At 40.0% G+C, this 72,089-nt stretch overlaps 2 protein-coding genes across 6 annotated transcripts in view; one reads left to right on the forward strand and one right to left on the reverse strand.

Moving 5' to 3' along the window:
- The first annotated feature begins 16,051 nt into the window (after positions 1 to 16,051).
- On the forward strand, positions 16,052 to 58,064 carry LOC117496706 (BTB/POZ domain-containing protein kctd15). 4 transcript variants are annotated; one of them, XM_034148442.1, is made up of 5 exons: positions 16,052 to 16,180; positions 28,158 to 28,333; positions 37,079 to 37,223; positions 47,139 to 47,444; positions 57,794 to 58,064. In XM_034148442.1, exons 2-5 carry the CDS (start codon positions 28,170 to 28,172, stop codon positions 57,950 to 57,952), a joined length of 774 nt encoding a protein of 257 aa, XP_034004333.1. In that variant the 5' UTR covers positions 16,052 to 16,180; positions 28,158 to 28,169; the 3' UTR covers positions 57,953 to 58,064. The 4 variants fall into 4 exon arrangements, with proteins under 4 accessions (XP_034004333.1, XP_034004332.1, XP_034004331.1 ...); XM_034148441.1 differs by lacking the exon at positions 16,052 to 16,180 and adding an exon at positions 25,033 to 25,737; XM_034148440.1 differs by lacking the exon at positions 16,052 to 16,180 and adding an exon at positions 25,773 to 26,095.
- Positions 58,065 to 68,034: 9,970 nt separating this feature from the next.
- LOC117496717 (transcription initiation factor TFIID subunit 4-like) overlaps positions 68,035 to 72,089 on the reverse strand; it is a 124,985-nt gene continuing 120,930 nt past the window's right edge. The window contains exon 15 of one of the 2 annotated variants that reach the window (XM_034148453.1): positions 68,035 to 68,227. In XM_034148453.1, the coding sequence (XP_034004344.1) occupies positions 68,054 to 68,227 (174 nt within the window). In that variant the 3' untranslated portion in view covers positions 68,035 to 68,053. The remainder of the gene's footprint in view (positions 68,228 to 72,089) is intronic. The other variant, XM_034148454.1, reaches the window with a different exon arrangement.

A 72,089-nucleotide genomic window follows, 5' to 3' on the forward strand; every position in this document is an offset into this window, starting at 1 on the left:
TGTAGTAATTGCAGCAATTGGACTATGATAAATCCCTACGGATTATCAAAGACCCCTATCACCCCAGCCACAAACTGTTGTTTCTGTTGCCGTCTGGCAGATGTTACCGCAGCATCCTGGCAAGGACAAGAAGATTCGGAGACAGTTTCTTCCCGCAGGCAGTGAGACTGTTAAACAATTGAACTGCTGAAACAATTTCATAACATTCATCTGCTACTTAGTAATATATATCTACTATCTAATATATATCATTCCAATAACTTGTATATAGACTCGTACTGCACTATTCCACTTTTTTTTTTCTCTCACTTTATTTTAGAACTATTTTTCTTTTTGTATTACTTTTACTATCTGTATTATTGTGTTGCATTGTTGGAGAAGCCTGTGACCTAAGATTTTCAACGACATAATTACTCTGTAGCTATGTTAGTTTGACAATAAAGAACTTTTAACCTTGAATCTTATATGTAAGTGAGGTTATATTTTTGAGTATTTCTCAGTAGAACGTAATATAAGTACAGGGCCGTCCCTGGCCAACATGAGATAGAGGCCATAGAGATGTCCCGCCCCCTTAGCCTATCACGTACAATATGTTGGAACGCTAGCCAATAGAAGTGCGAGAGTTACGTAGTGATGTCAATATTTTGCAGAAGTAAACAGAGGAGTCCAATGGAGGTGTTTCAGGCAGGGATTTTAGCCCATGCACAAAAACCTATAAAACCCTTTACAGGAAAACCCCAAAAAGCATCACAGGTCCTCTTTAAAGAACTCCAGCATGAGAATAAGTAGTGTCGGGCTTAGCTTTGGCTCAGTGTATTTGAATAAGTGACTATTTTCATTCACAATATATAACAAAAAAAGCAGTATTACTGGTTTAATGTTCCCAGTATTCATCACACAGTGCAGCTGATGTTTATGGGATACTTTTGCAGATATTTTAACCAAAGTATTTGACAAGTAACCTGATAATGGAGCTAAATAAATGATCAGGGGATCAACAAAGTCATTTAAATTCATCCTGAGAGGGACATTGATGTCTGAACCAAATGCCAAGGCAATCCATCCGATAGCTGTGCCATTGAATTAAAACCAACCTTCTCTGTGTTTCACCAACATAAACACAGCTCATTCAGATGTGGTAACAGATGCTTTTGGGCCCTACTTCAATATGACAAATGTGTGTGGTTTCAAAGCTCTTCTGTGATCACTCATTTTAAATGTCAATATAGTTGTTTATTTACTCTGATGATGCCGTGATCGTGCAGTAATGATGCTATCTGCAGCTGCGGCAGCTCGCTAATGCCTGCTGGTCAACATAGTATTTTGTGAGCTGCGATCCAATTTCACAATCATCGTGTTGATAGCAGTAACTGAAAATATGTAAATGAGAATGACTATATTGTGAATTTGGCTCCAGTCAAACACATTATTGGAGATCAGAGAGATAAGGAGCCACTAAAAGGAGGATTCAATTCAATTTAAAGGGGCTTAATTGTTATGAAACGAGAACATTGTTGCCATGCATCAATTGGTCTAAACATTGTGTCTCTCACTAGCTGCTTTGTCTATGAAGACAAAATCGGTAGCAAATGAAAAGTCTGAATAAGAATTCATTTAAAGTCAACAACCAATAAACAAAGTCAATAAACAAGTTAATTTCACGCTTCAGAAAGCTACTTCAGCAACAATAGAGCTGGGGCATAAAGATGGTGGAGCAAACACAGTGAACCCAAATTCTTTGAATGGAGGAATTCATTGTTTTCAGGAGCTGTGAAGGAGCCAGAATGTGATGCAGCAAAAGCCTGTTTACACAAAGCACAAGTGAAATATGTAAGGCTGTTGTTGAAAAAGAGTCAGGAGGAGCTATCCTCTTGGGAACATGAATGTCTCAACATAAAGTCAAGCCTTCCAGTAGTTGTTGAGATGTTTGAGTCACGATGAAAGTTAGTGTACGAACCAACTGATTGTCAAGTTAGACAATGAATTGCCATTTTATACTTTTATTTAACCACTACTGGTCCCACTAACACCATGAAGGCTTCTCAATTCTCTAATTCCCCTCCTCGACTCCTATCCTCGAGACTTAGTCCCGCCCACAGGAGATGCGAGCGGAGGAGTCGAGGAGGGGAACCGAGGAGAGAGGAGGGGAAGCAGCAGGCGGTTAGAGAAATGAGAACTCCTCTCCTCTGAGCTGTCATTCTAAAAAGACGTCCGTTAATGATGACAGGAGGCACAGCAGCACTCTGTCTGATGGACAGGTCTGTTCATGACCACTTATATATTTACTTTGAATTCATTCACAGTGCGGTATAATGAGACAATAACAGGCTACAGATGCGGACACACACATATATTTATATAAATATATACAATTTCAGAATCAAACAAGTAGGATAATATCCAGAGGATGCATGCAGAGCTGTCATTGGCTGAGATAAGTTCGGCCGTGCGTCACGACTCTTTGAAACATCACTGTTGCCGGAAATACATCCGTGGAGGAGCCGTGGAGGAACCATCAGTGTATCCTCGATGAAATCCATTTCCGGGTCACTACCGGAGGACCGAGGAGTCGAGGAGTCAAGGAGTCGAGGAGTCGAGGAGGGGAAATTAGAGAATTGAGAAGCCTTCAAGGTTACAGTTGTGTGCTTCTGCTGAAATGTGTTTTAATACCCAGAAATAAGATAGCATTTTTCTGGTTTCCATCTTAAAGTCAATGGGTTTTGGTCCAATGCCTGAAACAAAGTATGCGTTGGCTCAAGAGAAGATCATTTGTGTAATTGAAAGCGTTATTTTGCCTTGGTTGCTAACAAGTGACTAAATGAGACCACTACACATCATCACACCAAACATAAGAGTGCCTTCAGCTTAGTATCTTCATGAAAGTTATGAAGCGACAGTGGTTTAGTTTGTTTATTGGCCTTGACATTTTTTTTATTCTGGTGATCAGATTTAGTAGAAAAAACATTTAAGTGTTCATTTGTGAGGATTATCTTGCGCATCATACTTTTGTATTAGATTAAAAAAGACTGATGGGAAAATCCAATTGGCATTTTGTTCAGGAAACCAGCGCAATTCTTACAAGCGGGATTGGCATCCAAAAATAAATTGTCACATCAAAACAAATAACTGATTTGCATGCATACACTGGAAAAAATAAGTTAAACAATAATGAAAACTACGTGTTTTCACTTGAAATAAGTACAGAAATCTGCCAATAGAACCAGTGAACATTAGCTTGGTAAGAGAATTGAAATAAGAAGGGATATTTAGATAAATCAGATCTTGTAATTAGCTGGGAGAACACATTTTGAACTATATTTGACCAGAATCAGGAGATGTTGTGTTGTGCCGCAAATACTCAAAAGTGTTCTGTTTTCTGATATTAGTTGGTGATTTTCTATTAAGTATGTAAAGAAATATGTGTTTCATTTGAGATACAACTCAAAATAAGATTGTGTGACTTAACAAGATGATGCCTAAAAACAAGACCCGATATCTCACTGCAGTGTTACTTACTGAAGTTATTATGTCTTATATCAGGTGTAGACATATTCTGACTAGATATTAGACACATATGCTTGTCAAGTTTTTGTAGTGTACAGATGTCCTGTACAAACAGAGAGCTTCTGTTGGTACTGGGAAGCTTTTTTTTGAAGTTACAAAGCTAGAGCAGGTTCAATTGCTAGTCACCCAAATTGACAGCAGGAGGTAGCTCCAAAATGTCCTCAAAATCATGAGATGAAATCATGGTTCTGTAGCAGTGAGCTGGTTTCTTTCTGGAACTGGTAAATGTGTCCTAGTATCAAAAGATATAGGGATGAAAGAGCAATAGCGCTTTTGCTGCCAATAAATTGGTTTCAATTTGAAGTAATCCTCTCTCTGGCCCTTACGCTGTTCTGTGTCATCAGTCTGTGATGTGTCATCAGTCTGTGATGTTCACCGGGGGAGATTTTGTGATCGTTTAATGTTTCGGTGCACCAGGTTCCTTCAGTCTGCTTCACCCACTTCTGCTGTCGTGGCTTTCCAACATTTCCCAGGATGGCCTTTGAAGAATCCCAGAGAGGAACTCCTTTCATGCAGCTGCTGGTTTTAGACGACGTAGGAAAGAGAAATAACAACAAAGTTTTACATTTGCTCACGTCTGCTTCAAACAATTAAGTGATATAGTCACAACAGAGAAAGTGTTGACTAAGACACCATACAGGTCATGTTACTGGCTCCTCTGCGATGGATTCCTCTGTGTAAACTTGGCATTGGTGCAAGATGGCAGCTGTAAAGAGATGCTTGAAGGTTTCAGGATGGATTTTACCTTTCAGTTATTTATTAACTTCCAATCTTTTCATACAGTACCAGTCAAAAGTTTGGACACACCTTCTCATTCAAAGGTTTTTGTTTATTTTAGCCAAGAGTGTGCAAAGCTGTCATCAAGGCAAAAGGGAGCTACTCTGAAGAATATGAAATAAAAATCATATTCTGCATTGTTCATCACTTTTTTGTTTACTAGATCAGTGGTTCCCAACCTGGGGGGCGCGCCCCCCTTGGGGGGGCGCCAAAGATTGCAGGGGGACGCCAGGCCTCAGATGATTTGAGGCCAAATATCATATTTATATTTATATATTATATTTATCAAAAAATGTTTACATATAATTGTAACACAATACATTATTGTCACTAAAAGCCTTGTCTCTACATTACAATAACATATAAAAAATAATTGATTAATTAATTTGAATAAAAATTCAAGTTAGTAGCTATTATAGGCATAAAAAGACAGAAATGTATAATTCTTTCTTTAATAGAAATGTTTCTTCTGCCCGTAAAGTGTCCAAACCTGGCTTTTCTGGATAAGCGCATTTTTAAAACATAGTCATTGTCCATGCCGGTTTCAGATTATTTGTCACAGTTGCTCCGATCAGATCGGTCTCCTCCATTTTGTAGATTATTTACGACTTTTGAATCCACATAAACACATCGGCAAAATCCGGCTTACTTTGAACATGTGTTTTAAACAGTTTAATCCCTTTGTGAATTGTTTCCACTTGCGCCGTCCTTTAATTTCTTCATACAGCAAGGCAAGGCAATTTTATTTATATAGCACTTTTCAGCACGTGGCGATACAGCGGGAATCCAAATTAATTAATCCTGAGTCCAATAACCATCAAAGTCACTCCAATAGTGCTCCTTGATTACGCTTTCATCCTCCTTTAACAAAATACTTCACATTCTAAGTGACAGGTTGGGAACCCCTGTACTAGATAATTCCATATGTGTTCTTTTATAGTTTGAATGTCTTCAGTATTAATCTACAATGTAGAAAAGTATCAAAAATAAATAAAAACCTTTGAATGAGAAGGTTTGTCCAAACTTTTGACTGGTACTGTATATATATATATATCCACAAGCTCACATTTAATTCTCAGTTTATTTCCTACTTACACAAATTAACTACAAACTCCCGACAATAACACTTACAGTATGTATTACATCAACATATCAATATCTTAAATGTTAGCAGACACAGAGAGACATATATGTTTTCCTGGATGCTCCACTTTATTAAGTGTACCACTGTCTCCTTTATTTCTGTTACTTCACAGCAGTGTGGGAAGACGTTTTCAGATCTTAGTAAAGCAGCAGCACACTTTGAAAACAATAAAGAAGTAAAGGTCCTGGATTTAAATGTTACTTGAGCAAAGGTATGTAGGAATAATCAGAACAATGTACTTAAAATAACAACATGAATCATGAATATGGAAATAATTCATATTTTCTTTTTTTTAAGTCAATTAGCTAATCGATGTATGCATTTCAGATATACTTGTACACCTTACTCACCTTTCATTTATGTTTTATATTTGTAATTACTTTTAGACAGACATCAAATGATTTAGATTTAAAGTTGGTTTCATTTTGGAAATCATAAACATGTAAAGTAAACATGTTAATAATGCTGTCCCCTGTTTTCCTGTCACAACCTAAACACAAATCCTTTAAGGCCATTGGCTGAGGAGGGTATAAAGCCACACCCCCAACATTTCTAACCAGGAAGTGATTCTGGATCTGGTTGCATGGTGAGTAGATCAATCCCATTTCAAGTCCCATTTGTTTCAAAGTCTGCAAAACTGGGTGAACTTTAAAGTGGACCTATTATGCTATATTGGAAAAACATATTGTAGGGCCATACCTATACAAAACATGTCTGTGAAGTTTTTTGCTTAAAATACCAAACAGATCACCCATTGTAGCCATGCCTCATACTGCTCATACCCCTCTTTTGCAGCCCTGTTGCAAACAGGCTGATTCTGCTGCTAGCCACGCCCCTTTGTAGCGTCACGCAGCTTTCCCCTGCTACCGGGAGATCTCAGCTAAACGCTGCGGTGATTAAATGCCATGTTATGCTCCTAACCACTAACCAAGCTTTATTTCTGAAACAGTATGGAGCTCAAACCTTTCTCTCTCGCAGGGTTTACCACAAGGACATTACGTTACACATATTCTCTCCAGTAGCCTACAGCGTTAGCTCCATGGCTAGCTCTGAGTGTTAGCATGCTTGCTAATGTAAACACACAGCATATTACTCCCAAAACACGCCGTGCATTGTTTCTGATACAGCACATAGCTTGACATGTTCTTTCTTAAGTGTTTACCGCTAGAACAGTGCCATTATATGTATTATATATAGGCCTATAGGCCTGTCACGATAATGAATTGTGTACGATGCATTTTCCCGGAAATTATTGCGATAAACGATAATATTGTCGGCACCGTTGTAAGACCATTTTAGACCACTGACATAATGATCATATATAATAATAATTCAAGTACATCCTTTCAAACAGAACTTTTTATTGAACATTCAACATTGCAAATTAAATGTGAAATAATATTAAAATATATAAATTATATATAATAAATAAAACAAATACATTTAATTATAACAAATTAATTAAAATCATACACAACCAAAACAATCAATTAAATAGACTCAGGCTGGAAAACAGAGCTCTCTATCATATATATATATATATATATATATATAGCTTTTGTTGCTACCTTTTTAAAACAAATGCGACACACCGCTCGGCTCATTCAAGTCCGTAGGTTCGCCTCGTTGATTTGGCTCCGCGGACGTAACGTAATGGCTCCACGGATTGATCCATTTGGACCAATGGGTCCATTTGGGTATGGGCACGTCACTGTACCCAGGAAGAACACAATGGAAAAAGAGAGGCGTTCTGGAGCAGCATAGACGGGTCTTTTCTGTGTTAGAGTTTTACACCCTACAGGGTGTACTTTGAGGGTTTGTGACTCTGCAGACCGTTTACATGCAGAAAAACCTTCATAACACACAAGGGGACGGGTAATAACCAGAAAAGCATGACATGGGACCTTTAAGTCGGTGTGACATTCGTTTATAGCATAACGTTAGCATTTTGCTTCTGGCGATTAGGTTTATGATTCGAAAATTATAAAAGTAGGGTAGAGATGTGGATATTATCTGGCTGAACAAAACGTGCATTTATCTAACAGGTTCGTTCTCCACAGACCTTATTTCGAGCTATTTTCCAAAATCCTATGGAGAAATCCCATTGCTTTTTAGTCGAGGGAACCCATGCGCAGCTTATTTCCGGGTAAATACGTCATCCCTGCACCACTCTATTGCTTGTTATAGTAAAATGCACATGAACAGAAGGCAGTTTCTAGATCCAGTCTGATCTAAGTAGGGTTGGAAAATTGAGGATATAGCCCCCTGAGGGTGAGAGTCCTAACATAACCTCACAAAGCCACATGTTTAAAAAATAACGTACTAGCACTTGAATCATTTTGCTTTTCAAATCAGGGCTTTTATTCTTCAAGGTGTGAGAGAAATGATTTCCTTCATCTTCATTCTGTGAAGAGATCAGAGTAGGTATTGTTTGGTGCCTGATTGTACTCTAATTTGTATGATTCTCACACGCTCTACCTGCATTTAAATCTGTCACAGTCCCATTTTTACTTCCAAAATGACATTGGTGCAGCCTTCTTTAGATGTCGTTGCGTGCATTTGTGAACATGATGTTCTTTTGTTTGTGTGGCAGATAAATATTGCAGCACAAATTGATCACTCTGTTGAGTTTGAAATTTGATTAAACGCTCAAGGCTGATTTCCGCAACAGCTCTTGTATAAGTCATGAGAGCACTTTGGGGGGGAAGTTAAAAACTGGGAAGAAAACAAAAGCCATCCATTCACCTCATTAGTGTGCGTGGAAAATCTTGACATGCTTTGAAGACGACGTGCTTGTGTAGCTAAATCAGCTTAAGGGCCCAAAGCAGACGTACGAGGAAGGCAACCAAACATCTTCCCAGAGTGATAAACAACCGCGGCTTGGTTGGGAGGACTGTAAAAAAAAATATTTGTCGAGTATAGGTTCCTCAGTTAATCTTCATGTTTGCCTTAGAGACAGCATTACCATGGCTGATGACAGCTTTCTGCTGATTTTCTGACGAACACTTTCACACTAAGTCTCCCACACAATGGCAACAACTGCATCAATGCCATGAGCAGAACAAAAACTACTTAAATGGTCGACTCCTGGGTTTGTTGGAGCCACATTGGAGAGGCAGGACATATTTCCCCAAGCGTCAAAACACAAAACTTTCTCTGAGTCCCATGCATGCCAGGTTAATCCCCCCCCTTTCACTTGAAACCCTTGTTTGTTTTGGCAATGCGCTGCGGCACGCTCGGCACTGTGATATAAACCTCATTAAAATGATTTGCAGGCGCTCTGTTATTAATCAAGCAAAGCAAAATGACAAGTGGGAAATAATTTTACGGAGGAAATCTCAAAGTCCTGCTGAGGACACGTGCTTTCTGAACATCTCGTTTGATTAACTGAGTTGGCCCCGTTCGTCTCTTGCTGGAAACAAGCACTTATTAACATTTGGCAGGATTGAGCCTGCGATAATATCATGAGAATGGCTTTAGAGAAATAAAATCTCAATCTGTCATTATTTCATTTCTCCCTTATGTGCTCCAGCAGAACTTTCAATGCCATCATTTGCTTTAAATTGTACACTGTTTGTGTTTAACTGCTCTAAAACGGGAGACTTTCTACAGAATGATTAAAATGTGTTTTACTGTGTAGACCATTTCAAATATGTGTATCTGATAAAAACACAAATGCAGTTAACGTGTTGTGTTATATTATAAGATAAGATAATAAACTTTAATGGAACCCCAACAGCAATCGGAGTAATATTCAGAAATCCTTTGTGTCCCAAAGTAAGGAACTTGACATTTTTACAGAAAAGGGGACGGTTCAGATAAAGACAAAATAAGAGTAGACTAACCTATTGAATAAAGAGGCAAGCACATGTTAATTGTAATTAAAACCAAAGAGTGCTCATACAAAGTAGCAAAGATGAATAGCAGCATTATCAAAAAAAATGTAACGTATAAAAGTAAAGAAGCAGCAGCCAGTAATAACATTAGTAAATAGTATGTATTGCACATACTGTATGTAGTATTATTGCACATCAGTGGTGTGAAATGCGGGATACGACAGGTGAAACAAGTTTAAACAATAATAATAAGAAAGAATACAAATATAAGTAAGAGTATAGATACAGAAATCCAACAATGGGATTTGGTAAATCAGAGTAGCTGATTTTACATGTACACGGATATGAATTTAGATAATTAGTAGATAAGATTATATTAGATGTATTGTCCCAGGGGGAAATTCATTTTCAAAGCACTGTACACAAACACTATTTACATACAATATATAAATAATAACACAGACAACACACATGGCAGTTACACTCAGCGAGGCCTGCTATTTAAATCAGCAATGACTGCAGGAATCAAGCTTTTCCCAAAGTGACCCTTTCTACATTTCAGTGTTCTGTACCTACGCCCGGATGGCAGTGGGGCGAGGTACTGATTTAAGTGGATGTGTTATGTCCAGTTTTTATTGTGGTTGCAATGCGTGAGATGGCCCTGTTGATAAGTATTGTGAGGTTGGGTGTAGGGAGTCCAGTTACCCTGGCAGCAGTGTGTGTGAGTTTGGTCCCGTTGGTGACAGCGATATTGAAAAAGCAGGCGGAGCAGTACATGAGGATGGGTTTGATAATGCTTTGGTACAGTAGTAGGAGAAGAGGGGGGAAACATACAGTCCTTTGAGTTTAAGGATGACGGACCATCTTTGTTGGCTCATTGTGAGGGTGTCGGTGGTGTGTTGTTTGATGTTAAGTTTATTATTATATACTGTATATTTACACATATAAATAAAGAAATATACATATGTGCAACTGCGTGTCCAAAGTAGGAATACAGTGTTGGTAAAGACTGTTACTGAAAGCTAGGATAACCTGCTGTGTATTATCTCACACTGTAGATATGCTGTTTATAACCACATGATGGCAGTACTGCATCTAAAATGTTTGAAGCACCAACACTGGTACTGCTTCTGGTAGTACTCTGCCCTCTTTAATGCACATAGTGTAATGTCGTGCACTTTGGCACCCAATTTGCTGCCACCGTCACAACCGTCATGCCTCCTTTTGACACTAAAACATCCATGAAAGCCGCTGCGAGTCCTCTAATGAAGCGATATGCTGGTATTGGCATGAATTATGCAGCAGCTTTAATGAACACCAATCAATAAACATTGGATCTATAATGAAGCCGCTGCAGGCTGAGCGTTGCTTTAACCTTGGGGCTAAATCTCTACCTGAAGCGTTTTGGTTGATTAAATAATCCTCATCTCTGCCTTTTTTATATGTAAACAACATAGCCTCCCGACCAAAAAAACCTCTGACGGCATATTGTGGATGTATTTTTTTTTTATGTCAAAACATCAAGATTTGAGTAAAACATCTGGGTGCTGACGCTGATGGACAGAAGGAGGAAGGTAACAATATATTTACCTCGGTATAACATTTCGTTTTTGTTGCACTACAATTTGCACTTCAGTTATGACAGTTTAAACTTGACAAACACAAATGGTCTGCAATTTTAGCCATTGCAGACCATTTACATGCACAAAAATGCATAATAGGGCCCCTTTAAGTCAGTTACTCTGAGCTCCACTTGTTTTCCTACAGCACTTGCAAAAACATTTACATTTAAAGTCGACCTATCATGCTATATTTGAATAATATAGTGTAGGACCATACCTATATAAGGCATATTTATATATTTTTTTTTTCAAAATACCAAACAGATCATGCATTTTAGCCATGCCTCATTTTGCTCAATTTGACCATTTCTAGCTCTGTTTTTGCAAGGGCTGATTCTGTGAGAACAGCACCATCTACTGGCCTGGCATATGTACTACAGCGTCTCCAGCGCTTTCGAACGGCAATGGCCGTGGCTGTCTCCTCCTGATTGGTGGAGTTGGCCCAATAGCCGTAGCGCCACTGTCCTGACGTCAGGACAGTGTTCAAATCTGGATCAGTTTTTATCAGATCCGTTGCAGCCCCTTTTTTAGAGATTTGGGTATGGAGGAAAATAGAGAGGGTTGTCTTTTCTGACACTTGGTGAGTTCCCTGGAACACCGGGGACACATATTCATGTAGAAAAGACGTACAAAAGTGCATTTTGCATGATAGGTCCCCTTTAAAGTATCTGTGGTCGACAGAAACCTTGAATGCAAAAAAAAAATATCTAGGGACTACAAGGAGTCTACCATGGGAAAAAAAAGAATATCCACCTATTGCCGAAAATGTTATAGTACTTTGGCCATTTAGTTGCATTTGATTGGTTGGTACTTTTCTACATGAATGCATCACAAATTGAAGTACATCCCTTAACAAAAGAAACATTTTAACACCTGAAGAGCTACAGTCTCCTTCCCATATTTCCAACCATACAGCTTCTCAAACAGAAACATTAAACATGGAGGCAGCTGAGGCCCCCTGCTGATTCAAACATCTTAGCTTCTGTATCAATAAAGGTGCACCCCACATCAGAGAACACCTTCAAGTTATATTCACTTTGGAGAAACTCAACAACATTGAAAGCTTTATTTGACTTTCTTCTATTATATCCTTGTTGCTGGTAGCTCTCACAAACATCCCAAAAAAAAAAGAAAGGCAGCCACTGTTTCTCTTTAAGGCGAGCTTTTCGATGAATCACCCCCAGCGTGAGTGATGGAAGTGACGGAGAAGACACCTGCCCTGAACCTCCGCCTACAGAGGGAGGGGAAAAGTGGAGGGAGAGAGGTTGCACTGCCTGACGGGAAAACAAAACACACAACGAGGCAACAAACTCTTATTTCTTTCAGTGGTATGAGAGCAAAGAGTGTGAGGCTTATAGTTTATTGGTGTCGCAGCGTTTGGACTATATTTTCACATGGAGGCAAAGCATAAAATAAACCAAATATTTCATCAAAACCTTTTACCATTTTTTGTAATATGTACTCCTAAACACGCATGAAAACGCTGAAATGAAATTCCTAATCCAAAGGGTATGTATATACTTCCTGTCATTGTTAAAGTAAGGTGTCCAATCACCCAAAATCATAATTGATATGTAGGAGGGACTGTTATCTTTTCTCTTATTTCTTTCAGTGGTATGAGAGCAAAGAGTGTGAGGTCTATAGTTTATTTGTGTCGCAGCGTTGTTGTTTTTTCCTCCCAATGCCTTCCAACTCTGAGCATGGCCACGATGCCAGATCTGTCGGTGGAGCAATAGTCAGATGACATCACACTAGTTTGTAATTCAGTATTTGTCCGATGATCAGAGTTGTTTGTATTAGCAAATGATCAACATGAATTATACCATGTTGCCTCCCAATAGCTTTACTGTAATAGTCAAGATGTTAAAATTCTCCCTCATGGTCGGCAACAACTATTTGTTTTTGTTTGAGTATTTGTTTTGCCAAGAACCGTTAGAAATCCACCGACAATCTCTTTATTTGCAACATTGTCAGAAGCTTGATTAGGAAAATAATGAATTGGAGAAAAGAGCTTTCGAAATATCTGTTGTTTGCACTTCAGTTATTCTGACTGAAACTTGACAAACAAGTCACTTAAAAAATGACTCTAGAAATGTGCGTTTTTGTTTCACTCACATTTGCACTCGAGTTATCCTGACAGTTTAAACCTAATTTGACAAACAAGTCACTTAAATGAATGTTTGTTTCGTGGGTCTTTTGCAAACCCACAGACACACATGACATGACACGTTTCATTAATGTGTTGGTTTCATATCAGCCTTGTATCACACTTGTAGAAACCCACAATGCAACATGATTAACATTGTGTAATGATTGGTTAGGTTTAGACAAAAGATCATCTGATTGTTTGGCTGGCCGGCTCTGTTGTGATTGGTCAACCGCTTAGATGTCCCGCCCCTTAGCCAGAAGAGTGTTACATAGTGATGTCCCTATGTTACGGAAGTATACAAAGGAGTGTCAGTTTCAGACGACAAAAACTATTTGTTTCTGTTTGAGTATTTGATTTGCCAAGAACCGTTATGAATCCACCGACAATCTCTGAAGGGGAGAAGTGGAGGGAGAGAGGTTGCAGTGCCTGATGGGAGAAACACAACGAGGCAACAAACTTGGAGAGAGACTATCACTTATAGTGACAGGCCAGGAGGTGCCGTGCTATTAGCAGGCCGGAGGGGGGACCCTCAGCGAGGCCCACGATGGATGGGCCTCTCTCTCGGGACTAAATTAATACTGGGAGTGGAGTGAATTGCTTTTGGAACAATGTCCTCCTAAGGAGCTAATCAGACAGGAGTTATCTGGAGCGCCTGTAGGCTGGCAGAAGGCAGGTGCATCACGCCGACTCTCAGCGGCTGAAACACAGCGGAGGGCGTTTCATTAGACTCTGGAGATGATGAATCCAGAGACAGAGTTTACAAGGAGAGATAGTTTTCCGGGGAGAACTCGTAGTAAAGAAACAGGACCAGATAGAGAGGTTTCTAACTGAGCTCCAATGAGAAAACTAATGTTGAATTTCCATCGTACATTTCAACGATATAGTTCCCAGTAATTGATCTTAAGACACTTGGTGGATGGAGTTTAAGCTGTAGGCACAAAATGGACAAATTGTTACATAGAGGTCAAATATTGGTCACGTAATATCGATGGAGCTTAAACCACAATAGTTTGTCTGGAAATATTGTATTAACACACAAGTATTGATACTTTATTAAACAAACCAGTAATATTGCAAATACAAATCAACTCTTTGATGGTGACCATAGCTCTCTCTGTTTCTACTGGTGAGGTTATAGGAAAGTTGAGAAGGTGCAATTGCAATATACTGTAGGCATAATACACTATGTTTAGGCAAAATGTTTAAAACTGCTTCAAAATGATATTGTTGTAAGAAGTATCGAGATAATATCTTGTCGTGTGGCCTCTTGTGTTTCCCATCCCTTGTTGATATGGTGATTGTGTTGGCGAGCAGTGTCCATGGAGCAACATTTTCAGTCTTTTAAATGTTTCTTTCCAGTGTTTATCCTCCTTTTAGCTCTGCTTTGCTTTCCATTGGCTCCTGAGGAAAATATCTGTCTCTTTAGCTGCTAAATGCTCCACTATGTTCACCAGATAGTTTCTAACTTGGTTTGCTTTCCATTTCGATCTTAGCAGTTATGAACAGCAGATTTATCGATGAAAACGGTCTGCTGTGGCCTATAGTGTTGATTAGAGTAGAGAGAAAACCAACAGCACTGAAGTCAGAGCAACTTGAAGGGGGGGATTTAGAGTTTTAAGAGGGGTTCCCACAAGGAAATAATACCCTTTGCTGCGAATATATACATATTACGATTGTGCTTAAAGGTCCCATGTCATGGCCATTTCTACTGATCATAATTCCATTGTTGAGGTCTACTAAAATAAATGTATATTGTGCAATTTTCCAAACTCACATTGGTTTCTCATACAGCATCTCTGGATAGTATGTGTATTCACTCTCTGTCCTAAACGGCTTGTTGGAGCTCCTGCCCCCCCCCTCCGTGTGAGCCGAGTGGCCGTCTGCGAGACAGCGAGACACAGCGAAACCCAGCCTGAAACACACACACACCCGCAGCCTGGCTGGGAGTTTGTGTGTGTGCCCAGGCTGAGTTCCGCGCTGTCTCGCTGTCTCGCAGACCCCACACCAGTGAGCCAGCTCAGTGTCCCGCTCCTCGCAGCAGCGAGCCTCGCAACGTCCCGCCGAGTGTGTGTGTGTGTGAGGAAGTCCGCGGATTGGTCCAAACGTAACGGCTCCGCGGACGTAACGTCACTATACCCGAAATACGTCACTATACCCAAGAAGTAAACAATGGAAAAAGAGAAATCTCCAACGAGGCGTTCTGGGGCAGCATAGACAGGTCTTTTCTGTGTTAGAGTTTTACTCGCTACAGGGTGTACTTTGAGGGTTTGTGACTCTGCAGACCGTTTACATGCAGAAAAAGCTACATAACACACAAGGGGACGGGTAATAACCGGAAAAGCATGACATGGGACCTTTAACAACCCGTATTTAGCTTGACAAACATGTTGAAATGCATACAGTTGAGACTTCATCATAACATTGTACCTTGAAGGTGATTCATCTTAACCAAAATACCACCATATAGCTCAACAGCCTGGGTTTAACAATTATATGTAATATTTTCCTTCACACGGTCATTACTCAAATATTCACTTACATCTATAGCAGCTACGCCACTCGATCACTTCATGACTCTGTCCTCTCCTCCACTGACCAGCATTTTTGTAATACGTTGGTGGGTATGGGGCAGGGAAAACACATGATGTACTATAGGGGTCATTTTAATCCAATGCAGCCCCCAAATCAGTAGTGTTAGGGGTCCTTGACGGAAATAAATGAGATGAAAGACACTAAAGTCCTCTGTAGTGAGAGGGAACTGCAGCCAGGTGATATGTGTGTGCTTTAATGTAAAGTGACCCTCTTACATTTCATAGCTTTTCATTTGAACATTTTGATCAGCACAGCTTTAAATACGAATCATTTATCATCTTTAACTGAAGAAAAGAAAACGGTTTGAAATCCTTTTTTTTTTTCTACTCGCATCATTTAACAGTGAAAACATGTCTTATTCAAACAGAGACAAAGAAAAGAGACAGACCCAGCGACCAGAGGATTAATACGTCGAGAGAAACAGAAAGAAGATCCAAACTCTCTCGTGGCTGACGTCTGAACAGTGGCTTCACAGAAGTAATGCTCCATATCAGAGGTAGGAACTGACAGGATGAGGTCAGAGCTGAAACAGAGGGGGAATACACACACACACACACACACACACACACACACACACACACACACACACACACACACACATGGGTGATCCATAATGATGTGTGAGAGAATAAACTCTGGTTGCATGCACAAGGCAAACCCAGAGTTACTTATGGCCACTTAACACAAAGTGTTGGTGAAAGAAAGCGTGTCTTTGGGGCTCGTTGTCTCATTCTGTATCAGGGCGACCCGAGAGATCTTCGCCCCCGGCTCTGTCTCCCCTCTGGAGGACGGAGAACACACTGAGAGCGAGTTTCACTGCACAACACACACATATATCATGGGTTAACAGGCGGAGCACCATATGCAACAGAAACAGAGACGCTGGCTCTGGTTGTTGTGTGAAATAATGTAGAGAAATGCTACTTGTAGGAAGACTGAATTATTTCAACAACGGGTACATTACATTAGTATTTATCTAGGGATGGAGGAGGTGCTCAAATATTTTATTGAAGTTGGCATTCAAATATCAAAATACTGCATTAAGAGTTTAGGTCTTGCATTCAAACATAGGTAAAAGTAACGAGTATTATCAGCTACATGTATTTAAACACTCAAAAGTCAAAGTACTCGTACTGTAAAAAAACAACATGTTATATATTGCATTGTTACATTCTTAATGCTGTTGCATCTGTGCATTTGACTGCTGCCGTTAGTCGACTGTCTGCTAGTTCAATCTATTTGATCTTTTGTGGAGCTCACAACTCATACACTTCTAAATGAACCCCCACTGCATTATACGCCAAAAAGGTTTGAAACCATAGTTTATTAGTTCACCATGTATGGTATTTTATAAACGCACATACATTGTTTAATTTATGTACTGAACTATATGTTTTTTTAAACATATTTGATTTATTTGTAAAATCAATGGAGCCAAAAGTACAATATGTGTTTCCCAAATGTAGTGAAATTGAAGTATAATGTGGCATATACTAGAATAACTTAAGGAAAGTACCTAATTAGGTGCCACCAATTTATTGAGCTGGTACTTTTGAATATTAAAAAGCATATAATGAGTTAATTTATCAAAAGTTATTGGTAAGAAATTAGTTATTTTGATCTCTTTTTGCTTTAAAAAGTGTCTAGTATCCCTTCACATGGTCAGAATTTAGAAATAATTTGCCCACGCACTGCTTTGTCTACTGTTAAAGAAGTGAAACTCAAAGGACATGATGACACGTAAAACTGCGTTGTTCTTTGTGTGGCTGCAACAAAAAGCCCCACCAGTGTTCAGTGTTTGAAAACTGTATTTTGGGTGGTATTGCATGTTGTGACCATAACATGTCATCAGCCAGCAGCCAGCAGCCTCAGTCTCCCCTCTCCTCTCTCCTCTCTCCTCTCTCCTCTCGCCCTGGGCTCTGGCCACACTAGCTGGCACCCTCCCCCCCCCCCTCCCATCGCCTCTCTTTTCCTCTTTCACCAGGGTGCAGTGACCCACCTTCCCCTCCCCCTCGCTGTCACCCCGGGGCGTCGAGCTTCCATAGTGTCAGTGCGGAGGCCTCAGTGTTGACAAAGCAAGCGCTCCTTCAGAAGAAACACATCAAACCCCGTCCCTGTTAGAGAGCTCAGTGCACAACAGAAGGACAGGGACTCCAGTCTGAGTCTCGGGCCATTACTAGTCCCAACAACATGGGTGAAGACGGGAGGAAAAAAGGAAAAAGGCCCTTGAGGACGCCAACACGAGCTCAAACCGTTCAAGACGAGCTCCGTGTTTCCTGTCGACAGTGTTGTGATGGATGATTTTTCATGTAAAGCATAAGTCAAGGCTGCGGGTTGATGCCACCGTGACACATGCACTCTAATGAGGACTGTGGGTTCTCCGGTGCCAGGGACTTCCCCCCCGAGCCACGCTATGTGATGCATACCAGATGTGATTGGAGGCATCACACAGTTCACGTTGTTACTGCTTAAGCAAATAGTCGTAGCAACAAAAAGCAAAAAAGGCAATTTTTTTTTCCCCCTCTGTTCACACATTCAAAGCATGATGCTGGATATGTGTAAGACTGGTTTCAGCCAGAAGCACAATAACACATTTCAGAGGATTTTTGAAGGGTTTCACAGAGTATTGCACTTAGATTAAGAGGCTGTTAGGAGAGTTGGGTGAAGGATTTGACAACGGACACAAAACGAAGCCATAGTATCACCTCTCTCTCAAACCCCCCCCCCCAAAAAAGATACGCTTATGTTCTGGGAATATTTTTGAATGCTCTCGTTACATTTAAACATTATACTTTGACCCATTGCCCACAACATTTGGTGGCAATCTTCCTCCAAACATGTAAGAGGCCTCTTTTATCTGAAGGCCTACTGTACTTGTCAGGTGCTGAGCTCTCACTTACTGCGTGTATATTCTCTGTGATTAGAGCCTCAGACCACATGATGGCAGCAGAAGAGACTCTTTAACCAAATCTCAGCTACTGATCCAGATGTTGATGATCTGTCAGACTGGAAAGGAGATGTAATGATTTGAGTTTTTTAAAGGTTGTTCTGAGTCAGAATTGACCTCTATAGCTGGGAAATTAGCTAATAAATTATAATATCTGTTTCAGTCAGAATTCAGCATTTAATTAAGAGTTAACTCAAAATGGATTATTTGACCCCCTCTTCACCTCTTTAATAAATATATAGGGGGAACAAATCTTAAAACACAAATAGACATACTTATATATATATATGATATTTACTCTAGCCGGAGTAGCAATGCCAAATTATAGAAATAATAACAGTTAATTGATCTCAAAGTGTGAAGGTGAAACATATTCAATGCAGGAAATGGCCCTTGTGTTATAATATAGAATATCACTGGATTATTAATAGGAGCTAATTTATTTTATGAAATGCTTTATATTTTATGAGCTCATTTTGTGTGTTACTGCAGATCTCAGATAAATGTAGCTTTAACAAAAAAAGGTACTTTATAACTCTCTTTTAGGGGTAGAAGTATACAGCAGCATGAAAGGTTTAGTAAAAAGCACAAACTAAGTCAACAAAACCTCAAATGTGTACAGACTTGAGTAAATGTACTTTCCACTACACCGCTATGCAATAACTCTGCAATGGTCGAATTATAGTATAGATATATATATAATTCGACCATTGATATATAGTTATAGTATCGACCTAAAAGTCTACTGTGATGGGGCTTCATTTATGTATCAGATGATGTTCAAAGAGATAGTTTGACAGCAGCAGGGTCATTGCAGTTTTACTTGTAAAGTGATTCATAACAGCAACTCTCAAAGTACACAGAAAGTACACACTCTCTTAGTGCTCAGCTTTTTCTGAAACTTAATTGCCGGCATTAAGCACTTGAGGGAGTTCTGCAGTGTGCTTGTTAGGTGTTTGTGTGCATCACAACCCCACACGGTCTATTAATAAACCCACACCCCCCTCTCCCTCTCTCGCTGTGTCTCTATCTGTCTCTGAAATAACGAACAATAAGTGTCGCTGCTGCACCTCAGACACACAGCAACATCAAGCAGAATGTCAGATGGCTGGAAGAAGGCAGCGATTGACAGTGGGCTCCAGCAGGCATGCAGATTACCAAAAGCAAGTTCTCAATGTTCTTTTGCAACTTTCTCCACACGCCAGAGGGCAAAGCAGGAGTGTTGATCTGATTTGAAATGCTTGAAAGAGATTCTTGCAAATGCCCGCATTTAGAAGGGAAGATGTGACTGTACGTAGTGTGGGTGCTGTTTTCACCTCGGTGCAGAAGTACAGTGTGAAGGTGACCTGGGACACGTGGATTACAGAGACACAGTGTCGGCTTTTATGTAGATCACTTCAAAGTGAGAGTTTGAGAACAAAAAACCATGATTGTTGAAATGTTTTTGATTAGAATACAACAAATTCATATTTTAGTTAAAGGTCACCTATTATGCAAAATCCACTTCTTCATGTCTCTTCTACATCAACATGTGTCCCCTCTGTGTAAAGAGACTCTGAAAGTTTCAGGAAAAAAGATTCTCTCTCTTTTCGTCCTGATCCATTTATATAAAAACCTGTCTGAAAATGAGCTGATCAGATTTTGGTCCACTTTGTGATGTCATAACGATGTTTTGGCTTGTGTAACCATTAGCCAATCAGCCAACCAAGGTAACCCCCCCCCCCCACCTTATCACCTGAATCTCCTCCTAGAGCACCATTGTGTTCTTTTTAACCAAATCTCTCTCAGAGGGGCGTGGGGAGGGGCTCCTTATTTTCATCTAAAGTAACAGACAGAGAATCAGCACTTTTGAAACAGGGCTGAAACAGAGGGGATTATGGGATGCTGCAATGATCTGTTTGGTGTTTGGAGCCAAACACTTCAGAGACATGTTCTGTATATATCTGAGACCTATAATATATTGATGAAAAACAGTATAATAGGGGACCTTTAAACCACAAAAATGGTAGCTTATGTACGGTGGCCGACAGGTGCAAACACGTTATAACGATCCAAACACTTCCTTTAGGGAGAAATGCGCTGCAGTTTCAAAAATAATGCAAATATAAAAACCAAAATGCAAATGGAGACACATCTTGACTAAATTAACACAAGCGAAACGCTGCAAATAAAAAACACGGCAAATTTTAAAAAATGCTGCAAGAAGCTCAAACACAATGGAAACCAGGTGACACTAAAAAGTGACGCATACAGCGTTTTTATTTGTAGAATTTTGTTTATGCAGTGCTTTTAGTAAACGCTGTAAAGCTTTTGTCAAGTTGGTGAATATTTTGTAAATGGTGCGAATGTGTTATCAAGATGTTTCTACATTTCCTTGTCTTAATATTTGTTCTGTTAAAGGATTTTTTGGGGGGGAGTTTTTACCGCTATACTGTACGTCTTAAGGAGAATCTCCATTAGCACTAGCATGACCATAATGGTACGTCTACACAGCAGCGTTAAAAAAATCTTGGAGGTGGGCGTATCTGAAGCTTGGGGATTTTTTTGCGAACAACCAATCACATGAATCTCCCGCCCGCGACATACGAAGCAAAAAAGCCCGAAGTAAACTGGATATAAACTCCCCAAACAGGCGAAAACATACCACTGTCTCTGCCACCTCCCTCCATGCCTGGCTCCTCCGGTTAAATCCCGGTAGGTCTGGTCATAAAGCACCGGGTGATTGATTCGCTACCGCTAATTTCTCCTCCATTTTTTGGAATATGAGGAAATGACCTGCGGTATGTCTCTCCCAGCATACACGCCGTTTGATTGGCTATCGCTTGAACTGTCAGATTTGCATACACGGGATTTGATTGGCTGACACTTCCACCTCAGCCTCAAAAGTTGAACATTGTTCAACTTTGAATCCTGAAAATCCTGAAAATCTCCGCTCGCCTGCCCACAATGCATTTCGGCGAAAAGTGAGGGAAAGTGACGTCACCCCATTCAAAGTGAATGGGCAGAAGCGTTTCAAGATTTTTTTAACGCTGCTGTGTAGACGCACCGTAAGCCATTCTTGATTTAGGTCCACACACGTATCAAACACATTTACACATTATAGCCTCATAATTGCATCAATAATCATATTTCAGTCATGTAATTCTGAAATGGGACATTACGCATCACAAGTACTTTGACTTCCATAACAACACTTGCCATCAAAACTACTTTATTAGCAGTACTCATATTTACTAATGAGTGCTGCTACTTTTACTCTAGAAATAACAGATCTGAGTACTTCTTCCACCACTGTACTGCATGCTGCACAGACTGTAAATCCCCCTGAGGCAAATATGTGATGCAGGGCTGTATAAATAACATTGACTTGACATTTAGGGCCACTAACAAGCACCGGTAAATGCATGCTTTTTAGGGACCACATGGAAACTAAACCTATAACCCCGAACATAAACATCTCGACCTTTCTACATGAGTGCATCCATAAACAGTGATCATTCACAGTGTTGCTGCTAACCAGCAGATGGTACTATGTCCTAACTTCCTGTTATCTAGCATTATTATGTGTATGGAAAAAGCAGCATTTATTGATTCCTCAATGTAGGACTCTGGCCTTCTGTATTTCCACACAACACAAAAACACACATTTAGTTACAAACCACTGAATTTAGATCTAATTAAGTGTTGGATTGTGTTTATAATAAATGCAGCAATTGGACTATGATTGTGTTGCATCATTTTATGTAAGTGAGGTTACATTTTTGAGTATTTCTCAGTAAAACGTAATATAAGTACTATGCCGTACAGAGTTGTATAGCATTGTTTATTACTTCAAACGTTATACATTAAAGGGGCCCTATCATGCTCATTTACAGGTTCATATTTGTATGTAGTGTTTCTACTGTGAAAAATCTCCATGCTTTAATGTTCAAAAAGCTCTTATGTGTTTTAAGGACAAACTATCTTGGAGAAAGGAATAATATTGTCCTCCTTTGTGCCACTTTATGAAACCCCACTATTAGCACCTGCTTTTGAACCTACAGGCAAAGTTATTACTCTTCTAAGGTCATGCATTAATTCATACCCTTCATTTACATATGCTGTCTGAAGGACAGTTGTTCCTTTCATCTACGCAGTTTCATCTTTCGTATTGCTGCTTATTCATTTTACCTAAAAATTAAGCAAAAATCTATATGGATTTGACTTAAAGAAATGCAAACATTACAATTTTGGGGAAATTAGGTTGAACAATCCTTTAATGAATGCTAGGTTAGAGCGGTGTTCTTCCTCTGTGTGCATCAAGGAGACAAACACATCAATAATCTCATTACTTGGGTCCAATATTACAACCGTCTGCATTTTCTTTCTCCCCTGAAAAGCAATGTTTTTGACTCATGGTGACGTTTTTGTTTCAGTAATAGAGGGAACACTACTTCCTCTCCTTCCACCTGCTCCTGCTGGTCAGAAGAACAAATGTTTCGATCTGTTGTGAAATCTCAAAGCCGAATGCAAATCCTGATGACCTACTTCTTCCCTTCGACATAGACACTCCGCTAAAATCCATAAATTAAGGAAATTAACTGATGGGGCCCGGGGCCACTTTGTAAGCTATTTAAATCTTTAAATTTACAACATCCCTGCATACTTCATGTAATTGAACTAACTCGGGGCTTGTTTCCTTTAATGAGAAAAAAAATCCAGTTTCCCCTGCAGTTCGTACCTCTGGAAACAACAAATCTGTGCCGCGAGGGATGATGGGATCGCTCTGAGGCGCGGAGTCTTTCTAATTACAAAGACTTGAACCGCTTCAAGGAGCGACGCTTTCACACTCCCACTATGCTGCTGCGAAACCACCAGTATCACTACTTTATTTTATATCTGAATTATTGACATTTTAGATGTAGGAAGATACCGTAACTTCGAGTATTGAGGAGTAACGGATTACATGTAACGGGATCATCAGGATGCAATAAGAGCTAACTGTTTTCTCTTTACAGTTCAATTAAAAATATGTAATCAGATTAGTGTTATATTTTTTAACTGGGGATAACTAGCAGGATTACAATATTAAAATACATTTAAGAATGACATATTAAGAAAGGCAAGCACAGGGTTAATTAAAAAATGTATTTCATTACAAGTTACCTAATGCATTCAGTAACCTAATCTGAGTATCACAATATAACATAATGTAACCGGATTACTTTTAGATGACCTCAATATCAAATGCAAATGAAACACAAGAGAAATAAATATCAAAAGTATGCTTCAGTGTTTTATGAAAAAAAAATGGACAATGTCACCTTAGAAAATGAGAAATCAAGATATTTAGGTAAAACCTGCTTTACTCATTACGTAATCCTGTTAAATGTAATCCGTTACTCCACAAGCCTCATTACAACACTTCACTTATTTTTCTTTATATAATGTATTTTAATTCAGTAGGTGGACATGTGATTTATTAAACAAAAGATTGTGTTTTGTATTCAAATTATGTATTAAACTAAAATAATATCGCTAAAATGTATTGGTGTTTGATATTAAAGTAATCCAATGGTAACGAAAGTAATCAGGTTACTTTTATATTGAGATACTTAAATTAGGTTAGATTACATTATTTTACAGGTAACTAGTAAATGTACATGTTTAATTAACCTCCTTATGATCCATCCTTATGATTAAGAGTATATTATTGGAGTATTATACCAGGTAACAGAAAATAAAAGACCATTTAAAATGCCACAGGATCAATAAGATATCATATTTTTCGTCTTTAAACAATAGAGACCTTTCCTAAAAAGTGAAACTACATTTTCTGTGGACCAATAACAAGTTCCTACACTGGTTGGCGCCAAATATCAAGAAACGAGCCTCCCACCTCTCAGGATGCTGGTACAGAGTAATTACTGGGCTCAATGTTTCATCAATTATTCACAGTTATTTACCCGCAAATAAACACACATTCAAATAAATAAATAATGCTCTCCTTGGTGTGAGCACCTGCTTGTCTCCCTCTTTATCCTTCACCAAATTTGGCACACCACTTTTACGCGCTTCATCATCACCTGCATGGTGTCTTTATATGTTTAAAAAATAACAATTGTCATCCAGCGTCTTATTTTCCCCCAAAAAAAAGAAGTCTGGAGGCTGACTGCTTTCATTTGAGAGTGAAGGAAGGGAGGGGGGTGGGTTGTTCTGGGCAATATCTCCATCTAAGCCCTGCGCTATAATTGAAATGGCGCATTTGGCTGCAGGCAGGTTGTGAGGGCGCTTTCTGCAGCAGCATGCATGTCCATAGACGTCATTTGATTTTAATGGCCTGCAGGAAATTTGGTGTTACAACTCCAGACATTAAGGCGAGAGAGGGAGAGAGGGAGAGACAGAGGGGGAAAATCACCGCGTGAAAGATATTGGTTCAAGGATATCTCTTCATTTTCAACATATTTTTCCTACTGGGACTTTATCAACAAGTTACTGCGCCTTTTATTGCATGCTGCCTGAGTGAAGGACTATGGCTTTAAACTTTAGATCCAGGCTGGAGATGGAGATGGAAATGTATGCCTACTAGCTGGAACTGCCTGGGGAACTATTACATCAGACGAAATGACAATGATTAAAATCTGCTTTTTGCTGCTCTAAATCCATTGAGCGACAGTTGCCTGTTAGGTTTCCAACCCCCTACAACTTCACACCGTTAAGGGAACCCGTCTACTTTAGCTGGGGTAAAAATTAGATAAGTTATTATATCTTTGCAGTCATAATTTCGGGAATAAGGAGGGGGTATATCACGTTTTTCCTTCCTTGAGAAAATTGCCTGGGCGAGAGAGTGGAGTTGAGCTAATTGTAGCCTAATCCCTGGCCCAGAGGCACTTGGGCTGCCCGGAGCAAGATCTTTCTTTTTCAGCTCTGCTCTGTTATTTAGAGACGGATTATTGGCTTTCTTCTTCTCATAACAAACCACAGGGGCAGTTTCATTTAGGCAACAAAAAGCAAGAACAAGAAGAAGCCGAAAAAACGAAGCAGGAATCCAACAAGAGCGCACAATTTTACGCGTATCCAAAATAAGAGGACAGAAGAGGAAGGAGATCATCTCATCTATGTACAAGGTAAGGAAGCTTCCTGTGCGCTTTGGTACAAAGAAGCTCGCTGAGGACAGGTCGAGCCAGCCTTGCAATAAGAGCCTTTAAAGCCACAGAGACTCTTTCGCAAAAGCAGTCCAGCCCGGCCACAGCCTGTAGTGTGTTTTTAGAAGGCAGCTTTGTGTTGGGATACACAGCAAACACTTGGCTTTTCCGTGCGGCAGCGTAGAGGTTCGTGCCGGAGCTGGATGCTGGTGTAAGTGTACCACAGACTCGAGGGCATTTGGAGAAAAATATTTGAGATTTTCCGGGGTTTTACGCGGACAGGAGCTGGGACTGACCGCCGGCACGGATTTCCTCTGGATTCCCTACGATGTTTGAAACGGTATGGTGAACATTTTTTCACATAATCTGATGTGTTTACGCACAGTGCAGCCTGTCGAATAGACGAACCGGTGCTAAAGAGCAGCGTGGAAACTAGAGGGGTTTACCTTCCTCTTTTCCCTTTCTTTCTCGCAGTTTTTATCCAGCGCCTGATGAATCACACGTGTCAGGATCCTGATTTTAATTGTACAGCATGGAATAAGACGCCATGTTGAGCATTGGTCGAATTAAAGGCAGAGCACATCGTGTGGAGTGGGATGTTGTACCGGGTTGTTCCCCATTCTAACATTTCCGTGTGCGTACTATTTCTATCGTGTACGCAGAGGATTTTAATATTATTTGGATGTCTAAAGGATGGAATTGGCTACAACACTTTATGAGGGTCAGTGGAAGGAGGCAGGGGAAAGTTGATGCTTTTACGGTGTTTTGTGGAGGAATGTGTCATGTATGGTGTGTGTGATTGTGTAGGGGGAGATAGAGAGTGATTTAATGAGACAGATGTTGAATGAAATTATGATTATTTGGGAGCTTTATATGCATTTTTCTCTCTTTTTTTGTTCCGATTATATTATACATGTATCGTTGAATTGGTAAGGAGTGAAGGAGGGGGGATACCGGTGTTGGGACCCCAAACTTCTTCATTCTTTACAAGTTGTTTTCCTCTTTTTCCTGGGATTTGAAATGTAATCTCGTCCTACTGTAATCGAATTAAATTAACGTGATACTGCTGTAAGCCAGGCAACACCCTGAGAAAAAAAGGAAAATCCTCCTGTCTCGTTTTTTGCCCAGCGGCGTTTGTGCTCTCGGAGCCGAGGGGCTGATCTGGCCTTTCACACCGGCCTCTGGTTTACCATAAAAGCAGGACAAACAGCCCATAATATGCAACCACACTTACCGATCAACTCTGCTGATTTACTGGAGGGTGAAATCCTATTACCCCAATCTGTTGTGTAGTTGCACAGTGGAGCTCAAAGTAATATCCAAAGTTTGGTTGTGTGTTGCGTCAGGAAAGGTCTGTATTTCAGACCAAAGCGCCTGCAGGGGAACGGATGAGTAATGATAACACAATGTGACCTTTAGTCACTGATCGTTAGGGAAACTTAAAGTAAGAAAAATCCTATCCTCTCCTGTTGTGTTTTACACTTTGTAGGCACTAAAATGTGTCCACTTTAATGTTGGAAAACAAAACGCTCTACTAAATTGGACCCAAATGCATCCATTGTTTTCCAGAACCATATGGAGTCGTATCGAAGTCTTTAAAGAAGATAGATTTCATCAAACATTTCAGCAGCTAATCAAACCCAGCTGCTGACCTCAGCGTGCACCATATCTCAAATCAGTTCCCAAATCTGGAGCACTTAGATTAACACGAGGTTATATTATATGGCACAAAATGTGATCTTTCTGACATTTTGTCAACTCGTTTATGGAGAGAAATACTTCATGATTGGGCCTGTTACTGTAGACAGTAAAGTGATGCTTTTGGCGCGTTTTTCCGCGTGTTCGACTAGCCTATGTAATAATGGTGAAGAAGTCACAAGTGACAAAACAAGCCATCACCTCTTTTGTTTTTGAATGTACGTGTGCAAAGAGGAAGAAGAAAAGTTACCCCCCACCCCCGTCGTGTTTTCTGGCTCTCAGATTGGTGGTTGGTGTGTCTGGGTGCATCACGTCTAACACATACGGCGACCTTTAATTAGAATATTGCAGCAGCAGTTTGTTTTATTCCCCTGGAGGCTGACACCTAGCATTCCTCCCTCTCTCTCACTGTCTTTATATCTGTCCATCTCTCTCCCCCCTCCTCTCTTTCTCTCTCTCTCTCTCTCTCTAATAAGCATCCTCCTATCCTCGCCTCCGGTGCTGCATGGAAAGATGCAAACATACTTAATTAGAGCGGTGGCAATAATTTCCAGGCTAAATATGCGACCAGACAGACATGGAAGTGATCTGATAGCATTCAGAGAGGATCTGCTCCGCGGTGCACCAGCAGCATAGTGTTGTTGTGTGCTTTTTTCCAAATGCTTACCACCACTCCCATGGCTTTTTTGTACACTTGCTTTCAGGAGGGAAGAAGCATGTCTCGGCTGTCTCTGACCCGCTCCCCGGTCTCTCCTCTGGCCTCGCAGGGGATCCCTCTGCCGGCTCAGCTGACCAAATCAAACGCCCCGGTGCACATCGATGTCGGGGGACACATGTACACCAGCAGCCTGGCGACCCTCACCAAGTACCCAGACTCCAGGTAAGACGCGTCTCTCACAGGAAATTCATGTATCTTATGTCACAATATTATGACTTATTGGCATTTTAAAAAGTGTATATTTTGATTGAAATGTGACATCTTCATTCATGTGAGACTCTAACTTAACTTACTTACTCCAGGTAGGACAGTTTCTCATATGCATAGGATATTAATGTATCTTATGTCACAATATTATGACTTATTGGCATTTTAAAAAGAGTATATATTGTGATTTTAAATGTGAAATCTTCATGAAGTTGAGACTAACTTAACTAATTTACTCCATAAAACATGTCTCTCACTGCATTAGTTTTAATAATTATTTCTAATTTATCATCATCAATTTAAGGATTTATTGGCATATGTTGATTTATTTGTGATATCTTCTTTAATTTGAGACTCTAACTTAACTTACTTACTCCAGGTAGGACATACTCTCATACTGAATGCATCAGTTCTCGTTATTCCTTTCCTTATCAGAGTTTTTTTAATTTATTGGCATTTTAAAAAGTGTATATTTTGATTTAAATGTGATATCTTCATTAATTTGAGACTAACTTAACCTACTCCAGGTAGGGCATATTCTCATACTGAATGCATCGGTTCTTGTAAATAATGTCCTTAATTATAAGAGTTTTTGAGTGATTGGCATTCTAAAGAGTGTATATTTTGATGATGTGATGTGACACTTCATGAAGTTCAGACTCTAACTTAACTAATGTACTCCATACGACATGTCTTTTACTGCATTAGTTTTAGTAATTACTCGTATTTATCATCAATTTAAGGATTTATTGGCATATGTTGATTTATTTGTGAGAATTTGAGACTCTAACTTAACTTACTTACTGCAGGTCACTCTATGCATTACTTCTAGTAATGACTTTCCCCTGTTTGTCCCAATAATACGATTTATTGGCATTTTAAAGAGTGCATCTTTTGTTTTAAATGTGAGACCTCCATGCATCTAACTTTACTTACACTAACTAGGTAAGACACGTCTCTGATGTGCATTAGTTTGTTATTAATTCCCTATTTATCAAACATCAATATCAGGAATTATTGGCATTTCTTGTGATTTAAATGTGTCTTTTTCATGAATTTGAGACTCTAACTTAACCTACTAGGTAAGACGCATCTCTCATATGCATTAGTTTTATTATTAATTCCCTATTTATCTAACATAAATATCATTTTCCATAGCCATTTGAAGAGTGTATCTATTGATTTAAATGTGAGATCTTCATGAAATGGGGACAGTCTTTTTACTTTATGATGGGAATCCTTTCCAAATTAAATCTTCAAGTTGATTTGAATTAGTTTATATCTCTATTTAACAGCTTAATTTAGCATTTTAGTCATTAAATCAGTTATTAAATAATTGAACTGGTGTTTTTCTTAATTAGGATTCATTGGATTTATGCTGTTAACAAGTCATTTAGCTGACTGGCATTAGCACAACTTCACAACTGTAATGTCTTTTCGAACAATTTGGGGAAATGTCTCATTATTTCAAAACTCTCATGGTTCTAAAACGATAAATTTGATTGTTTTTCTTTGTTTTAGTCATGATTATTTTTTAATACACCTCCAGGGCTTTTGTTTTTTTGTCTCCTTTCATTTGCATTTGGAAATTCAGCTGCTGTCAATCTGGCCAGTGCAGATGCTTTCACATGTTTTAATTGGGATTTTAAATGGTGGTAAATTTACATGCAAACATTTCTGCGTGCGCCCCCTATTATAGTCTGTTTATTTGGTCAGTAGATCAGAGTGCTGTGAGGGATCCTTGGAGGGAAACATGACGTAAATGTGTGGATCATAGAAGCTTTGAATCTGATCAAATCTAGCTAATTTGGGTGTTGAATACAGATTCTCTGACTAATTTACACCTAAGCTTTTGCAACAATAACCTCTCACTTAAAGTCATTATTAGTGTCAAACATAGAGGTTAATTTCCAGACACTAGATACAGTAAAGCATGATGACTTTCATGAGTATACTCCTATGTTTGAGACACAATCACACAACTTTTCAAATAGAAACATGGCTGGTATTTCAGGGAAACGTTGACACCTCAAACACTTGCTTTCTATTATCTCAATTTGTATTTGTTTGGACAGGAAGAGAAAGGAACTCCTGCTTTCTGAGGCATCTGATTCTCTCATGATCAGTGCTTTTATTTTTTGAAGCATGTCCATTGTAAGATTTAGTCATCATGATTCAGATTGTGTAAGAGCTGTTGGTAATCCACCCTCCCACCTCATCACGCTTTTAGCTCCATGCTCCAACAAGGTGACACCAGCGGAGGTAGCTCTGAAAGGAGAAGTAATGATCTCTGTTCTCTGCTGATTTCCATGCTGTACATTTCCTCCTAAAGCTAATGCAGTGTGTCGTTCACTACATGATACACTCCTCAATTCTGCGTCAGCTGACAGTCCCATGTGGGCCAGGGTAAACATTCACCAGGTTGTTGAAAACCTGCCAAATTGGCTACAGGATCCCCTTAATCCCTTGGTAATATAAATATGAAAGTCTTGATAATCACAGAAGCTGCTGACAGGAAATCCCTTTTGTTCCTGACATCTAACACGAACAATAAAGCCAATCGCAGACAAGGGTTTATAATTGTTTCTGTTAATAGGGTGGTGTATATGCGATTATCCAGGGGCAACAAGACAGGAGTTTTTCTAATAAAAAAAATGCTAATGATATTCAGATTTTGGAGTAAAAACGGTCAAATGACACATCTTGTGTAAAACCAGCTCTATTTTTCATGAACATCTTACATTTTTTTTTCTTTTCGTAATGCTCCGGTGCAAGCTTCACATGTTACAAAGACGTTATTCATATGGGGAGAAGAAGAATAGCACAGATGAAGCACAGAGTCATGTCAGAGCACCCAAACAGTGTTATTACAGAGAGAGTAAAGACCGGATACCAGTGTGAGTGTTGGTGGGAGTGCTTCTCTTTCACACATGCTCCTTTGCTCCCTCTCTCTATCTCTTTCTGTTACTTTCTCACTTTCAATCACACACACACACACACACACACACACACACACACACACACACACACACACACACACACACACACACACACACACACACACACACACACACACACACACACACACACACACACACACACACACACACACACACACACACACACACACACACACACACACACACACACACACACACACACACACACTCTCTCTCTCTGTTTCTCTCTGTTTCTCTCTCTTCCAGCCTCCTCAGTGTACAGTTGGCCTCAGGGCTCCACTTTCCGTTGGAGCCCGTGGAAGGAGGGGCCCTTTTGTGTGAATTAGGATAATGGCTGACAGCAGAAAGCAAAACAATTACACTGGCAAAGCCGCATAGATATAGATATATTTATATATATATATATATATATATATATATATATATATATATATATATATATAGAGAGAGAGAGAGAGAGATATATATATATATATAGACGCTGCATTCAGTCATGTCCGGTCAAACAGGCAAAACCGGAAACTAAGTAGTGTTAGAAGAAGTACTCGGATCCTGTACTTAAATAAGTATGCATAGTATTGTCTAAAAATACTCCATTACATGAAAAAGTCCTGGTTATGATTAGGTACAATTACAAAAGTATTAGCATCATGATGCAAAGAACCACAAAAAATATATATAAGTACTCATTAGGTCAATGGCTCATTTTGGGTTATCAGGTAAACATACTTCAAATATCAAAAGTAAAAGTACTCACGGATAAGTTCACAGTCTTATATTGTTATGTTTATTACATTAACCTGTTATACATGTAACAGCATTTTAGCATTGTAGTTAATGTGGACCAAATGTAGACTGTGTAGATAAGTGAGTGTTAAAATAGTCTAGAGTTGAAGTAGAAAGTAGCATTAAAGGGGCCCTATTGTGCTCTTTTGATGTTTTCCACAACATAGTGACATCACGTAGTTACAGTAGCGCTTCTATTGGCTAGCGCTCCAACACATTATACGTGATAGTTCAAGGGGCGGGACATGTTTAAGCAGTTGACCAATCACAACAGAGCCGGCCAGCTAACCTATCAGAGCAGACTGGACTCTGGTTTCAGACAGAGGGTGAAAAGAGATGCTGCAGCACAGACAGTATGAGAAAAATAAAGAGCTTTATGAACATTAGAGCATGGAGACATGTCCCAGGAGAGACACTTAAGGGACATGAACATTTGTATAATAGGGCTCACTCTTAATGAAAATACTCAACAATAAGTCGAAAATGTACTTAGTTACTTTCCATCAGTGAAACTAACAGAGCAGGGTTAAAGAGTTTAGAGTTGATGATTACTTTTAATAGATTGCCCCCTAAATAATGCAGCATGCCAAGAGAAAGTTAGTCTAGTAAGTAATGTGTGGTTATTCATCTTCTTCTGTGCGGGCCATATTAAGGGACAGGGGTCATGAAACATTGATGCTCTCGCTGCGCCGCTCTCTCAGAGGAAAGTCTCTGTTCAACAGAAGCTGGGGGATTAAGGGGGGAATGTTTCAGAGACAAGGAAAGTATTTTGAAAAGACCACTGGATATTTTTCTCTTTGAAGACGAGTCTTGTTGGTCGACAGATCTGCACGGGCTCCATCCTCTTTTAGTTACTCTTTCTCCGGTGCTGATAACCATAATTAACACAGCAAACAATATCTCATCTTTTACCGTTAGCATTCACTATATTTCCTTTCCTTTTTACTCCATTTCACGGTAAGGCCTCAAGTGCGTTTTGCTTCTTTAACATGGCACTAACACATCGCTGTGATCTGAAGTAAAATGAGCTGTTTGAATTTGAGTTTTAATCGCTTAACATGAAATAATAATGAGAGCTAATTGTAGCTCTTGCACAGGAACAGTAATGTTATGTAGCTGCAAAATAACAGAGAAAATGTTTTGGCAACCTGCAGACAGACATTATGATAGCTAGCAACACAAATTGTGGGAATAAGAGTCAGTGACGGTTATCAGTGGTTGTGAAATTGAGTTTTCTCAATGCAATCACATCTGGAAATATACAACGCCTTCAATTATTATATGTTCCAAGATAACCATGTAAGACAATTGTTGTTGCTGTTTTCATATTTAATGTAAAAAACCTGGATGAAAATTACACATGAATCTGATTTGATTGTAATCAACCCTAACCACATATTTAACCACTTTTTTGTAAAATGTTTGACTTTTGGGTTTAATCGCTTAACATTAAATAATAATGAGAGTTAATTGTAGCTCTTGTGCAGGAACAGTAATGTTATGTAGCTGCAAAATAACAGAGAAAATATTACACATCTGATTTGATTGTAATGAACCCTTACCCTAACCACATATTTAGCTACATTAAAGTAAAGTAGTCCTTGTTTTGGAACTTCTTTCCCCTCACCTTTTGTAAAAGAAGCACATTTTCAATCTATTTTTTGACTTCACACCCTCCTTCCTCCAAAGCGACTGTGTGATGTGAGGCAGGACACACTCCCTGGGTGCGTTTGTTTCACTTTGCATGCAGCTGCTTGCTTTTATTAGGCGCCCATTAGCGTCTCCAGATAGCATCTGTTCCCTGTAGAATCAGTGGTACCTGAACGCCCCTCCACCTCCTGCAGACCCCTCTCTGCCCTCACTTTATGTGGGAGATCTGAGCTTTTCCTGTCCTCAATAACCTCCCACACCCTCCCTCCTCTTCCTCACTCTTCCTCTCTGCATATGGAGTTGTGTCTGTGTCTTCTCCCACTCCTCTCTCCATCTCTTCTCATATTCTGTTTGTTTCTCTGCATCCCTTTTCCCTCTCTCTTCTGATTTCTTTGTCTAGTCCCTTTCTTCTTTCTCCACATCAATCTGCTTTTTTGTGTATCTTAATTTCTCCATGCATGCCTCCCTCCCCCCCCCCCCAACACCTTTTACTTTCTCCCTACCTGTTAAAATTACCCCCCTCCTCCCAACCATCCAATTCAGGGATTTAACTGAAAGGGTAAAAATGAGGAGACCAACAGAGAGCGAGAGAAGGGAGTAGAAGAGAGGGAAAGGAAAAGAAAAACAGGCAGCATTTTAATTGCTTTTTAAAAAAGTGGAGATGAAAAACAGAGTTAGCCTGGAGGGGTATGGTGAAATTCTAGCTGGAAGAATTGCAAGACCATATGAGAAAGGAACACCTCGGGCGAAACAGGGAGATGAGTATTGGTTTTTTATAAAGCATTTTGCATCGATTTCCAGAGAGAAAGCGAGCAAGGGAGAAGGATGGAGACGGAGGAAGAGAAAGAAAGAGTGGAAGCGACGGAGGGAGAGAGAACCATCTTTGCTTCTTCACAAGTCAAAGAAAAATACATTTGACGTGATAGCTTCAGTGTGTGGAGTCGACACATCGGGGTCAGGAGATACCTGATACAACCATTAGATCCACGCTCACTTTGACAAAGTAAGAGGCTTGTAAATGCAGAGAGATGAGTGGAGCCAGCCCCCGCTGTTTGTTCACGTTCCCACTGCGGCTCCCATCCTCTCCTTCTAATACGCTCTGACAACAACAGTGCTCAGGCGGTGCTGGGTTTGTTGGCCGGCGCGTTATTGCACATAGCTTTTTTTTTAAACAATTTTCTTTGTCGTACAACTTTGTCAGCCGACGTAGAAGCTGTTACCGTGATTAAGGAGCAGATTACATGGAAGTGATGATAATGACAGCCACGCAGCGCCCTGCCAAGAGCCGTTTCTCAGCCAGACGAAGGGAAATGTGCGGGGAGAGAGGTTACGTGCAACAGATTTCATGTGTAAATGAGTATTATTTACACTGCTAAGGCATTCCTGGTGAGGGAAATGTTCGAAATGATGCATAAAAAGCAAATTCTTTAAACAGATTTAAGCTTTTGTGACACAAATGGGTAACAATAATTCAACAAACCTTCCCCAATATATCAGATGTTAAAACACTGCTTTTAACTATTGAAAAGGTATACTTAGCATAATGGAAATGAAGAAATAGATAGAGTAGATCCGTCCAGATGAAATTATTACACCAGTGAAAGAGGGACCTGCAGGTATACGCTGCAAGAAAACCTCACAAAGACAAGTGGAAATGAATATCTGTCCAAAGGTATCTGGAGGCACGGAGCCAACATGGTGTGATGAAAGTTTAAAGATAACAGCAAGTCCTTTCTCTCTTTGCCTTGATGAGCGCCTGTAGCCGACTCTAACCAAACCCTTCATCTTAGGAGGGGAAGGAGTTAACTAAAGGACACCGAGCAGCAACAAGTGTCTATATAAGATGCTACAGTCCTGATCATATTTGGAAAATGCATGCAAATAATAAGCGTTTTTTTCATTCATTATTAGCTAGGAAAACAATCTTGATGTGGGTTATTTTTTCAGATGATTTTTATACTTACTTTGTCTTTCAATGGACTACCCAGTGAGCCCGACCTATAATATAATAAGACACTACAGTCCTGAGTGTTTTTAATTCAATAGTGTGTTTCTTAATGGTGAGCGCCTGTAGCCAACTCTAACCAAACCCTTCATCTTAGGAGGGGGAGGAGTTAACTGAGACAGCAACAAGTGTCTATATAAGATGCTACAGTCCTGATCATATTTGGAAAATGCAGTGTTTTTAATTCATTATCAGCTAGGAAAACAATCTTGATGTGATTCCAGCTTTTATAGTTAATTTTTTCAGATGCTTTTTGTACTTTTTCGTTCAATGGAACAAATAACTACTCAGTCAGCCTGACCTATAATATAATAAGACACTACAGTCCTGATGATATTTGGTAAACGCTTACTAGTGTTTTTAATTCAATAGTGTGTTTCTTAATGGGAAAACATTATCTACGTACTTTTGGGGTAATGTTATTTTCATTATTCCAGCTTTTACAGATGATTTTGATGTTTTTACAATATTTTCTTTGCCATCTAATTGAACAAAGAACTGCTCTTGATAAACCTGACCAATATGGATATATACTAAGATATATGATATATAATAAGAGAACATAAAAAGGAAGAAGCAACATATTTTTGTGATGGCATATGATGTAGAGTCCCAATATGTTGATTTTATTTTATTATGGTGGTCCAATATCACCAAAATATGCATTTGAGTATACATTTAGATTAGATTGAAAAGGAACTTAAATACAGGCCAGTGCAAGCATAAGTTATCCTCAAAGATTCATGTATATCCACAGCATTACATAGTGAAATTGTGTTTTATATAAAGTAAACCCAGCATGTGATACCATAACTCTGCATTAAGTACAGTCAGAATGACACACAGTGGAGGTGCAGCTGTTTAAATCCCTTTTTAAATTCACAACAGAGTCAAGAAATGTCTCTCTCCCCTTACATTATTGTGTGGACCTCCACCGTTTCTTACCTCGTTTCATTCCCAGCCCTCTGACAGATGGAATAATAGAGCTGTAATGCTACATTCATGCTATTAATTTCTGTAAGTACAAGCAGCAAGCGTGTGTGTTGTTGTAATCTCTCCGCAGAAGGGACACTTCAAACAAGTCTGAAATGGAGGAACTGTGCCTTAAGCCCCTTGTTTCAACCTGGGATGCTAATGCATTTCAAGCTTAGTGCTAATAAAATTGAAAAATAAATGGAGGGTAATTGTTTCATGCATTTGAAGGGAGCTGGCTGACTCTGTTATGTGTGTGTTTGTGTGTGTGTGCGGCTGCCTGCTTGCGTGCATGTGTGTGTGTGTGTGTCTATTTTCAATTTTCAGAATCAGTCGTCTGTTCAATGGCACGGAGCCCATCGTGTTGGACAGCTTGAAGCAGCACTACTTCATAGATCGGGACGGAGAGATATTCCGCTACATCCTCAGTTTCCTCAGGACCAGCAAACTGCTCCTTCCAGATGACTTCAAGGTAAATACCCGCTCCACAACACACTCCATTGTTTGTCCGCACCATCAGTTTAAACAACGGGGGAACATCAGAACAGTATGTATAGCCATCTGCCCAGACATGCAGTCGTGTGATGTAAAAACACAAGATCTTCCACGAGATAAGACGCCTAAGTGTGATTTTTATGAATGTTTACCGTGCTCTCGTGGGTTTCATGTTTTCACAATAGACCTGATGCCACAACAGAGATCTGTTTTTACAATCAACTTCCTCCCATTCAACACACCAATTACCTGCAAGCATAAGCAGTCATTAGGAAACTAGGGTTAGGGTCTCTGGTGGAAGAAGTATTCAGATCCTTTACTAAGTAGTGCATTCATGTGAAAGTACTGAATTACAAGTAACAGAAGGGTTATCAGACAAATGTACTTAAAGTAGCAATAGTAAACTTATCTCAATCTGTTGAAAAATGGCATCCAGATGTGACTTATTATCTATGACATTATCAGAATGCTAATAGTGTTGCTTCAAGTAGCATTTTTTTTGTAGTCTCACATTATTGATTTTTCGGACTTTCTTTTGTATCTTTTTGTAATATATTGGATATATCAACCTTACGTCACTGGTTTAATCTTTAGAGATGCATAATTTAAGTTTTCACGGACTGACGGACAACTTCTCACTTCAAAAAATGTTTAAGAAATCTAGACCGCAAAATAATTAAACAGAAAGTACCTGTTTTTCCTGGCCAAGGACAGGTTCCTTGAACACAACACGAGCGTAAGGTGTCATCCATAGACTGTATGGTGTCATCACGTGGTGTAGTGCTGACGGAGAGCACCGGAACCCCGCTCCAACACTTCAAATATTGCAGTACCCATAAGGAGCCGTACACATGCCGCAGTTTTTGCGTGGCTTTTAGTTGTATAGTAAGCCCAGTGGCGATCTGTTGTTATTAGCATCTGGTTAGCTTGCTATGCTAACGAATTTAAAGAGCTTTTTCTATGACCAGGTGGAAGAGAGCTCTCTCCTGACGGACTGAAAATAACCTCAGCTCAGTGAGGTTAAGGCACACCTTGATATGATCATTATAGTTATAAAAAAATAAGAGACTAAATGAAAAACAGATATAAAATGCTATATGACAGTAACAAAAAGTTGTTAAAAATAACATTATAGCACAGGCCTTTGTCAGATGGTATATTACGCTGCATCGAATAGTTCTCTCTTTTTTCACTATACGTGTGTTTGCGTCCCTGAATGTAGGGGAAAAGAAGTATAAAGTAGCATTAAATGGAAAAAATGTAGTAAGTGCGTATTTAAGTTCAGTACTTGAGTAAATGTACTTAGTTACTCTCCACCACTGGAACAAACACTGGTGGAAAATGCTAACTGGCAAGATTCAAGGCTTTTATTATCATACGTACATAGCTACAGTGTAGATATATTAATGTAAATCTTAGGTCACAGGCTCCTCCAACAGTGCAACACAATAAAACAGATAAAATAGTGCAAGTAGATACAAATAAAATAGAATAGAAATAGCGCAAGACTGGCTAACTGGAGCGTGACCCGGTGATGTGTGTGTGTGTGTCAGAGCCCTGAGCTGTTGTTTACACTCAGAGTGGTTTCTATAGAGGTGAGCCCAGGTAAAACTGCCCCCCCCTCACCCTCCCTCTGCCCCCCCACCGCTCTGATGACTGCTCTCTCTCAGACAGGAAGTCTCGCTGTGAGTCGAGGAGTACTCTGAGAAAAAACTGTGTGTTGTTGCTTCAGTTTCTAATACACTCTGAGCCCGTGTACACACACTTTAATCTCTGTGGGAACATGTGTGAGACAGATGCACACACTAGCCTCTGTTTAATCTGCTTTATGAAAGTATTATATTGCATATTACATACAATATATTTTAAAGAACCCAAAGCTCATAGCAACAAACTGAATGCTTCTATGCTTTATACACTTCATAGTGTACGTACTGTAGATGTAGATTTCCCACGGATGCAATCTATTTTAAGGTCATTGGTTCGAAAAATGTCCACGTTGTGAGCTTTGCACGTTTGTCAAGAAGTATCTTAAAGTGGACCTATCATGCTATATTTAAATGATATATTGTAGGGCCATACCTATATAAGGTATATTTATACGTTTCTGTTTTCAAAATACCAAACAGATCATGCATTTTAGCCTTCCCTCATTTCGCTCTATTTGCTGTTCTCCAGCACTGTTTTTGCAGGGGGCTGATTCTGTGAGCTGCAGCTGACCATGCCCCCCTGCAGGAGAGGGGAGCGTGCTCTGATCAAGTCAGAAGAGGGGGAGAAAAATAGATCTCCGTCCTCCGTGTTTTATTATAGCCTATTATTATATAGAGTCGTTATTCATTTGTTTTAAAGCTCAATAAATAACAAAGAAGACCTTTGACCGGCACTTTTCTAATTTTGTCCGAAAGATTTAAACTTTAACGGACATCTTGACCGGCGAAAGAAAACCTAACTGAAACTCTGCTGCACGGTCCCCTCGTTCCTTGGAAGAGGCGGAGAGGTGGGTGTTTGTCATCTGCTGGTGGACTAACCGGAGAGAATTACAGTGCTTGCCTCGACGGGGAGGGATTGCATTGAATTAAAGCAGCAGGAGCAAACGCTTGCCTCGGGGAGGGAGAAAAAAAGCCACAGCGGAGAATAAACAGAAGGGTAACCATGGTAACCATGCGCGGGAAGTCTTCTTCGCTGCTTTTGTGGCAGACTACAGCGCCACTTTCAGGCCTGGCATATGTACTACAGCGTCTCCAGCACTTTCGAAAGGCAATGGCCGGCCGTGGCCCAACCCCACATTCCCCTGATAGGTGGAGAGTTGGCCCAATAGCCGTAGCGCCACCGTCCTGACGTCAGGACAGTGTTCAAATCTGGATCAGTTTTGATCAGATCCGTTGCAGTCCCTTTTTTAGAGATTTGGGTATGGAGGAAAATAGAGAGGGTTGTGTTTTCTGACACTTGGTGAGTTCCCTGGAACACCGGGGACACATATTCATGTATAAAAGACGTACAAAAGTGCATTTTGCATGATAGGTTCCCTTTAAGTAAAATGGCAGTATTTGAGTTGTTTTGGAGAGCATGTTGCGTATTAGACATGGATCAACATTAGTATTTATTTGAAGTCTGACAGATGTAAGCTCTCCTACTAGCTCTGGTTTGGTCTCCACCATTCATGAGAAATACCTGAAGTTGTTAGTGTTATCTCTCCGCTGTTTCTTCAGATCAGTGTCTTATTCTTCTTAAAATACGGTTGCTGAGAGATTTGACTAAACAGTAAAATTGTGTGACAGACATAAACTGTCAAGTGTGTTAACACTACTTGGACTAAATATGTTTGATTTGACTGAAAACAACACTGAGACTGAACGGCTACTGAACTGTGACGACATCATGCAGTGATGTTGATTCAAGAAGGCAAGACTAAGTAGTTTGTACATGACAAAAAATGAAAATGTTTACCAAAATCTGTCTGTATTTCGCTTCAAAAAAGAAGAGATGATATCGTATAGATTGATTTAATCTTTGTAAGGCTCCATTCCCTATACTTGCCACTGGACTACAGCAGCACAATTAGCAGTCAGTATGAATTAGAGTACATTACCTAAGTTAAAAGGTAACAATGACAACAACAGAGCTTTGGAAAAATGAGGTGTTTGACTAAATTGTTCAATCTGATTTACCAAAACTACTTTAAAATAGTTTTCTTCGACTACTGTAACTTGATTAGACTAAATACGAAATATACCAAGGACATTTGAGACACTGCTAAGACTAAATAAAACGGATAGCTGACAAAAATAACTCAAACCAAAGACAAGCTGAATGATCGTCCTCTGAGTTTCAAACTATTTTACAAACTGCAAAAATGTAAAATCTTGCCAAGTACATTTGTCTAATTTCTAGACAGAATATGTCGTTACACTTGATATAAGACCTAATAACTTGCGTCTTGTATTTAGACAAGGCATCTTTTTTAGTCAAAATCTATTAAAAACATCTTATTTTACAGGAAAATCACATCAGAAAACGTCTAAACATTTCTGGCTGTTTTTGTAACAAATTCCCTAATTCTGGTCAAATATAGTTCAAAATAAGTTACTCACTTATCTAAATATCCCATCTTTACTTTAAGTGATCTTACCAAGCCATTTTGTACTTGTTCTATTGGCAGATGTGTTCAATTTGCGAAAACGCCTTGTTTTTAATCATATATTTACTTGTTTTTGGAGCAGCATTTTGTCCAGTGCATTACAGTCACAGTGCGATGTTGATTTAAAGATATGTATCAGTGCAGCCTTAAAGCAACCTGGTTACTAGGAAGTTAGTCTCACCTCATAAATATCCACATGACCACATGTGGCTTTGTCAGAATGATTATAAATTCTGCCTAAAGCTCTTGAAGGTTTTTATCCAGTGATACTGTTTCCTAGGTGCTTTTTTTTCTCTACTCTTCACTTCTACTCCACCTTAACTCGCGTGACCTTTCCACCAGGCTGGCACTTGTTCCTCTTTCTGTGCGAGGGAACAAGGCGAGGCCTCAGAGCCTCAGGGAAAAACTCTCCCAAAAACTCTCCAGGCCTCACGGAGAGTCTGAACTCGGTTAAAGGTTAAACGATTAAGAAATCAAAAAGACCAACGTAAAAAGAAATATTGCTATTGAAGCATGTTAGATTAATAAAATAATTATTCTAGCTTCTCCCCTCCCATCACTGTGAAGTCTTGACAGTCCAATCAGAGAGAAAGCATTGGACCTCATTGTTTCAACTCATTACGATCCACTCGCATAAGCCTGTGTTGATCTGCATACCTTTCAATTTGCGTGAAGCCGGGGAGAGGAGGAAGGGGGGAAAGAAAATGCAAATAGTGCGAGGCGGAATTGAGCATGTCCTTATCTGAACACAATCAGCCTGCCGTCGCCCGAGGCCTCGGTCTGTTCTGCTGCTGGCAGACACCGCGCTGTGTGCTTTACTAAATCAATGTGAAAGTCTGAGCAGAATAGGAACAGATATTCTGCTGCAGCCTACATCAGTGGAACAAAAATATTCACCATTAATTTCCCCCCTCATCTCATTATTCAAACTACAATTAATCACGAGCGTGTAAGCAATGCTCAGTCGCGTTGAGGGAATTAAATGTTTGAGTTTGCATCAGTGTATCGCACTTAAAATCAATAAGGCTTTGTTTCTTTGGCTATTGAATTGCTAAAAAACAATAGGAAGCAGCTAATGTTTGCAGCTAGCCTTTCCATTTTACAACAAGGAGGAATACATGCTCAGTGACATTAAAGACATGGCTATAAACAGTTAGTTGTTTGCGTCGCTTTACTCTTGTATCGCACTTTAAATCAATAATGCTTTGTTTCTTTGGCTATTGAATGCTAAATAAACAATAGGAAGCAGCTAACGTTAGCAGCTAACGTTAGCAGCTAATGTTAGCAGCTAACGGATGGATTTGGCCTTTCTGGCAATTTAGATTTTCTTAACTGCACAAGTCGAACCAAAGTAGTTTAACAGTCAGATTGTGGGTATGTTCACTATTAATGTCCTCCTTCATCTCATTATTCAAACTACAATAAATCACGAGAGTGTAAGCAATGCTCACTCACGTTGAGGGAATTAAATGTTTGAGTTTGCGTCAGTTTACTCTTTTGTATCGCACTTTAATTCAATAATGCTTTGTTTCTTTAGCTATTGAATGCTAACACATACTACAGTAGGAAACTATATTGGATATATTCACTATTCATTTTCTCCCATATCTTATAACTACAATTAATCACAAGAGTGTCACATCAAAGCCATTACTGTAGTTTGTGGTCTTTGCATTGTTTTTTTTATCGCACTTTAAATCAATATTGCTTTGTTTCTTTGGCTATTGAATGCTAACAAACAATAGGAAATGGCTAATGTGTTGTCTTTTTAGATGAGAATCGGATACATTTCTTCTTGGTGGCCTTTCTCGCAATTTGATATAGATATCACAAGGGAGAACAGAAGTGGTTTAACATTTACCTTTTGGGTTTATTCTAAGCAGTGCTCAGTCACATTGAAGCCATGGTTATAGTTTGTGGTTTTTGCATCGAGGTTACCCTTTAATATTGCTCTTTAAATCAATAAGTCTTTGTTACTTTGGCTTTTGAATGCTAAAAACGAATAGGACAGAGATAATATGTGTTGTTTTCTGAGAATGAGAGATGAGAATCACATAGATTTTCCGTTGGTGGCTTGTTTAATCATCACCCTCTGAACTGCTTATATCTTTATCAGTCCTCTTCCTCCCTCATAGTGACACTTTCCATCATTTTCACCCTTCTCTTCTCCTTTTCCGTCTCTCCATCCCTCTGTCCTTCCCCAACATGTTGCCTTGCCGGTGGGCGATCAGGTCGGATCATTATTTTGAAGCTCAAACGGGCTGTCTGGACACGGGTTTGGGGGATGAATTGTCACGTAGAGCTGGCAGCGCTTCAGCAGGACGGAGCTGTTGTCTCCCTCTCATCCTCACCTCACGCTTAGGATTACTTTGTTGTTTTCCACGCTGCTCAGGATGACTAAAGTGCCTCGCAGACAGACCCCTGTTAAAAAACATATCCATCCATGGCTTCAGACCTGTGAAGGATGAGGAGCTACACTTTGATACAGAGAGCCGCCTGAAGGGGGGCGTCTCAGTATGAGTTTTGTCAGCTGCAGCGAGAAGGCCAGGAGAGAAAAAAGACAGGGAGAAAGGATGAGGGAGAAAGGGAGAAAAAGGACCTCCGTACTCTTCTCTCTCGCATTCTGAATTCTTAAATATTAGACAGTCAGCTTAAGATGTGTTGCGTCAACGCTCGTCCAGATGTGTCGTTCACACGCCTCAGATGAAGAGCAGTTTAGACGAGGGGGTGAAGCTGCGAGGGAGAGTTTTCAAGGCTAAAGAGTGAGAGAAGCAGCGGGGTTAATGAATACGCTGTTTCTTCACCCAGGAGAGGTGAGGAGAGGTGAGGAGAGAAGGGGAAGCACTTCTAGACGAGTGCACTGAAGACCCGCAAACACCACTGACGTTTCCACAGTAAACACTCAAAGTCTTAACTTTTTAAGGACGTTGCAACATGAGCAATATATTATCTGTATCAAATATGAGATTAGATTCAACTTTATTGTCATTGCGCAGAGTACAAAGAAATGCAGTTTGCTTCCAACCAGAAAGAGAAAAGAGTAGTAAAGTGCGTGAGGTTTCAATCAATTCACATAACAAACAATAATGTATTGATATTCATACAAATATGTAACCAACAATCCTTTAATTGCTGTGGGTTGGCAGTGTCCATGCACTAAAACAAAGCAGGAACCAGGAAGGAAATATCACGTACAAACACTTTAAATGTCAGTGATGGAAGTTCTTAAACTACAAATGAATTAACCTGTCAATTTGGTCACCGTGAAACACTAATCAGAACACACATTTATTAATTGTTTAGCAAAGAAAAGGATTTGCAGCATTTAGGTGTAACCTAATTAAATCTTGTTCTAATAGGAGCTTAACACCGGGCCACGAGCCTCATTAACATAAAACTCCCTCAATGTGAGGAATACATTAAAGTCAGTGTCCTCATGTTCACTTTTCACTTGCACATATCGTTTCCTCACCTCCCGTCTGCCTCCAATCGCACGCGTCCTCCTCCGTGTATTCTCTATGGTAGCGGTGACTGATAGTGCCATCTGGTCTTATGGGAAATTAGAGGCAGGAGCACGGGGGCAAATGGCCTCCAGCGAAACCTGCCCAGGAGGGAGAGGCAATCTGCTGCAGACTGTCTGCACACAGGAATGCACCGTCCCACTTCACTGACAGCCTTTCTGGAGTCGGCGCGCTAAAACATGCTAAAGGCTAGCTGGGCTGTGCCAAGAGCTGCAGCATGGGTACGCTTTGTTTATTTAGCGCTGAGCTGCTGGTCGGAGGTCATCCTGGAGCTGGGTGTATTTCTGTTCTTTCCAGAAGATGTACTACATGGTTAGAATGAGACCTCCAACTGTTGTGTTTTTACATCTCTATTAGACATCCTTAACTTCACAAGGACAAACTGAAGTTGGATTTTTACATTTGGGTATTTGTCTGATTTGTATCCAGATCAACTTGCAATGGATGCAAGAGTATATTTAAACACTGCTAAACAAGTTTATAGGTTGAAAACATGGTGCATTCCTCAGTAATGGTGCCTTGGTATTACAAGTATAGCAACTGTATTTCTATAGAACCTTCCATAAAAGAAATGCAGCATATAGAGCTTTACAATGAGGAAAAACATACATTCAATTAACATAAAAATAGACCGCGAGGACAAAGGACTGACTCACATATATGAATGTTTTCTAAATATATTCAGAAATAATAAAGGGCGTTTTGAGGAAATTGTTTTTGTTCTTTAGTGCATGCCTGTACAACACGCTTGGTGTTTCACTCATGTGGAGGGGTCAAAGTGCAGATGCAGCCCGAACAGCACTCCTGCAGTAATTGGTGGATAAGTGTCTTGCTCAAGGACACTTAGTCATTAGTTGCTGCGGGGAAGCCATCAGGATCGCCTGTAAATACACGTTCCTCTGTCATCTTAAAGCTGCACGATGTGTGGAGGGTTTCGTCCTGATGACCTTGGAGCTGAACTGTAATGCAGAGCCTCGCAGTGTGTGAGTCACTCGGATAGCCTGGAGGATGATGTGAACTCACCAGAGAAGGCAAAAGTACACACGTCGTTTACTAAAATAGAAGTACAGATACTCGTGTTTAAAAATACTCTGGTGAAAGTAGAAGTACTGACTAAACTTCTTTACTCAAGTAAAAGTAAAGAGGGCTCTGAAATGTACTTAAGTAAAAAGTACCCATAACTAGCATCTGTTTTAAAGAGTACCTGACCTCCCTTTATATTAATAGAACAATAATGTCATTGTTAGCTAATGAATGTTTCCATGCTGAACAACGGCAACATGACAACGTTTTCATTGGTCCCTCTTCTTTAGAGAAGACCAGGAAATGATGGATACACGGATCGTGTTCAAATCAATAGGCACGCAATGACTCTAAATAATAATGATCACGCCACCAAACACACATTCAAACTAAAGGAACCAGCCTGTTTGGAAAATGTAAGAAGTAGAAAGTTCAGGTATTTGTGTTCAACATGTAAGAAGTAGAAAGTACAGGTATTTGTGTTCAAAATGTAAGAAGTAGAAAGTACAGTTATTTGTGTTCAAAATGTAAGAAGTAGAAAGTACAGGTATTTGTGTTCAACATGTAAGAAGTAGAAAGTACAGGTGTTTGTGTTCAAAATGTAAGAAGTCAAAGTAAAAAGTCGTCAGAAAAATAAGTAGTGGAGTAAAGTACTGATACCAGAAAAATGTACTTAAATACAGTAACGAAGTATTTGTACTCCACTACTTAAGATAAGATAAGTACTTTATTGATCCAAATTTGGGAAATGTTTGCGTTGCAGCATAAAAGACAAGGCAATGTACATAAGAGAAATTAAGACACTAGAAATAAACCAGTCCAAAATATCAAAGTCAACTTTATTGTCTATCTTTCAGTTTGCGTGTACAGACAGAGAGATCGAAATACCGTTTCCAACAATCCCGAATACAAAAACAGATATATATAAAAATATGTACAGTATGCAGATATGTATATACCATTAGTGCAAGACTGTCCATAGCAGCGTAAAAAAAAAAGGTGTCTGGTGCTGGACTTTGACTTGACTTTGAAATTGAGAATAAATGTAAAATGTACAGTGGGAGTTTAAGTCCACTGCTTCCCACCTCTGGACCTCACTTCTCCTCCTCTCTGCAGGACTTCACTGTACTTAAGTACAGTAACGAAGTATTTGTACTCCACTACTTCCCACCTCTGTAACTCACTGCTCTCCTTCTCCTCCTCTTTGCAGGACTTCCACCTGCTGTACGAGGAGGCGCGTTACTACCAGCTGATGCCCATGATCAAGGAGCTGGAGCGCTGGAAGCAGGATCGAGAGCAGCGGAGGACGATGCAGCCGTGCGACTGCCTGGTGGTGCGAGTGACCCCCGACCTGGGAGAGAGGATCGCTCTGAGTGGGGAGAAGGTGCTCATCGAGGAGATCTTCCCCGAGACCGGAGACGTCATGTGTAACTCTGTGAACGCCGGCTGGAACCAGGACCCCACACACGTCATCCGATTCCCCCTCAACGGATACTGCAGGCTCAACTCCGTGCAGGTAACACACACACACACTTACAGACACACACTCTCACTCACTCTTTCACTCACATACACTCACACACAGACTCACACACTCACAGACAATCACACAGACAAACAGACACATTCACACACACACTCACACAGACACACACACTCACATACACACACTAACAGACACTCACACACACACATTCTCACAGACACTCACACAAACACTGCTTTTTTTAGTTTGTGCATTGGTACCTGTATGTTGAAGATAGCAAGTGATACTTCTGCACAAAGTTCACACACCTGTCCTGAGATTATTAAGATGAAATGTAACTATCAGTATGAGGAGCAGTTGTCGACAGATACTTACTTAGATAGTGTGCTCTTTAACCAGGTACATGTATATCAGTAGACACACACACACACACACACACACACACACACACGCACACACACACACACAGTGTAATTCCTGGGGCAAGTATACAGTAACACATTCCCAACAGAGAAGGTGTTGAAATAGATGTCAAAACACATCATGTAATGCATGCATTTGTAATGTGACCGTGATACAATAGTGCTGAAAAACTTAACGGTGTGTATATATAGGACTTCAAGTAAAGTGTTTCTTAGTATTAACTCTATTTCTACCCTGAGGTGCTCACTGTAGCTAGCCTATATTTTTCTAAGGAAAACGTCTTTTCTGCATAAGGAAGTGAAACTAATGATTTAAAAAGCACAGATCTCCTTATGATTTTACAATGAAACCCTTGTGCATATTTTTCTAAACACCGTAGCTTTGCCTCTCGGAGAGTTTGCTCTGCTGCTGTGTGTGTTTTATGGCATCGGTCCTGTCTCTGAGGTTAGCCGTAGGACCGAGAAGCCGTTCCACAAGTCAGTCAACATGATGTGTGTTTCTGCACTCTGCCTGTTGCCAAAGTAGAGACCATTTTATTTTTACTTGTATTTATCCAGGAAGGGATTTTGCTGAGCAAGCACACCATCTCTCAACACTTGCATGCACACTTAGACACCTGGATGGCATTTGTACTGCACAACCAGAGCCTTGATATACAACTCAAAGCATAGCATTCACTGAGATAGATAAGACTGTCACTCTATGAAGATATTCTGTGTTGGTTTGCAGATTTATTTGGAGGTAACTAGCCAGTATAAAAGCTATTTTTGTTATTTTGTAAAGGCTGGAATACGCCTTAAAACTTTGCATGATCTGTGGCTCTTTGTAACTAATGTTGCCACAGTAGAGATGGCTTGTTGTCACTGAGACAATAGCCACTCTGATGGAGGTACAGTCAGAGGTAATGTCAGGTGTGTATGTTGTGTTTAATTTAGTCTAAAGATGGGCTAGTGAAGCAGCTTACAAGTGGCTCGTGGCTTTGGCAGTGTGAAATCTGAGCTTCTCTTTGTAGATTGTTGAACTATTTTTTTAAACACTTTATAGGAGCTGACATTTCTTACTTTAAATGTCTTGCTAAAAATATTGTTGTTATTATATTGTGTTATGGGAAGCCTCCCGAGGGGCTACACCCCCATTTTCCCATTTACCTATAATATATACCTATATATAAAAACACAATTGCAGGTAGAGTAGTTTCACACAGTTTCATGATCGCACTTTCTGTCAGCAGTTTTTTATGTTTTAGTTTGGTAGTTATAGCCAGCTTTTGGGTCTATTTGACACAAAATATTTTGCTTAAAATTAAACATTTATTCTTTAAATACATATTTTTGTTTGGTGCGTCTACACACTCTGACTGAGATCTTGTTTAAAAACTAAGTTGAGTGAAGCAATAAGACATTAAAAAAAAACGTCAGAAATCTAGTTTTACATTTGCGTTACCCCGAGAGGTCTGAGAGTGAGGGGGGGGGACATAACAGCCTCACAACACACACTCCAAGTAACACACTCTGGAGGAAAAAACTGCTATACCTGCAATTGTGTTTTGATATAGGTGAATGGGGGTGTACAGTATAGGCTTCTCATAACAAAATATAATAATAATCATGTTTTTAACAAGACATTTAAGACATGTTGGCTGTGAGAGTGAGAACGAAGTGAGGGAGGGGGGGGAAACATAACAGCCTCACAACACACACTCCAAGTAACACACTCCGGTGCCCACAGCCATGAACAGGCCAACACATAGGAGCTTTCCCCCCCCAGCCGCCTCTCCCAGGCAGGTTACTGCGCCATGACACCTCCACCTCCCCCAAAGTGAGAGACCTCCTTCAGGGGGGAGAGTTGAGCGAGCGGGACAGAGCTGGCGTGGACTGCGGCCATGTTTTTGCTGCGAATAAATGAAGAAGAGGAATGGAAAGGGGGGGAAATGATATGCATAATTTACGCTTTACTCCTTTTTAAGACACAGCTAGTTTTTTTTATAAAAAGACTCCAATATAACACCGCTCAGGGCGATTGAAATACACGTATTGCATTTTTTAATACCATACTTACAATTTCTCAAACAGCCTAAACCGGTTTATACTTCTTTTATAGATTTTTAAATGACTTGCAATATAATTAATTGGCCGCATCAACTAACACAACATTTTCCTACTCTGTTTACCAGTGAGGATGGTTCTGGGATGTGTCTGACTAGCATGCTCTGAAATTAGTTTTTTTGTTTAGGTAGCTCCACTGTAGACTGAAAATCCTGCGAGCAGACAGAGGATCTGTACGGTTTCCTGTTCAGCATGTCTCTGTCTGTTGCCGGCCCCTTTAAGACACACCACATGATGTTTAACGCCTCACACATATGCAGGCGCAGTAGAAGGGGTCCGGCTCATTGAGTCGATGTAGATGAGGACACACGGAGCAGATGGAGGTGTTTTTTACGGTGTAAGCGGATATTTTTCTAAACAACTTGCTCATTCTGTCCTCTCTCATTGTTCCGTGAAGGTATGAGAAGGTTAGGAAAGTAATCCTCGTCTTACCCGCCAGACAATAAGATCTGATTTCAGTCCTGGACCCCGACCCACACACACACACACACACACACACAACCACACCCTGCCTAAAGTCTGGAACACAGTATTTATGAGGTTTTATTGAAGACAGGAAAGAGATGGATATGTGACAGCTTTTAAATGTACTCCCTATTCAATTTATTATATCTCACTGGCATGGAGAATTCACTTTAGTCTCAAATGGTTTTTATTGAAGTAAAGGTACGTTTGCTGTGTTGCCTGAGGCTGGAAACTGCTAGACCTTGTGATACTCCGGTCACAATGAGATAACATGTTTCTCAATACTTTACTGTACACTAAGCAACGGAGTTTCAAATCTGTTTTTTATTCACTCAAAGATAAAGTAACATGCCTCAGGTCAGTACGTTTGTAGACTTTTTTCAAGATTTCTGATACATTATATATTAGATTAAACGTTATCATAATTTTGTACTTTTATCCTCGATTGCACATTGAATACAAGTCATGGGAAATGTAGTTAGCATCTACTGAGAGGTGCAAGAGAAGCAGGAGATGTATAACTTACATTAATAATATGACAGGTATAGAATCTTGAGTGTATATACAGAGAAAGTGTTAATAGGTATAATCACTATTCACAGTATGAATGGAAATATAGACACTTGACGTAGTGTGTATATAACAGCCAGTAGACTAGTATAGACACTTTGTATAAATAATATGAGTAAATATGAGTAACTGTAGAAGATATAACCAATTTGGACAGTTTTATAAATAAAATGACTAATGTGCAAGTCAGTCAATATCCAGAGCTGTGGGGGACGTACAGTTTGAAATATAACAACGCTAACTGTTTGTATCTACAGAGATAATATCTGTAAAGGAAACTCTGACAGTAGTACAAAGTAATTTTTTTAATTTAGCCTCGTCGTTAGTCCTTCATCCTGTGTATTCAGATGTGAGAATAAACAACCCCACCTTGGCGAGAGCTCGTCCATGAAGTCATGACTGGAATTTAAGGGAATAATGCGAACCACCTGCGCCGTGCACTAGATCCAGCGGAGAGAAACAGAGAGAGGCAGAGGCACTTAGCGGGAGGAAAACATTTAGCCAAAGAGCCACAGAGGTGTACACACGCACACGCACACGCACACGCACACACACACACACACGCACACACACACACACACACCGGGCTGCTGCTCCATACATCACTGTGATGAAGTGCTGGGATCACACCACAGCCAATCCGTCCTCCATCAGAGTGACAGCCAGGCGGTCGTAGAGACGTCCCTCTGCGGCCGGGCGGGAACGCAACGAGTCGCAACGCATCGCAACACACTCTTACATGTCACTCTGCCACTCCATCAATCCTTCACCGACTGGAGAGAGAGAAAGCTCTTCAGAGCAGACGCGGCCACACAAACACCTTCAGCTGCTCCTCAGTGGCAGAACGGGATGTTAACACTGTTATTGTAAGGGAGGGGGGGTATTCCCAGTATCCCCAGTATACTCCCAGTATCCCCCAACATTACACAGCTTTGGGAGTGCACCACTTGGTAGTTAAGTTTTTTGACTTTCATATCAAAAGATTCATGCCAATTTAAAGTGGTAGGATAACTATTCTGGATAACTAAACCATGATAAAAGTGTATCCCCAGTATACTCCCAGTATCCCCAGTATTCCCAGGCTAAACAAGTATCTAGTTCCTTTAAAGAGGCCCTAAGGTTGTCCTTTTCCTATGTGTTATATCGGTGTTGTGCATGTACATGGTCATCACAGGCTAAGATCCCTGTCTCCCCTTCAGAGTTGTCTCTCCCACACACAGTCTTTGTTTGACATGTACCACTCGTGCGTCTACTGGCTAGCGCTCCAACACATTGTACATGACAGACTAAGAGGCAGGACATCTCTAAGTGGTTGACCAATCACAACAGAGCCGGCCAGCTAACCAATCGGAGCAGACTGGGCTCTGGTTTCAGACAGAGGGTGAAAAGAGGTGCTGCAGCACAGGCAGTATGAGAAAAATAAAGAGCTTTTTGAACATTAAAGCATGGAGACATGTCACAGTAGAGACACTACATACTGATTGAGAATAATAATATGTCCTCTTTAAATTAAGCAGATTTTTAAAAATTATTAAGCAGTTCAATCAAAAGTCAAAATAAGAGGTTTAGTAGTGCACACTTGACTCTAGAAAGGAACACGTTTAAAAAGCAGACGAGATCAGTGAAGGAAAGTGATATCAGCACTTCTACTGTTCTCTTCAATTAAAAGTATTTTATTCAAAATCATACTTAAATTAAAGTGCAAATATATTCAGTTAACCACTTAAACTAATTATAATTACTCATAACTCAGACTGTCCCTTGAGTTTTACATTATTGGGTCATTAATAATGATGGATGACTGTGTAAGCAGCATTTAAATGTCGCAGTTGTTCGAGGTGTAATAATGACTTCACGCTACGCTTTAAGCTAATTATTAAGACGGCATCATATTTTTTAAACTGGCCATTTATTTCGTACGCGAAAACGAATTCCCACAGCATTGAATATTACTGTCAAATAAACATAGTGTAGTAAAACGTCATCATCAATTAAAGGTGAAAAGAGAATCACTCATTTCCGTTTCCTCCAAAAGACAATCAAGTCTTGTTCCTAAAGTAAAATCCAAATACAAGCTACTACTTTTTTCTGGTTTAAAATAGTATTAAGTACCATACAGTGGAAAGTTTAGTACTTAAAATAACAACTGGTTATTGTAGTTTTACTGGAGCACCACAAAGCCAGAAAACCACAAACCACAAATGAATAAAAAGGTTATCCAAAAGTAAAATCCAAATCAAACCTCCAGCTGTTTTCCAACCTACTTGACATTTAGCCTTATGTCATAACGTGAAAAGTGAAGTGCTTAAAATTGTAATGAATGTATTTGAGTATAATTCATGTTATGTTCCACCACTGGTAACGGTAGTATTGGCATCAACATGACAGAAACCACAGATGAATACAAAAGGGTTATTAATGAGAGGTAGAGTGAGTTTTTCATCCTAACCTGTACCTAAAGTTTCTTGGAAATGACTTACCCTCAGAGCAAAGAGAACGAGTAGTTTAAGGGTATGTACACTGTCCGGGTTAGAGGTTGCATTACCACAAGAGTCCCTTAAACTAAATGAGTGTGTGTGGATTCATACCACTCAGAGAAACTTTAAATCAAAGAGTCCATTTGTAATGGTGAGCTCAGCCTCCGTAACACAGCTACATGATGAATGTTGCCCAAATGCTATAAGAATATATTACTCTGTCAAAGTGTTTTTGTCGCTTGTGATTCCTTTTTAAAAAAAGCTGGCAGATGGCTCGGAGAATTAGAAAGAGTTGGAGCTTCTCGGCTGTTTTGTGCCAGATGCTTGTGTTAAGCGGAGGATACGATACAGAGTTAGAGCTCCTCGTCGCATATTAAAGACTGTGCATAGTTAAACAAAAGAGACCCCCCAGAGTGAGGGGCCCATCACATGAGTGTCATACATGTCAATCGACTCAAGCAAGTTTCTCCTGAGAGAGCAGCCATCAATATTACATCGTGCTCCGGTTTTCAGCCCTGAGACTCTTCCCCTTTGATTCCTTTTGCCCCGCCATCTTCCCTGTGTTGGAAATGTGCTGCGAGGTTAGAGGCGTGAGGTTCTTGTACCCCCCCCCCCCTCATCCCCACTGCAACCCCAGATTGAGTGGCAGCTCTGTGAGATATGGCGTGTGTGTGTTATGGGGACAGATCCCTGTGCAGCCAATTGAACCCGGTAACAGTGAGAATGGTTTATTATGTTTCAAATGTGTAAGGACCACCGGGGATGAAGCTTTTATTCAGCTTCCTGCTTCGATCACACGCAGGACGAGAAGTTTGGGGAAGAATGAGCGAACTTTTGTGAAGTATTGTCATGTGATAATACACTCTTAGAAATGAGATGGGTTGTTCCTTAAGGATTGAGGTTTAACCATTTCGTTTTTTGAACAGTCCTTTGGAAAATTATGTGTACTAATAAGAACCGTTTTCATCCAATGGACGCTTTTTGCAAGAAACAATTGTTCCTTTACGCTGAAAGCATCCTCCAACAACCCGGAAACTGAGATTGTAAACCTTGGGTTAAAGTAAAACTAGTCTTTTTGGCACATCTTTAGGATAAACTGTGGTTTTTCATAGAACCCTTAAGAATAGGGTTATAGGTGAAACCCTAACAAAAACATATCTAAAATCCCCACATATGGTTCTAGGTATAATGTTTTTATGTTGGATTTTAGATGAAAGACAAACTCAATATTTTGACACATCTGTAGAAATACAACATGGTTTTTCATAGAACCCTTTACAGTAGGGTTATAGGTGAGACCCTTACAAAACAACCCTGTGAATAATGAAATGTGTATTATTCTGATTGAATACACTCATGAAACTCATGGACGGGTTCTTGTTGGAACCATTTAAAGGTGGAAAGGCTCTGGATAAAATCCCCACATGTGGTTCTAGGTTTAACCTTTTTATGTTGGGTTCTAGGTCAAACCTACTGAAAGTGTCGAGGTAGAAACTAGGGTAGAAGAACCCTAGTTAGCACCTATTTTCTTGGAGTCCACTTTTCAAAGTTTGCTGGTATTCTGATTTCCTGTTTTGAAATGAGTAACGTAATGACATAATCAGAGCAAACCTTTCCAGAGTTGTGGCCATGCTAGAAGTTCAAAGTATTGCACATGAAAAGGAATAATTAGCTGTAATTCCATTTCATGGATATCATCGAGCTTTGGAAGAAACTTCAACCAATCCGATCGCTTACATGCAACACGTTTTTTGTTGTGGTTTCACTCAAATGAGGCAGGAAAGTAAGCAGAGAAATGTGGAACATGCAGCCTGCAGTGTGTTGTTCTGATCTGAGCCACCATGTTTCAGCTTTTTAAGAGGGTGCTTTGCTTTCTGTCGTCAGCCGGGATTGATTTCAGGACAATGTCTCGTGGACATTAAAACCTTTTGCTTGGATACATCTTAATTATTCAGTGTACTGTTTATCCCCCCCATGGCACTAATTCGCTGTGTCAAACTGAAGTTTCTTTCACGGCTTCTTATAGTCATTACAGTATCCTTGAATCAGTTAACTATCTATAATAATATCCTAAAGTCTTTTGTGTTGCCATGCATTAATGATAAAAGTGTTTTTCAGACTATCTTTATTGATCAGGCCATTCTCCTCTGTGACCAAATTCATTGCCGAACATGACAGTCCCACATGCTTTAAGAGATGATGGTGGGGGGGAAATGCAATGTGATGCAATGATCAAAGAAGGCTATGTAATATCATTTCCATAATCGTTAGGCTCCTCGTCGTCTGTCATGGGTTTGGGAATGTTTGATGCTTGGGCAGGTCTCTTAATTAGCCATCCTCACCATCAGCTGTCTGCCGCCCCTTCTGTCTCACAAATTACAGAGTTTGTCGTCGTCGTATGGCCAGAGGACGAAGAGAGGAGGGGGTAACTTTTCCCAAGTGGTCCTTTAATGCTTACAAGCAGCATGTCGGGTTGCATTTCAGTTTAATCCAGATGTTAGGGATCACGTGTGTTCTTCAAGTTTGTGTGCGTTTAGGTGGTATAATTTGTAAGCTTGCATTCTTGAGAAAATCATTTTTGTTTCTGCAAATGTTGCTTTTCGACCTTGAGGCTTAACTGCCCCAATTTAGCCCTCAATGGGATCCTCGCTCTTGTAATTAGAGAGGTCATTCTGCGTCATTAGTGCATGTGTGTGTTTGTGTGTGGGCATCTGAAGAAACCGATCTATTTTGTGTGAACTTCTCTGGCTCTGTGTCTGGCAGTAAAGGGGTTAGCCCTTGGCGAAGACCTTTCATTTCCATGCGCTGCACACTACATTAAAAAGGACGGGGGAATAAGTAAATACACAGCACTCCTCGCACTGGGATTTAGATATACCCCCTCCAAAAAAAACACAACATCCCACAAGGATTACGGCAGATAAGGAGAGAAAAAGGATCTTGGAGTTCACGTGTTTTGCGAATCTGCATTTGGACGAGTGTGTGTGTGTGTGTGTGCAGACTCGAGGGCTAACATCTCACCCGGCAGCTCCAACACTTTGTCCTCACACAGATCGCCCATAACTCCCGCTCCTCATTCCCAACACGTCGCTGCTTCCTTAGCTCACGGACCTCACTTCTCCTCTCACCCCGGCCTCATTACTCAAATTAGGAGCTCCAGTAATCACGGCGCTCGGCTCAACGCAGCCCCTTTAACACACCTCACGCTCACACGCCGCTCTCCTCATCCCTTTGAGCTCATGCCCTCGGTTCAGGAGCCAATCCAGCACAAGCGGCATGAATATTGCAGAGGTGGTGTGATGTCGGAGAGCCCTCTGGTTTTATTCCATCTCTACGTGTGATTGGTGTAGGGGAGGTTAATGACACAGAGAGTGTATGTTGTGACAAAGATCTGAGGTTGATGTTGAGGATGGATGTCATAAAGTGATATTTATCTATGCCTACTTTAAGATGATGATTCATTTTTGAAAATACAAAAAACAACCTTTTAAGTGATGGTAATGAGATATCATTAAACTTTCTAAAAAGTCGTCATTATTTTAATGGAGGAAACAACTCTCTGATTCTGGAAAGCCACATTTCATGCAGAAAAGTGTTTATCATGCAATAAATTGGTTCACATTAAAAGTTAAAAGGGAAAGGGCTCAATCAGGTGCTTACAGAGTTTGATGAGAGGATTGAAACCACTCCCAAGTCTATACAACAAATATGAAGCTACCGCTAGCAGCAGGCTAACAGCTAAGCTAGCTCTTTCGAACGGTGGCAAATTCCACTTACAACAACCTCTCAAATTCAGCAGTTTACACAATGTATCTTGTTTGTTTAGTTTGTATAAAAAGGCTCCAAATCCCTGTTTGACTTTAGAAAATCAAAGGTATCTTTTATCTTGTTTCCTGTATTTATGTGAAGCTAAGTTAGCCGTCAGCTAGCAGTAGCTTCATGACTAGCAACAGACTCATCTAACTTTCTGCAAGAAGATGTTTGAGCCATTTACCCTTTTAACTTTAAATGTGAGCCCCATGTTTCTAATGTTAGTGCAATTTATAAAAAATAATCATCAGCAGCAAATATAAGTATCTATAGCTTACCATCCATCTTAACATCAACCTCAGATCTTTATCAGTCACAACATACACCATGTGTCATTAACCTTTGCAAGATGGTAAACAAACAAACCTTTTTCTGAAGTGTTGAACTCTTTTCCAAAATGTTCAGCTTTTTCTTTATAAAGTTTGAATCCTTCAACTCGATCAATAGCACTTCTCATTCTAATGTAGCTCCATTGATATGGCAGTTCTGTTATTAATGGCGTTCTCTCTCCTCTCTCCTCTCTCTTCAGGTCCTGGAGCGTCTCTTCCAGAAGGGTTTCAGCGTGTCGGCGTCTTGTGGAGGCGGCGTTGATTCCTCCCAGTTCAGCGAGTACGTGTTGTGTCGCGAGGACCGACGAAGCCTCTCAATGAACACGTCCATCAGGATAAAACAGGAGCCCCTGGACTAGAGCATCCTGGGAAAAGGGACTGTCAACCCTACCAATACTCCCTCCATCTTCTCACACCACCTTCCCTCCCCTCACCCTCCAACAGGACACTCACCCCCCCCACCCCCACCCCCGCCCCCCAACATACCTAAGTATTAGCAGAGGCTTGTTAATCTCGCGTCTCTGCAGAACTCTGAGGGGAATGTAGTACCAAACAAAGGAAAGAAAGCAGCAGCAGCAGCAAGAGTTTTTGATGATGTTTAAACAACTCCAAAAGAGACTGTGATGAAAACAAATGGACTCGACAGCAGCTCACTTGAACCATGTATAGCACCGTGACTGGTTCCCTTTTTTCTTCTTATGAATAAGGTATCCTGACCCTTTTTGGACTGAGAAAACTCCACGAATCCCAACACACACACACACACACCTTCTCCAACTTTGTCTGGCCTGCTGTGGGACATAAAGCTTTGGCAGACAGGACGCTGTTAATGATAACAGGAAGAGGACATAATCCCATAATTTCTCGTGTCCCCCAAAAGGCCCCAAATCCCCCAAGACCCTCCACCCCCCCCCCCACCCCTACAGGCTTTGCTACAGACGGCGTCGCCTCGCCGAAAGCAGCACCGTTTGCCAAACTGATTGTTTATTACAATTTTCATTGTTGTTTCTAAAGTATGTTCTTCTTGCTCCTTTTGCTGTTCTTATCATGACATGGTGTAAACAATTATTATTAATAGGATTATTTTTAATGTCTCTTTTTTTTTTTTTCCTTTCTCCAATATGAAGGATGTATGAACGTTGTATTCATTAGGCTTTGAGAGCTTGTGAGGGAGCGTTTCTTGGCAGTAGAGGCAGAAACTCAGATGTCTGCAGGCTATGTGGCTAAAGCGATCTGGCTGGCAGTGCATTCAGAGCCGGGAAAAGTCCCATTGTTCAAACGAGGGAAGGAAGAGAACCTGGATCTTTCAAAATTGTTTATAGTCAAATGTGTAACACACATAAAACGTGCTCTGGAATTTCTGCTTATTAGCTCTAAAACATATCTCGGGTCTCTGATCGGATTCTTTCTCACGGCCACGAAACATTTGCTTTTATTCAGCAGAAGTTTACGTCAATTTGAAATGTTGCACAAGCTCTAAGTGTATTCCAGTTTGATGAGGGAGAATGTTAAAGACTTGAGGACCAACGTGGACGGTAGCCAGTATGTCTCGTGATCAGCAAGAGATGTACTCTAAATGCTAAATGTTTCTTTGCACTTAAACATTTCCCAGCCAACACTTGATGAACCCCGTGACCAGCGCCAAGTCAGGCTGTTCAAAAACACGTGACAACAGAATAAAAAGGTACCTAACGGAGACAAGGTGCATATTTTGTTGATTGTAAAAACATAATGGTATCATCTCTTTTTGCAGTTTTTAGCCAAATACACAATGCATTATACAAAAAATACCAACATGTGTTCCTCCAGGCCTCTGGTTCTGTTGAGAATAGCTCGCAGTGCAAAGTTTGAGAGCCAAAGTCTCTTGTTTGTTTCAATATTGTCACTTCTAAGCCAAGATTATTTTCTCTGGTTTGTCACATGTTCGTACGGCAGAACCCAAAGTAAACTCCCAGCATCAGCGCCTCACTCACAAAGAGGCGAGTGGGCGGCATTTACTCTATCCTGCTCTCATTCTTTTGGTCTTATTCTCAACATGTCTGGATCAAAGACAGAAAATAAGAAAGGCCAAGTTTTCCATGCTTTGTATTTGTGTGTAACTTACAGATGCTGTTTCTACCGATCCAAAAGACTGATATATAAAAAAAAAAAAAGTCCATTCTGATCTTTGTGAGCTCTGGCTTTTGTTTGAGTTAAACTGGGGTTGCTTTTTATTTAGGTCACAATCAGAGGTAGGTTTTTGGACCGTGTTGTGCTAATATCTGCTCTGTATGGTTTGATTAAATAAGGCCAGTGATTGGTGGAAGATGAGCTGGGTGTTAGTGCAGAAATCCACTCCTCCCCAGGGGTCTCGCTCACAATCAAGCCCATCTTTGTTCTGACCTGCCAGTGGCCTGCGCCTTTGCATCCAGTCGCCTCAAAGGGAATGGTCAACAGGGCCTTTCATGTTTCAGAGGCATGTTGGGCTCTTCACAGCGATCCTCACCCCCCCCCCCCCCCCCCCCCTCCCCGAAGGCTCGCAGCGGTGCCAGTAGAAACTCGGCTCTCACCCCCTGCTGCTGTGTCATCCCCATGCCCTGCTTTCTGTAAAAAAATCGCCCTCCTACTCCGCGGCTCACTGGACCACACGGCAACAAAACAAACTGATGAGTCAAATCTGGGGAGAAGTTACTGTACGGGATCTTTGACCCAGTTGGGTGTCATCAAAAACTAAGAATCAGAGTTGAGATTAAACCAGACTAGTCAAATCTGAGCAGAAGTTACCGTACAGCTGCTGGTCCTGGGATCTTTGACCCAGTTTGGTGTGGAAAACTCAGCCAAAACTAAGATTCAGAGTTGAATTTAAACCAAACATCTGCAGGAATTACCCTTTTTTTTTTTTTTAGGGAGGAAGGAAAAAAGGCATGTTTTCTCACTGATGTTGCAATTGCAAAATCACAAAATTGGCGTTTAATCAGTTTGCTGATGAGCTCTCCAAAAGCTCTTGGTGAAATTTGATCAGAAGTTGCCGTACAGCTGCCGATCCCCAGACCTTTGACTCAGTTTGGTGTGGGGAAACTCAGCGGAAACTAAGAATCAGTTAAACCAAACGTGGGAGGAAGGAAAAAAGGCATGTTTTCTCACTGATGTTGCAATGAGAAGTCACAAATGGACGTCTAACAGATTTTAATAAAAACGTAAATGGCTGCAGATAAAGTGAGAAAAAGGAACAAAAAATGCAGTTTTTGGAGTTTGTCGTTCTGTGCAATAACCAAACCTTTTGACTCAATGACAGGTTCATTACAAAGCTAAGAAAACTTCATATTGTTCACACGTTTTCGATGAAGTGCTGGTCAGTGTTTCAGCCACTTTACATGGCATTCACTCCACCTCTGAGGCGGGTCAGTTGTACAGTTATTGTATATTGAATTATCAGGACTCTGGGTTTTAAACGGGACCCTCGTGTTTTTAAGAGACCTCGAAGTCCTTGTCACAAAAAAAAAGAAGAATGGAAATAATTCAAAAGCATTACATTGTGTACATATGGATTAAAACATTTCAAAGGGTATAATAAGGTGCAAATGTATATTATTTAAAGTGTTTAAAACAATTAGACTGTGGTATTAAAGGGCATGTGTTCATTTACAGTGTCTCCATTTGACTTTTCTTGCATATTTGCGATAATAAAAGGATGTACTGATGTATAACTCACCGGTGTCTCTTTGCTCTCACGTTCTTCCACTTACCTTTCAAAAGGAAAAATCAATAAGGCTTAGTTTGAGTGTTTACTTCAGTCATGAAACAGCTTCATTTTGCTTTAATTGGTGATTATGGAGATTCAGATGATGCCTACATGCATTGGAGGAATGTTAAAAAGCACATTTAATCAAGTATTGTACTATTTTGACATACTGTACTGTACTTTACTCCAGTATTTCCAGTTTATGCTACACCATATATTTCTACTCCACTACATTTTGGAGGCACATGTACTTTTAAATCCATTACATTTACTTCACATTCATATTTACTTGCTACCTTTCTACATACACATGATATCCTTGTATGATATGTTGTATTACATGTACCCAGTATTTAAAGTAACTAAAATAGCCTCAACATTGACAGACAATAAAATGTATTTGTTGGTAATAAAATCAGAAGATTCTATAATAATGTAAAAAGAGCTATTCTGCATACTGAGTCCTTTTTCTGTACATATTGCTGAAAATACCTCTATTTCCACTTAAGTCAACATTTTCAATTGCATACTTTTACTTATTGAGTATTTTAATACTATGGTTTTTGTAATGTTTTTATATATATATACATACTTCTACTACACTACACTTTGGAGGCAAATACAGTACTTTTAATTCCACTACATTTATTTCACTTACACCTTTAACAAAACATGATATGCTTATACAGTGTAATATGATGCAGTACTTAAAAATAATGTACCTAGTATTTAAAAACGTACTTAAATTGACAGAATAAAACACTTATAATAATACAAAACATATATATGCTATATAAGAGCCGTTCTACATGAGTACTTTTACTTTTGATAATTGAAGTATTTTGAATTGGATACTTCTGTTCTTCCACTTAAAGGGGACCTATCATGCAAAATGCACTTTTTGATGTCTTTTATACATGTCTTTTATCCGTACCCAAATCTTTTAAAAACGGGGGAACAACGAGCGGATACAGATTTGCTGCAGATTTGATGTAATTTCGGATGGTGGACCCACAGAAAGTTGCTATCAGAAACAATGCCTAACGTGTTTTGGACGTAATCTCGTCTTTGTTTACATTAGCTGGCCTCGCTAACACTCAGAGCTAACCTGTACTGGAGAGCACATGTGTTTAAAAAGCAGGAAATAAAAAAAGGAACTCACCTTGTGATAAACCTGAGAGAGAAAAAGCATTTGAGCTCCATGCTGTTTCAGAAATAATCCTTGATGTGGTTTAGAACAGGATGGCGTTTTATCACAGCAGAATTTAACTTTATCTCCGGTAGAATTCTGATCAGGCATTAGCTCCGCCTCCTTTATTTATTTATTTTTAAGCTAAGGACCCAACATCTGTTTTTTGATATGCTTTATACACTTCCACCACTGCACATCCACTCAATCAATCAACCAACCAACCAACCAATCAATCAATCAAGTTGTATTCATATAGCCCAATATCATAAATATCCCATTTATCTCAGGAGGCTTTACAGTTCGCTCTGTCCTTAGACCAGGGGTGTCCAAACATTTTTCACCGAGGGCCACATACAGAAACATATTCGAAGGGCTGGGCCACTCACTAGAGGTATATTGCCTCATAAGTTAAGTTATAAGTCAGCACAATCAATCAAATGTAGGTACATTATGCTTGATACAACAGCCTACATCACAGCTTTCCATAGGGTTTCATTTATTTTGTTAGCAGCTCATTCCTTAAAACAGAAACCTTAGATTGCTTATCATAAGAGGAAATAGGAAGGGTATATTTCAAGGTTGCTATGTAAATAAGTTATTGGGCTTTTTTCTGATCAACTTGGATTTGTTAGAACATATTTTCAACTTTAATTGACTGAAAGTGGGCTTGTTAACACATGAACAGTACTGTGTAATATCTGTTTACAGATATATTTAAGAAGTACAATACAAGACAAGCTCAAGTTTCATTTCTGGGCCATATTTCATTATACGTTTTGAATTTGCTGAGGGCCGATTCAAAATGGAAAACGTGGACACCCCTGTCTTAGACCCTCGCAATGTTCAGAAACACTCCCAAGAAAGCCCTCATCTACATCTCAGTATGTGGTCGCTGTGTTCAGTAAATGCATCTCTTAATGTCCTGTAATTGAACTGATGAAATATGTTAAATATCTCCAGTTTACTGTACCATATGGGGGCTCTGCGTTTATTTTCTCAGAGCGAGAAGGTCTTCAGGGCTGAATCCAGATCAGCGGCTGAGGAATAGGACGACATCTTGAGAAAAACCAATATGCTCCCAAACTCCAATATTTTGCACCGAGTTAAACAGTTTGGTCTTTTCGAAAATGCTTCTGCTTAATTAGCAGCAGAAACCTAGGGGGACTTTTCATAGTTGAGCAGCGGCGCTTGTATTTAGCATGTGCGATGTTAAAAAATGGAAATGAAGACGGCTGAATAAGAGGTTGACTTTAGTAAAACTGTCTCGCAAAAACATAACAGCTTTTCCCTTTAAAGAGTGAGGAATAGAAAGAGGGGAATGTTGCTCAGTGATGAAGTCATCTTTCAGGGAAATTTCCATTTTCTTTATTCCTGTTAAGACTCAGAGGTGGGAAGATGTGTTTTCATTCAGTTAAATTAGAGGTGGAAAGTAACTAAGTACATTTACTCCGAGTACTGTACATTTGGGAGGTACTTGTACTTGACTTGGCTACTTTGAACTTTAACTCCACTACATTTAGGAAGCAAACATTGTGCTTTTTTCTCACCACATTTATTTGACAAGATGAGTTACTTTGAGGGAATTTATTTTCATGAATGAATGAATGCATTATGATACGTAATATTCTGGATTAAAATACCTTGCAGTATAAAAAGTCATTGAAGGTATCTCCACTATTACCAGCTGTCAGGTACATGTACAGTACAATATTTTACAATACTTTTCAGACTTAAATGTTGTTTTTCAACTTCATCCCGTAAAAGGTTGGTCTCTGGCTTATTCCTGTCCCAGCTGGACTACGGTGATACCATTTATAGATTTGCCTGTCCCACTGTTTTGGCCAAACTTGACCCACTCTACCATGCTGCACTGCGTTATATATCAAATGCACCCTATAGGACTCATCATTGCAAACTGTATAGCCTAACTGGATGGTCCTCACTTAGTATGCGTAGGATGCAGCACTGGTTTTTATTAATGTATAAAGCCATTTTAGGTAAGCTTCCACTGTACATATGTGCCAGATTTGCTCCAGATTGTGACTCTTACAACCTCAGATCCAGTGCCTGGATACGGTTCCAGGTTCCTGCCGTGCGGACTGAGGCTGGAAAAAGGAGTCTTTTTTATTATGGTCCTTGGTCTTGGAATGACCTTCAATCAAGCCTCAAACTGAGAGCACTTTTCTCAATAGCATGTTTTAAATTGAAGTTGTCTGAGGTCCTTACCACCAGCTGCTCTAGCAGTAATAAGTAGTGTACCTTTCTTACTGTCCCTAATGTGCACAATGTAGTGACTGCTTTTCGTCTTTTGTTTTCTTAGTTATGTTCTCTGTATTTTATATGTTTGTGTTATGTGTTATGTGTAACGTTGCTGCCTTCTTGGCCAGGTCAGCATTGAAAATGAGATTTTATCTCAATGCTTTTTTATCTGGTTAAATAAAGGTTATATAAATTTGCCTCCAAAATGAAGTATGAAGTTGCATAATTACCTCAAAATGGACGTACGATACTTCAGTAAATGTACTTCATTACTATCTACCTCTCTTAAGGGTAAGTAAGTAAGTTTGAGAAACCGGCTCGAGATCGCTAGAATTTGAAAATACACAACCGGAGAAAATCTGCCACTTCCTTACAGAGCCCCTCCTCCAACACACACGAACGCGCACATGACCAATGAGGGCACGAGATAAGTTTGTGCACAGATGGAAGGCTGACAGGCAGGTAGGCCATCCAGTTATTTTAGCCGGGCCGGCTCAGATGATTGGTCGTGCTTTTTACAGTACCACGGCTTCCACAGAGGACATTTTTTAATGGATTTTTTGTCCAAGCACTTAAGATATTCATTGCTATCGGGATGTTAAGAGCATTCCATGGAATATAACAGAAAGTGTATCTCGAGCCGGTTTCTCAAACTTACCTACCCCACCTTTAAGCCTCCGTCAGTGTATTTTTTATGTGAGTGCTGTTAAACAAAAGAAGTCAGCATGTGCTCAGTTTAGTAAACAGCTTATTTATTCCTTTACAAAATAGGTACAAATACATAAGTATTGTTTTTCACACAAACAGGAAATTGTTCAAGATATGTACAAGAGTTTACCAAAAATAACGTGGTTCTAATAAACACATAGTTTTGTAAACAATATTTACAAATCATCCTTACATTGAAATGTGATTCCCCCGTCTGTTTACATCAGTAATATTATCCTAATATTTTGGCTAAAAAGCTGTAATAATAAGAGTAGAAATGTCTTCCTGTGAAACAGAAACAATAGAAATCACTAATAAAATCTTTTTTTTGTCACCACAATAATCATAGTTGTGCTTGTTTTTAAAACATGGTATTTGGGACATAGAAAATATGAATGCTGAGCTTAAAAGCCAATCAAAAAAAGGGGGAAATTAATATATCAATTGTTAAAAATAACTGTCTTTTGTCAGAAGTTGGCAAAACTGTTTACAATTTAAAATGAATAATTCCTTTGCTATGTTGCAGCGACAGCTTCGAGTTGTCAGGTAAAAAAAGTGCTGTCAACATGAACAACAATTCTTTAAAATGCCACCAATATTTAAATACATTTCAATATGACAAGAAAAGCTGCATAGAGGCCAAGAGATTTAGTTAAATAGAAAGAAAACATAAAAGTACATCATTGACAATATTACAGAATACGATAAAATAAAGAAAAATGACAAGGCGACAAAACAAGACGACAGGCCCTTTCCTTTCTTCAGTCAGTTATACAAAGATAGAAACAAATTGGGATATTACAAATTAATTTGAGGCTGGAATAAACATCTTCCTTCTACAATTAAATTTACAGCAGTGATGTTTAATCTGGGATCAAAATAAGAACAAGTTGAAGTGCTTTGTTCATTCAGTCATTACCAAAGTAGGTAGGGGGTTAAAGGGGACATCAGGACACATTAGCAACACTGAAAAAGAGCTGCTTTTTTGTTTAAATTAAATGCCAATTATGAGCAGGTAGGACAGCGAGAGGAGAAGATAAAGGAATGTCTTTTTTGATCTGAGGTTTCACACAATAATAACCAAACTTCTAAGTGTTTAAAGAAGTGAGCGAACACTACACTACATCTAGTCGTAAAAAAAAGAGTTCACATTCAGTGAGGGTAAATTAAAATATACTGACAAGGGTGACCAATCAGAAACATGTGTCATAGTGCGACTATCATTTTGTTTAATGACCTTTTTCAGAAAGGTCACGGGGACTTTGTGTCATAACAGTCTAATTCTCATTTTACAAAACATCATAATACTGACACGGGGGTTATTCCTCTTCCTACAAAGATAATCAAAATATACATGCTGGAAAATAATTTAATAAGATCTACAGTAAATTGAACGTGGTGCTGTTATTTGGAATCAAAACGATGTCTCATTATAGAAATCCGTAAATCTCTTATTTGATGAGTTCAGCTACTTTCATTGAACTGTGCTCAACAAATAGCTCGTGGAGAATATCGTAGGCTGCATCGAGGTGTATTCATCTCTGCCAAAATAGTCCTTACTTTGAGGTGGTTTATTGAAGCTAATGCCAACGATGTTAAATAAAAATATCCTGCAACATTTAAAACCCCTTTTTTTCCTATTACAAATCCAACACAACGAATTTCACACGTACGGTGGCCGAGAGGTGCTCGGTCAGAATACATTTCCGTTGCAATTAAAAATACACAAATGTGCAAAAACACATGCAAATGAAGAAACATCTACATCAACTTGACGAAACACAAGCGCAGTGTTTACTAAAAGCACTGCATGAACACAACGCTGCAAACACAAAACGATGCAAGAAGCTCATCGGATACCAGGGGACACTAAAAAGTGACGCACACAGCTGGGACCGGAGTGATTGTTGACATTCAGGGATAATAAAGTTGGCCAACTGTAACTGACTGCCAATGGAAACTCACCTAAAATGTAAGTTTTATCAGCATATTTAAAACATGTGATCACATATTGCAGATCTGCTGTTAGCTAGCTAGTTAACGTAGCTAACCTAGTCATTTCAAATATACTGACAAATCACAATTATCAAACAGACCAACTCTGCGACAGTGACAGTTGACTCATTTTATAATCCCCGAATGTCAACAATCGCTCCGGTCCTAGTTGTGTGCGTCACTTTTTAGTGTCCCCTGGTTTCCGTTTGGTTTTGGGTTTCTTGCAGCGTGTCATTTATGCAGCGCTTTTAGTAAGCGCTTCGCATGTTTCGTCAAGTTGGTGAATGTTTTCTAAATGCTGGTTTTATATTTGCTATGTTTCTGAAACTGCAGCGCGTTGGAAATGTTTTTGGTTGTTTTGTAGCGCGTTTGCACCTGCCAGCCGCCGTATGCATGGCCTTCAAACTCAATGACCTAACTACTCATTGTGAATCTAAAACATGGATTTATTTTTGTACTTTTCTTTCTCTCTCTTTTTATTAAAAGCTACATGAAACGTCACTACAGTACACATGGAGACACTGAATCATTAGACCTGATCTGAAGGCACGTGGCGGGGGGGGGGGGGGGGGGGGGGGGTTGAGGCTACTTGAGCAGGGCGCGGTAGAGGAGGAGGGAGTGGGCGGTCTCTCTCTCCTGCTCCATGTAGAAGATTAAATCCCTGAGGTTGACGCGTGTGATGCGCTGCCGTGCGTACTGACGCGACGAGGAGGAGGGGGCGGAGGAGCCGGACGGGGAGCCCATCGAGCTGCCTGACACCTGCAAGACAAGACAGAGGGCACAAGGTGAGATGGGGGATCAAACACTGGTTTCTTTACATTTCGAAATCCATCGTTTCAAGGGTTATTATTGCCCTAAATTCTTGACAAGGGTTCAAGAAACAATGCTGCACAATGCGTCCACTGCTTCAACGCCAAAACTGCTAAACCAAATGAACATTTGCTCAAAGATTGTAGGTCAACCTTTTGAGAAACACTATGAATCAACCTACCATACCTGAGCCTAACCATGTTTTGAACAGTGAATATTAATTGTTATCATCAAATCAAGATACAGTGTCCCAAGATGTAATACAGTTAGACAGCAGCACTGTGTGTACTAGCATTCTTAAAATCAAATCCTGGATCAGATGTAGGTGAGAAGGTCATATTGTCTTCAGTGATTATAGTGTCAAATACATATGCCTCACAGAGCTTGTGGCTTGACATAAACTTGAAATAAAATTCCGACATGGAAGAATTACACAAATTTGAATCCGTTTAGAAACTCAGATTCTGAGAAGGTGCTTGATTTTCAACAGCGGCTATCAACAATGGTACAGTGATGATCAGACAACACACTCATCCCTCTGCTCTGCAACTGATGACTGCAGCAACCATTCATTGAGCCTTCATGTATCACGCTTTTGTGCTTATGCTCTTTATCAGAAATATCAAATGACTGGTGACTTGTTTGGGTTTTGCTAATTTCAATTTCTCCTTTATAAAGAAGATTCATCGTGCACTCTCTCTTCAGGCAGGTTGTCCTCAGTTTGCCTTGAGAGGAAGAAAAAAAATCTTTGTCTGTGTGGCACAGCCAAGGGTTTAGTTTCCATGGTGAAGCATAGAAACAGTTCAGAAGTGAGCAAAAAACGATGTTTCCCATTTCCTATAAATGAAGTAATTGTTGTTGAATGGCTAACACATTGACAGTTTCAATAGTAAGGAATGTTGTGGCCTCTAACAAAGTACACACCTCCAATTAAGTAAAGTTATGCCTGATGCAGAGCGAGATCAAACGGATAATATAATAACGTCCAGATCTTCAGGTGCAGCAGTTGTTTTTTCTTGAACAAACTGAGGCAGAGAAAAGCTAAGTAAAGGGAAGACATCATTGTTATTTAAGCTTGTTCCATGTTTCTTGACATCCTCTTGTAAATGAACAGATTTCCCTCTGACTGAACCACGCTGCCGACATAGATCTGAGCTGACGTCTGACTCTTGAAATGGAGTCCTGGTTGTTTGTATTTGATCCAGGAAAAATGAGACAGAAAGGGAGTGTATACAGAGGCTGATACAAATCAAGGGATGCATTTACATTTGGAAATGAGAAACACTGGGAACAACAATCCAGCGAGTGCCCACTTGAACCCAGACAGAGAGAAATAAGACAGACGTCTCAGTCAGGAACACCCTCTCACAATTACATTGATTGCACCGCTCTGTAAACACACAGTACAGACAGGCTTTAATTGCAAACATATGACGGCTATGGATTTACAAGAACAAAACCAAAGTCCCTCCAGCAGCCACCCCCTTGTGCGCTTGACTTTGTGTACACTATGACCGAACTTTGTCTCAAATTTCCTTCGGTACACTCTCTGACCCCGGCATGGTGAGTGAGAGTAGCCAGGATACTGTTCCCCCCAATGACAGTAAACTACAGTACACCTACAGTAGCTTTAAATGCTGTCAGCTGATTAAATGGACATTATCAGTGATTTGTTTGAAGTATCAGGCCAGTGGTAATCAGATACTGCTACAAAATGTACAGTTTCCTAATCATATCAATTGCTCTTGACATTAATGTTGAAATGTTGTCAAACTAGCTGAATGCAGCTGCTTTAATTGTTATCCACAGATTGTCACAGGCCAGAGATTTAGACACAAAAGAAAATAGTTTTCCTCATCAAATAAATTGTTCTTGGCATATGATGTTAAAACTTTTGTGTGTTAAACAAACATATATGCACCATCTACGTATGTTAGCTTCTATTGGCTAGCGCGGGACATCTCTTAGCGATTGACCAATCACAACAGAGACGTCCAGCTAACCAATCAGAGCAGACTGGGCTCTGGTTTCAGACAGAGGGTGAAAAGAGGTGCTGCAGCACAGGCAGTATGAGAAAAATAAAGAGCTTTTTGAACATTAAAGCATGGAGACATGTCACAGTGGAGGCATTAAATACAAATACCGTAAAATGATCATAATAGGACCCCTCTAACATCAAGGTTACAGAGTATAACTGATTTAAATGTGTGGACGTTGGCCTTGGCTGATTTCCAGGCATTAACTACAATCAGTCCAGCACTGGTCTCTGGTCAGTTATGCTAACATGCTAACAGGCTCTCTATGCCCCGCCCCCAGGGCACACCAGCCCTCCCTTTGGGGGGGGGCGACCGCGGCCCAATCAGCTCGATGATGGCTGACCACATGTGAAAGATGGGCCTGCCGACTGCCATGCCAATTACTGCCACTCACAAGTAACCGGGGCGACAGACTGAACCAATCAAAGCCATCCATCCACCTGGACGGATGGGCAGCAGTAGCCACAGGCAGGTGGAGGGTAGATAGATAGATACTTTATTTATCACATGTTGAGACATTGTTTTTGTCACAGCAGCATGTTCACAGTCAATCGACAAAAATTCAAAAAAATCTTAAAAATAGAAGAAAATTAGAAGTTAAAGAATATAAAAACAACATATTCACAGTAAAAAAATACTTATATTCAGAGGAGTATCTACAGTATAAAATATACAGAATAAATTAGAATACTCCCTCATATACCAATCTACTAAACCTAGTGTACTCTTTACATAAAGAAAACGGTGGACAGTAGCTTGAAATTTAAAGTAAAACATATCCTGTGAGACAAAGAATATATCCAGATATCTCTGGTCAGGTAGTGTGCCACATCTCCCAGAATGCATCACACCCTTCGGGCACAGAGGCTGCCGTAAGTGATCCAAATACAGGCAGAAAGGTCAGTCCAGGAATTCACTCTCCGTCTTTATATGTCCTCCACATGCCAGCAACACAAACACGGGCATGTTGTTGTTGTTGTTGTTGTTGTTGGTTTCTACGGAGACCGATCGCTCTCGCCAGCACACACATGCATGGAGTGGAGGAGGAACGACGATACAAAAAGCAGATGGCTGAGTGTCAGTTAAAAAAGGGAAAGCGAGACATCAACAACGACGCTTTCCCTGTCGCCGGCAATTACACAGCAAGTGTGTCTGAGACTCAACGAGAAACAAGATGGCAGTGTGTAAGGTCACAGTGAGCAACTTCAATACAAAAAGGTTACTCATAAATCATGGATATTGCCAATATTTAGAGAGATTATCAATTGTATTTATCAATTATCCAGACAACCCCTCAAAGTATATCATCTGTGTCATCCCAATAGGTTATAAGACACAACAAAGACATTCTATAAATATCTAAAATCAAACTAAAATGAACCTGAAATCTAAAGCTTACTCTAAAAAGAAGACTCAAAGTCAGCTTGGCCAAGAGGGATCCATGAGGCAAAAAACAGCATCTGTCGTTTTATCTGTGATGGCCGCTCCGAGGCATTATGTCACATGACATATCCATCGTACAGAACGCGCAGGGATACTTCGATACATCTCTTCAGACATTTGACTTGTTTGGAGCGGGGGACAGAGAGAAAAACCGAGAGGGATGGATCCTGAGGAGAGGAGGGGGATAATTCGTCTGTAATAATGTCCTGGTCTTCAGCCACGTTTTGTTGACACACATGACAACGTGCCAAGTGGCCGGACACATGACTTTACACACCATGTTTCATGGTTTACCACACACACATGTTCATAAAGAGAACGCCTGAGTGTGT

This window comes from Trematomus bernacchii, unplaced genomic scaffold (genome assembly GCF_902827165.1).
Source record: "Trematomus bernacchii unplaced genomic scaffold, fTreBer1.1, whole genome shotgun sequence".
In the NCBI taxonomy this organism is placed as follows: Eukaryota; Metazoa; Chordata; class Actinopteri; order Perciformes; family Nototheniidae; genus Trematomus; species Trematomus bernacchii.

Bases quoted from the DNA above. Each gene is read 5' to 3' on its own strand.
- LOC117496706 (XM_034148439.1), top strand. From the start codon at position 26,438: ATGTCTAAAGGATGGAATTGGCTACAACACTTTATGAGG. The intron at 28,334-37,078 runs GTAAGACGCGTC...TTCAATTTTCAG, and splicing joins ACCAAGTACCCAGACTCCAG to AATCAGTCGTCTGTTCAATG. The intron at 37,224-47,138 runs GTAAATACCCGC...TCCTCTTTGCAG, and splicing joins TCCTTCCAGATGACTTCAAG to GACTTCCACCTGCTGTACGA.